The following is a 64,022-nucleotide window of genomic DNA, read 5'->3' on the forward strand; positions in this document are numbered from 1 at the left end:
GTATAGCAAGTAAATACAGTGTGGATCTATCAACAAGAGATTATGTGCTCTTTGGACTTGTGACATTACACACTGACAAACGGCAATTCATGGCATATATAATATGCCTCAACTTAGCTACCATCACATATGGTACATAAAAGCAAAGAGCAACCCATACCTTGGAAACGATATCACTATCATGATGATATATACATGTACATTCATATTCAGTTTTAACAATATCTTTAAAGAACTGTGTTATAGGACAATCAGCGTTTCTTTGACAAGAGATCAACTAACGTTTTGTAACTCTTAGTCTAGATAATATTTTACAATTGCTGAAAGAAAGGAAATTATGGGAAAATGGGAAAGATTTGTCATTGTTACTGAATGTGTTCATCAATAAATTAAAGGGAATATAAATTATTTGGTTTAAATTTGCTCCTGTGGAATAAAATGCTATTATGCATACATTCATGGTCATTAGCCCATCAATATAAATAGTGGCATCAACAGTCAAATAATAATCATCACACAAGAACACAACATTTTGATTTAAATTAAGCAGCATCAACAATCAATTATAAAAAAAATCAGTACAAACAAAATTAATGCTCTACATCCCGTTCACAACAAGTAGGATGATATTGCACCTATAAACTATTTCTTATATATATACATATATTCAAGATTGTCTACATATTCGCACATTGCTTACACGGATATCATACAGTGCGGCCTAGAAACAAAAAGACAGAGAATTACCAATGGTTTATAATAACTTGATCATAAATATAATAGACAAATGACCTATCATTGTAAATGTAGTCTCCTCTTTCATCTGATAACACATTTACGCACAAGTGAGTAAATTATATTGTGGTTAAATTATGATAAATCATCAATAATTATCGGTTTTTATTCTGGGACACACTGTAAAGTAGCTATGGAATGAAATTCACTGTGCAACGCAAAAAAAACCACCTTGCAACTTTAAGATATTTATATGCTACCATGAAAGAATATTGAGATAAGTTACGCATACATTTATTTCAAGGACAAAAATGGATAGGCCTACTAAATGAAGATTTAATGTAATTGTTAGTTAAAGCTTCTTGTACCAAAGAGAATGATACCAAGATCACATTATTTTGTGAAGTAATTCAAGTTAGATTCTACAGCTCTTTCTTAAAATCTATCTTTGAATTTTGCAATCTTGGCCGACACATGGGAAAAGAATTCTATTGAGACTCCACATGGATGTACAAGTACATATAAAAGAGGAAAGCTATTTTTATTGTCAAAATGAAGAAAAGTAAGAAAAGGCTTCCCGCAATCAGTATATACATGTAGGTCTTATGAAGGACACTTAACTATTGATTGCAAAAATATGCAAATTTTGAAAATGACTGGATTTCATTTCTTAATGCATCAAATTCAATCATTTTGGTGTCATTATTTTAAGTATGTGTAGACAATGATTTAACCAATGATGTAATAATATGGAATGACTGATTGAATCCAATGACTGGGGTAATAATAAATCTGTAAAGAGCTTAGACACGTCGTTCCGATGTATTAAGCGTTATATAAAATGCGGATTATTAATATTATTTAATAAAAAAATCACACCTTTTGAAGGCACAGTGTCTATCGCTCTGTTTTTTCCCCTTGACAACCCAACATTGACAGGTTTCCTTTAAGAGTGACTTTGGTCTAGACTAGTCTTTGGGCAGTGGCAAAAAAATATTACATTTTGAACTTTAATACACTGGTTTACTAATCTTCATAAGAAATTACAAATTTTTTTTCAAATTACACATTAACCAAGTTTCTCATCGCCTTGATATCAATAAATGAATGCCAAAGAACAGGGAACAGATATGACAACCCCACCCATACCATGATTTGGCAAGTGATGAAAAAAAAAAGAAAGGGGGGGGGGGAGGAGGAAGGAAAGATGGCTCGGATTTAAGAATAAGCTATACCCCAATTATTAAAAAGTATTAAAACTCATATTTGGGTCATCCCTCGCCTGTCAATCAAAATGCCATGGAAACGGCAATGCCCTTGACTGCACATTATGGAATCCATTTGCATACAATATTTATTGATATTGGTATGTCAGATATGCCTGCACAAAAATGTTGCATGCACTTTTCAGAACATTTGTTACAGAAGAACACCTGTGCATAAGCTTTTTATTGGGGGTAACACTGTTAATCAGTGTATTTTACAAATAATCAAATGAGTTCAAATAAGAAAATTAAGTATAAATGCAATCAGGAGAACCATGTGTCCCCAATTCTAAAAGGATAATTAAGCAAATAGTCACCGTTGGTGGAGGTGATGGGCAAATTATCGCTTTCGAGGCAAGCTGTATGTAGTTTGCATCGGCAAGATAGCGAGTACATACATGTACAGCAATCCACAGGAAAATACAATAAAGTACTATGCCTAAAAAAAAAAAAACACTGTACAGCTATTCACTGTATGAAAAATTGTTCTTGAAAGATTTATATTTCTAAAAAATGGATGGGGCAACAAGAGGAAATGCACTAACATACTTTTTTTGAAATATAAAAATTATAGTACTTTGTAATTAATACTGAAGACTTGACAAGAAACATTGCCTATTATCAGTTGAGCCAACATCATCAACTAACTTGAAATATAACATAAAATAACAATCTACTGCATGAAAACTTAAAATGAAGTAATATTCAGAATTGGTTGCGAGGGAATAAAATTTACATTCCTAATGTAAGAGAAAAAAAACCCAATAAAATGATGCATAGATGACGTCTCTTGATAGCTTGGAAACATGGATATCGCAATAATAGAATAAAAAGAACATGATTTCACAATTCTCATCTGCCAATTTCAACATACATAATAAACTTCATCTTGATCAAATTATGTTCTCCGTTCTATTCCTAGACTAGAAAGTATCAAACAGAAATACTAAAAACGTTTTTATTAAGCTTGTGCCTCACTTAAAAAAATTTGGTGGTGTTGAACTAAAATATTTAGAATGAAATAACAAATAATAAAGCATACCAGTATGCTATGGAGCATAATAAAAACAGCAAACAAAAACTATCACATACAACCAAATTAAAATCTACAATGCTGTGAATAAATATTACTCTATTTTGGTCAAGATAACAATATTAATGGCTGGAATATTTCTTCTCACAATTCACAAAAGCACCACGGCAAAGAGTATATCATAGATCTACAAAACATTAAGAATGGAAATACTGGTAGAATCAAGAATGTTGAATATGGGAACCAGGGATATGGTCAACGCCAGCCTCCAGGCCACATTTTGCTGGCCTCGACCAGAGTCAAGGTTTTCTCTAGTGGCCTCATGATGCAGAACTGCGGGCATCAACTACATCCTTGATGGGAACTATCAAGTGCTTTTCAAAGTGGAATGCAGTAAAACGTAAATCTTGAGTTTATACCCTACAAAACAAGAAGTAAATAACGTAAATATCTAGGTCCTCATTGTACCCTCTACAATTCATACGCTTTGGTATACATGTGCGCTCTTGTTGTGATGTCACTCTGTCATATTAATCTGGAATGCATACATGTAAATCATAAAATGTACATATGGACATGCTGTGGATCTGTGGTAGAGCACCCGCCTCATGGACAGGAGGGGGTGGGCTCAATCCCCGGCAGAGTTATACCATAGACCTAAAAAATGGGACCTTCTTGTCAGGCACTTGACTTTTAAGAAAGGAAACGGGTAATAACATTATGTTATACAGGGCCCACTTGAAAATAAGCAATAGCTGAAGTGGCTATCCCAGGCAAACAATTATTACCGTATTATTAATAACTCCCTTATTTTACTGCACAAAGAATTTAAGATGGGACTTAAAATCAGATATTGAATGTCACTTTCCTGGTTAAGTATGTCAATGACATCATACATTTACATTACATAAAGCTAGGAGATATAGAATAATACCATCTTCATCTTTAAGCACTAAATATTTGGCCTATAATTTTTAAGCAATGAGGTATTAGAGATTTCAGACATGGGATTGATTAAAGCTACTACACGGCATCATGAGCACAGAGCAATCGTTAACAGTAAACAAATATCTCTGGCGTTTTACAAAGAATTGCAAAGCTTTCACAAAGATTACTTTCAAAAGTACTTTTATAAACAAAAAATTTCAGTGATCACAATGCAGGATTTAGTCTAGACTACATGACCTCGCCCTCTTGGTTATAGTCCAGGTACTGTTGGTTCAGACATAGACTAGTTTTCCAAGTAGATTTAGCAGGACTAACTGCTTACTTATCCAGATTCTTGTACGAATTCATTGTTGGTCCAGTGATTATATTTTCAAATCACTTTTTAAGCCAAAGAAAATGGACAGCACATGCACACGATTTGAAACCAAAGCACAGACTCTCACAACTTGGGTGAAAACAACCATGGCAAATATTAGGGCCCAATGGCATAAAACTTTTGCTAGATTTTTTTTTTACAGCAAAAAAAATCACGAAACTGGCAAAAGAAAAATTGCCAGAGTTAATCATAGCATTAAATGCCAGAGTTCCTTATGGCAAATCTTAATATAAGACAAAAACTGTGGCGATTCTACTGGGGTTTTGCCATAGCTCCAGTACCAAGGTCATAGTTCTCAAAACTCTGGGTACGCTGTTTCAAAATGGCTGCCCTATTGCATGCTATTTACATGTAGCATACAACTGACAAGACGGGAGTCTTCAGAGATCGAACGAAAGAGAACCATTGCTCATGCAGCTCTCCTTCCATCAAACTGCCTCGTCACAGTAAAATATGACATCTGCTTGAAATTCAGGCCTTGATTTTCCACAACTACAAACAAAAGAAAAGAACATTATGATTGGATAAAATGACAAAACATCACAATTTACAGGTCAATACCTTTTAAAAGTTCAAATGACTATCAAATTGAGTAGAAGAAATAATCAGTTGTCTCACAACGGATCAAACGTTGTTGGAGAGTCCAATGGCAACGTTTGATTCATCGTGAGGCAACTCATTATTTCTTCTACTCAATCCATCACCACGATGAACCTTATCCACATCGACTATCCAATTGTTTGGAAGTTCTTAAATCTTACAATAATCACACAAATAATTGTCTCACAGTATCATCAGGATATAAGGTCAAGAGTGCCAATATCTTCTTAATATAAATTTGATTTGAATGAACAGAGTATTATAAAACGAGCATAACTATTGTAAAACAAAAATCATCAAAATAAGATAAAAATCATAGTAAGCCTTTCCTATTTAAAATTTGTTACATTAGTAAAAAAAAAAGAAGTGATTACATATAAACCTAAGTGTATGCAGATGAGTGAGCCGATGTCAGGCACTTCATGTTCCTTAAGTTTTAAATTATAAATAATAATATAGGATTTGTATAGCGCACGTATCCACCTTGCTAGGTGCTCAAGGCGCTCCTATATTACCCCGGCTAAGCTAGTCTACCAATTCTGGTGCGCACAGCTTTTTTGAGGAATTACTTCCTGCCGGTATCCATTTACCTCACCTGGGTAGAGTGCAGCACAGTGTGGATAAATTTCTTGCTGAAGGAAAACACACCATGGCTAGGATTCGAACCCACGACCCTCTGTTTGAAAGGCAAGAGTCAGAACCACTAGACCACGACAAAGTATAAAATATTTAAAGGATTACATGATAGTGACAGTCCCCTTGCCCATAAAGTCAAAACAATGATTTAATACCATGATATTCCACGCAAAAGCAGAAATAATGCAAGCAAAATCAAAATTGGAATTTCATGTAATAAAACCAGAGAAAAAATGATATCATTCAGATAAAAAACAAAATCAAACTCACCTTTAACTTGAATCCAAGAAGTTCAGTAAGAACCCCGGAGAAGGCAGATAAGACCAAAACCCGGGTGATATTGTAGAGGACTGGATTCATAGACAGACCAGACAGCTTGAACGGTGTCTCTACCTCCTGGTGGATGCAATGTCAGGCAATTTATACCATGTCAGGTGAGGCAAGGTAGTGGAATGGAATGAAAACAGAAAACAAACAAACAGGAAGTGAACAGGTGCTAGATGAACACACTACATCAATGCATTCATGAGGAATGTTTGAAGCGAAAGGTTTAGCTCATGTGCATGGTGGCTGTGCATTCTACTTGAACATTGCTAATTGTATTAGAAGTGAACATGATTAAGATGATAATATGACCTCAAAAGTATACCACACCATGTTTACTGAAAACTTTAACAATGTCATACAGCAAAATGACTTATATTGGAAAACTACTACAGTATAAAGAGGCTAAATGATTATATAATATTGACTAGCCTTGAGGGGAACATTAAATATATTGCCCGCAATAGAATCATATTGGTCTGAGTCATTGACGATGGCAATATATTTCCCGCAAGAAAAGCCAGTCAATATTTTTATTATTATCCAAATCAGACATCTAGAGCAAAAATTATGAAAATTTAGATATTCTACCCTTTAAGAATGGAAATCTATTTTGTCATGTTGAGCAGACATGGCTCTGAATTTAAACATTATGATGCAATTGAAATGTCACATCCTTGGCCTGGGGAAGCAGTATCCAGCATGGCTTCATCTTGATTAACATTATGACGTATTTGCTGTGCAGTTCACGATGACGCGGAGAAGGAAATACCCGGATGTTAACTCTGCCTCATTGCCCGCAACATTTCCATGCATTTTCTTATTGTCTTTTCTGAGCTAGCAATAATTTAAGTTCAAGGACAAACAATTGGAGACTTATTGACCCACCATTTGATCACAGTCATATGCAGGCAATTAAAGTTGCCCTGCTCAGATGTCTGATAGGTTAATAATAATGATCATCTACATAGAGTTGCGATACATTTAAAACGTGTATTTTGGTCTGCATATATTGCCCGTTCAATACCACAGCGAATCCCCCAAAGGACCAAAATCTGATGATTATCCATAGAACTCTGTACAAATCTTGCCATTGAATATGAGACCGTATTCAACAGTCTAGTGCACAAACGCGAATGCATGAAATATACAACGCATACATAGAGATATGAACGCGTACATCAATGAAAGCGATGCAATGCGCAGCATAGAGCACAATGACATCATAATGAACTACATGTCAGTCGAATGACCAAATTTGATCTAACAAAGTGTTGATGCCATTATGTGGCAAGTCATATGATTTAAATAAAATTTCTCCCTTTTTTTTTTGGGGGGGGGATGGGATTGATGATAATAATTATATCGGATGGCTTTATTTCATGTAATACCAGAAATATTCTTCTCGTTAGGGCCAATGTTCCACTCATCTGCGATTTGTCTAATATTTGCCCAAACTCTTGGAATATTTCTAGTATGCCATTCTGAGCCATCCAATATAATGTAAATGTTTTTTTTGTTGTTGATAAAAAAGACAAATTGAAGTGATCCACGTGAATGTAGTGAGCTAATCACAGAGATAAAGAGGATGTTCACCCTGGCAATTAAAGTTTGTTGTAATAAAAGCTGAAAATTTTGACAAAAATATCGGAGTTGCAAGTGATATACATCAAAAAAGTAGTTGCACATTTTTTATAGTTTTAAATTGGTGATGTCATATGTGAGCAGCTCCCCCATCATGCACAGAAATGTAAAATTAAATGAAATACAATAAAATCAATGTTTGAATGGAACACGATGAATAAGACTAATTTCTTATAGAACTGAGTATGAACCACTGTGTCTGATGATATATCCCAAGCACAAATAAAATGCTAAAACTTGTCAGCAAAAGCAAAATTGTCAATATGAAATGTCTTTTTAAGTTTAAAAAAAAATGTATGTAACATAACAAATGCAAATGAAACTAATGTTGCGGTGAAACATTCCATGTGCTTATGCTGCCCCAATTTGCAAAAAGGAAGCAAGAGCCAAGAATTACATTTCCAGCATAAAAGCAAAATTGAAATATCAATCAATGCAATGCTATGAAGTTTTGCTTCTCTCATTTTGAGGGTTTATCATCAAAAGGCCTCAACTAAAAAAAAAAAAACAGGTGTTTGAATGACAGCAGAAAAAATTATAGAAAAATATTGGTGAAAGTTTGATAAAAATCAATTTAAAAATAAGAGAGTTATGACTGTTTATAAAGATTAGAGTTGTCATATATGCAAGCAGCTACCCCATATGTCATGTAACATAAATTCCATAAATTTGCAACTTTTAATGGTTCATAATGACTGAAAATAATTGACTTTTTTATAGAGGCACATTTAAAATGAGGCGTCTGTTGATATAATAAATGTATAACTTGATTTGTTCTCTATTTTCTGAGAAAATCAAGGGATTTTATGGAATCTCAATCACATGATAAATGGGTGAGATGCTTGCACATTATGTCTCAAATCAAACTTATAAAAAAAAATCTTTCATGGATTTTTGCCAGTCTTCACCAATGTGTTTATCTTGTTTTTCTGCCTTTGTAAAAACCAACTTCACGCCAGAGTGAACTTCCCCCTTTAATAGCATGAGTGTGCATGCATAAAAAATTTACATGAGAGGACTATATACATGTATACGTATTGAAAATGTGTAACTATCAATAAATCAAAATTAGTTCCTATATATCCCTTTCTTCCATTTGTGAAAACAGGGCAGTGTAACTTTGGATTATGCAATGTGAGCACACCCATTGTAATGAGTGACTACAAATAAACATATTAACTATCGTGAAGTTGATAATTTTTACTTTAAATGTATACCTTTGACGAATCCAGATCCTGAAAATGTAATATTGAGATCAAATTTCTTGTATTGGCTGATGAAATTGTAACGCTGTAATATATAACTATTATGCATGGGATCACTGAACAACATTTATTATTTTCTTATTTATATAGCACTTTGTATTTATTTATGTATGTATGCATGTATGTGTACTGCAATGGAAGCTAAGAAAATGCATTTTCATACAATTTTAGCGATAAAAAAAATTTACTTTAAGATACACTATTGATGGAACGGAAAATTTACATACTTCAGGGAAAAATGACCCAAATCAATTTGGTCATTTAACTTGATAATACCTAGAGCTACGTTTTACAAATGTGTATTTTCTTTCAGTGAAACGACTGGGTAAATTACTTTACATGCCTTTAATATGTTCATACATTTTATTAAGCAGATATGCAGAACTGTCAACCTTGTGCACCCCCAAAATAAGGAATCATAATGGCAAAAATGAGGAATTTTCAAAGATAGAAAAGGAATTTTTCGATATCAGACCTGCCAACCTCTGGGGAGGAGAAACTGTATTCTGTGATATCCCAAACTGTATTATGAAATATTGACCCCAAAGTGACCTTTGGCCCTGGTCTAGTTACCTGAAATTACATTCATCCAATTGCTAATACCTGTGTTAGTTTATGAAACAGAGACATATTCAGAGACAATTTTTCTCAAAAATTTTCTCAAAAGAATTTAAAGAAAGGATACTAAAAATACTGGTGGACAGTATCTGAATTTCAAAGAGAAAATCACATGTCTAGAAAGTTCAATATCTCTTCCTTAGTTTTCTAAAAAAAAAATAGTTTTGTTTTTATTAATAGAAAATTGTACGTACTAAGGGAAAAACGCAATACTGTAACTTGGTATACCCCCCCTCTCCGATTAATTATGGAAAAAACGTAATGGTTGGCGGCTCTGGATATTGATAGAATTAGAACTCTATCAATATCTGCGTATCATATGAGCAGATAACAACATTTCTCTGGAGTTTTGCGGTCTGGCCTATCTCCCAAGAAATGGTTCTAGGATTATCATTGCTCACCTTTAACAGCTTTGAAGCAAGACTAAGTACATTGTTGGCAAGCATCAAGTTATCTTTCTTCTGAGGTTTCCTCTCCATATTTAAGTACAGGTTGATCTACATTTACAAACATAAAGAGATAACAATATAAGAAACAAACCAATAAATAAACAAACAAACAAACAACTTGAACAAAATTCAATAATTCACTATAACAAATTTCCTTTTATTTCTTCAGATCTAAAAATATACACAGAGTTCAAAGGAGAAAGCAAAATGCATTTTCAAAGCAAACTGCCAGTAAGAGAATTCACACTTTCTGTCGCCCTTCATGAATAGGTACATGTGTATTTGTGTAGATAACTCACCCTATTGGTGCAAGAAATACAACTTAATAGTGCAACATCAAAAATAAAGTTACGTCCTTTTCGTCTTTTGTGAAATTAATTGCAGGAAAGACAAGCATTAGCAAGATGAATCTCCAATTCAACACGCCCAATGCAGTTACAGCCAACAAATAGCAAAAGATGCTGCCAAGGTTTTCAAATTTAAAGTACCGGGTATTAAATTTGGCGATAATATCGCTAGTATGGACAAGTATTAATCAATTTTTGTGTAATGGTTCCCCCGAATTACACAATAATAAGTTGGTGCTTGGATAAATTTAAGGGAATGGAGAATGTCTTGACTATTGGTTCTCCAGAATAGAAGTAACTATCTCACCTGCTCTGTTAGTAAGACAGAAGTATTTCTGAATTTCTTGTTGATGTCTGAACCGAGTGTGATGAAACGCAGGAGGAATGGGCTGAGACAGAAGGTCCAAGCAACCACCTCCCAGTTGTACAGCTCGACCAAGAAGCTCATACTCCGCTGAAGGAGCTGTGAAAAAAGGGAATATCAAATTATCAATACAAATTATTGTATAAGGTATTTAACCCCAAAATGACTGGGCATAACTGACGATATATATCTCTGCTCCTGTGCAGGCATCACGCACAGCAAGCCGTAATCCCCCCCCCCCCCCCAAATAAGATCCTGACATGCACAACTGACCTAGCAGCATCTTCCTTATACGAATGGGCTTGGTTTTAACACTTCATAATCTGGTTATTTATAAGGGGCTTGAGACATAAAAGCGCATATCTCAGAGCCTGAAGATTTATTATCATTATTACCCCGATCATCGGATTCAATCAGTCATTGGCACACATACTTTATGCACATTCTCCACTCCCTGGAGAGATTTCCAAGTAGTTTCCATTGAGGCCCAGACAATACTGTCTGGACACACAATACTATTGAGCTTACTGACATATTGTTAATTGCATTCCTCCTTGTTTACAAATATGAGCCATTTTAAAAACTTAAATTTCTTAATTATAATACATGTTCACTTCACCCAGTTTGTGATGTCACACATATTTTGAGTGTGTATTTCACATTGATTGTATTTCCTGTGTAATGTGCAAGCAGCTGTAGAACATATGTCCCCCCTCTCTCTCTCTCTCTCTCTTTCTCAAAACCAGTTACAACCAGTTAAAGGCAATACCAAATTGTTAAGTCCTTAAGGCGACCGCACACCTTACGAATAGTCTGTGACCCGATTTCAGAATAAATTGTAGAAGAATTTGATGCTAGTATTGAGACTTGGAATATCTTACTGTGTAATGTTCAAAATCATCGTACGAATACCTATGTTCAAATCTGTGACTATGCTATCATCCTTCTTAGAATAAAAGCGAATTTAATATCTAGTAGTAATGACGTCATAGCAGTCGTACGATTGGCTACGATCTGAAACTAATTTGGCATTTACTCGAAAATAGAGGCTTGCAATCTTTCAATATGGTTATATTAGTATTCTTTCAATTAATTTTAACCTCAACTAAAATGATATGTTCCATTCACATTTTCAGAAAATGAGCAAAATGCGATTTGTTCCAAAATCAGATCGCGAACAGTCGTAAGGTGTGCGGTGGCCTTTAAAAATATCATGGCATGGAAGAGATAAAAAGAGTTGTAGTCTAGAAATCGACTGTACTTGCCTGAAACTTTTTAAAAATCTAAAAAATAAATGTACAATGTCCTGGTTGCACTAAGAAAAAATCCATCGCATTGCAACTACATCTGCAAGTAAGTGTATGGGTGGGTTGTATTAATAGAGGTCAGCGGTACTGTACGTGGATAGCGTAGGCAATGTGTCTGCACATTCAGATTCACTATTAAAAGGTAACATTTCATGTGAGGAAACTGGTCTGTTTAAACTTTGCTCTTGGGGTGATCATATTCCAAAACCTTTTTTTCAACTTATCTAAAGCAGTTCATGCTAACTTTGTGTTGGTTTCAATTGTTTTTTTTTTTTATTGATATGAAGCCATTAACCTACATTTCGCATCATAAATTAGATTTTTTTTTAAATGTATTTTTGTAAGGTTGATATGTCTTCAACTCATTCATTCCGTCTTTGTTTCCATTCCCCTTGGACCTTTTTTCTTCTACTTCCTTCAAAAAGTTTAAGCACTAAACATAGTTTATTTGAGGGGTAAATTGCCACTTGTGTTGTAGTAGCTGAAAATGTAAACTAACGAGCTTAAAACCTGGCCTTTCGCAGCATGGTGATACAGCTACAATTGAGTGCTTATTCACAATATTGGGTTAAAACTCTTGAGAGCATATGCTTACCTCCGTACACAATATAGACACCAACATGAGAGTCAGGAGACATGCAGACGATACTATGACATTCACTGATCGCTGAGGTCCTCGTTTCTATTAAAGACAGAGTGAGAGAAAATATAAATCTAATAATACAAAATGAAAGTGAGTCTCTTGTTCATTGTAACAAATGACTCTTCATTCCTCCCTTGATAGGGTACTTTATACAACATTGGAATATTTGGCATCATACTTTTTTTTACTGGTTTTGTCCAGGTTGATTAACTCACATTAACATTTATAATTGCATTTGCATTTATATTCATGTTACATATTATTGTTACCATGTAATTATACTGCTATTGTACTCCAAATAAAAAAATGTTAGCATAAAAAATAAACTTACCTTGAGAAAGGATCTAAGAGAGAGCCATGCCTTGATGTTACTAACCCTATCTAACCTGAAGTGAGGAAGGGATGATTTTCTTGATCTACGAGCAGATGTCAGGTGGGAGAAATACTTGGCAAAGAGACAGCGCTGAGAGGAAAAAACAGAAGGACAATCAGAAACTGAGTTACTGAGACCATAGGCACACATTGGAAGCGGTGCTCAGGATAGTGATTTTCTACTCAACTCCATGTCAAAGAACTATTACTACTACTAATAATAATAATAGGCATTTATATAGCGCCATCTATCTAGAAATATTCTATTCCGAGGGGCGTTGTTATTATTATTATTACCCCGGCTTTAGCTCAAGCTGCCTTTCAGCGCTCATGCATTCAAGGAATTAATCCTGCCGGGTACCCATTCACCTCACCTGGGTCGAGTGCAGCACAATGTGGATAAATTTCTTGCTGAAGGAAATTACGCCATGGCTGGGATTCAAACCCACGACCCTCCGTTTCAAAGTCAGAAGACTTATCCACTGGGCCACAACGCTCCACACAAGTAAAATTAAGTAAAATAACTATATCAAGATAGTGAGTGTTTCATAAAGCTGTTTATGGGTAATAATAATATACCAAGTATATTTCAGCGCCTTGAGCACATAATCAATGTGGATTTGGCGCTTTATAAATACTCTATATTAATTATTATTATTATTTATAAAGTCATGCGCGATTTTAAGCACGACTGGAACATGTTCTTAGAGACCCAAATCGGCTTCATACGGAAATATCATTTAGCACAAGAAAGGGTCACCAGTCATGTCCAGTAAAGTCATGCATAATTTACAAACAGTTTATGAAATACAGAATTGAATGATTTTGCCCCCCCCCCCCACCTCAAAACAACTCAATCAATAGGGTGGCTGTTCTCGGTCTATCAGAAATATGCAAAAAGTAGCAAAAGAGGTTAGGTCGTGAGTATACAGGGGGGGGGGGGGTGCATTGTGAGATAGGAACCTGGGGACTGTTTTATGAAAGTTGTCAGCACTAACAAGTTGTCTTTCTCTGACATTTACCATAGTAACAGTCAGAGGCCAGTGCTTCTCAGCCAATCAAAAGCGAGGATTTCACCAAAATAGTCAGCACTGACACCTTTCATGAAACACCCACCTGGCCAGGTTTGAGTAGTCGAGGACCTTGTGGTGGTGCCATACAAGGCTGGTCTGTATTTGCTTTAAAAGTCAATGATAATGACAACATCATTGTTACCTGCTTGTATGTTCTTTCTGCTACCGCTAGAAGGAAGAAGAAGAGTGAGCTCAGATAGAACCGTTCGAAGGATGTCAGCACCATGACCACGATACTAGCCCAGTGCATGTGGGTCAATGTATCTACTGCCATCATGGGAAGTTGAGGCGAGATCCATGCCAGCTGACTCTCATCTTGGTGGTGGGTTATGTGAATCCTAGGATGAAAGAAGCAAAGTCACAAATTAAGGCAAGAATTTATCAGCTATTTCCCTGCCCCCCTCATTACAAATAATAAAATCTTCATCTAATAACCCAATATCTAGGGGAAGCGTACTGTCTTGTGGATGAATGAGTAACTCTCTGTCTATGAACATGAGGTCTGTGGTTCGAATCCTACCGCAGCACTAGCGTCCTTTGGCAAGACATTTATCTACATTTGCCACTCTTCATCCAGGTTTAGTAAATGCATACACGGTGGGAAGAAATTCCTTGAATGCTCGAGTAACCGATCAAGGTAGCCATGCTAAAGCCAGGATAACAGTTTTCAGAATATAAGTGCTTACTCTGGGTAAATATGAGGTTAGCAATCCCTGTATCGACCCCAATGAAAGTAGGAGAATGCAGTGAGCAAACTTACCTGTATGTAAATGGTATAACGGCAAGAATAAATGAACACAGGAATCCAAGCTTGATATATTCAGTGCTGGCTTGTATGGAATGGACCTTGGTATTGATTGCACAGCTGATCTGAAGAACAGTCATGTCTGTCTTCTTACAGACATTATCTTCAAAGATACGCACACGAACTGCAGATAGTAAAAGTGCATGGGAGAGAAAAGAGAGAGTACAGTATCAAAATGCAATACCAATGAGAGTGAGGTCTCTTAATGAACTTTAAAAGGTCTCGTTTAATCTTTCCACAATCTTTCAGCAATCTCTCCGAAGTTTTTGCGGAGATCACTGAACTTTTCACAGAGAGATCCTTGAAAGAATAGTGACAGATTTGTGAAAGTCCCTGGAAAGAATACCAAAATTTGTTGCATAAATGATCTTTTTTAAAACCATTGAGTACTATTGAATGACCACTGAAAGATCAAAGTGGGACTAGTCTAAATTTAACAAGACAAGAGGTACCAATAAGTCTTCTATATTTCTTTCGGGGTGTTTTCAGAGCCATCCAACAGAGATCACAAATTTCGGTGATCTGGGCGACTGCTACAAGACCTTGCCAATTTTCTGTCTTTCAGTGATCTTCCAAGGGTCTCGAGAGAGAGTGAAATTTCTTCACATAACTGTAGACATATCAATCAACATAAAAATAAAAATACTGCATGGGAAATAAAGCTCTCCATTAACCAAACTGTTATAACGAAAGCTATACCATGAACATGGGCAGACATTGACCTCACAACCTAAATGTGAACTACACTTTGATATTGACTGTTATGAAAAGTAGTAGTACTGCATGGGAGATGATCAGGAAAAATTTATCATAAATATGGGGGAGGGATTAACCTTACAACCTAAATTTGATTTGATATTTACTGCCATAAAATAGTTGGAAGTACATCATCACTGAACTAAGTTGTGCTTGGGGTCAAGTTTGCCTGTAGTTAAGTAAATAAAGCTGTCAAAACGACAACACATGCAACATTTAAAAGGTGACAGTAGCTATCTATACAGGCACTAATCCATACCTTTATTGATTCCACTGCTTGAGATACTACTAGAACTGACTGCACTATGGATTAGCTTGAAGGGATCCTCAAAATGAAGTGATGATCCAGTCCCTTTTCCCCCTGACTCCTTCCCCTCCTCCTCTCCTTCGTCTGTGGTGGAGGAGCCAGTATCAGATGAGTTAGCAGAGTCGCTGCTGAAACTGGAGCCTTCAGCTCCAGTCTCCTCCCAACTACCCTCATCAAAGTCAGAATCCGTGGGACGGGATATCGGCTGAAAGTATTGCTGTTAAAGTACGAGATTTAAAATTAATTAAGAGAGGCTTGTCATCATCACCATAATCATCATCGTCATCATCACCATCCCCATCACCATCATCATCATCATCACAATCATCACCATCACCACCGCCACCATCATAAACATAACAATCACCACATTTTAAAGGAAAGGTCATCTTAATCAAATAGCTTCTTACCTCGTTTTCCATCCTCAGATCTGGCGACGTATCCCCTTCCGAATCCTGTGACCCATCAGGCTTTCTAACCCTTGACCTTCGACCCTTCCTAGCAGCAGCTCTCCCCCTGGCGTGGGGCAGGGTATCTTCCTCAACGGTCAGACTGATTGGGTTACTGTCTGAAGGTGTACCCTCACTGTCTGACATGTGCTGTAGGATCTCCTGAGGGCTCTCCTCTTCAACTGGTGAAAATTTTCTTGCATTTTCTAGAAACAAAACCAAACCAAAGAAATAAAGGCAAGATTATGTTTGAAGGTGTGCACGCTGGTACAGATAATTGTGTGTAATCAGGGCAGTGATTTAAATACAGGTCAATACCAGTAACTTTGACTTAAGTCTATTACTCTATTACACAATTGAGACCACATAAATCTGCTTGACTTCAGAGAAGTCATGCATCATATCATAGAAAGGTTGATTTATGCAAGTTTTTCATGAGCGATAGGATTTACTCTTTCCAGATTCTTCAAGTGATTATAGCCTTTGCATTCTGTACAATTATATTTTACTGCATTTTCTCCAAAATTTTACTTTCGTCATCAAGACTTATCGCGTTAAGTTGATATGAACGGCCACGCAGTGCAGAGGTATGAGATCATGAGCTTCCGATAACGCAATCGATATCATTCTTCTGAACCCAGCTCAGTTTCTGAGCTCGGTTCAGCGGCCTTTTACAAACTCTCAACACTAACACCAAGACAAGACTTGAAATCACCCAGAGACACTTCTGTCCAGAATCAGCCAAGACTGAGAATAGACATGAGACACATAATCAAGTGTCTCCAGACATCTCTCAATATACCCATCACTGACCAAAGGAAAGATCACCAAAGGGCAAATCTCCTCAGAGAACTTCTCACCAATTGAGAACTCCTTCAATTGACAACACTTGCAAAGGAATTAGTCCTAGAACCGTTAACAGCTTACCTAGTATTGAAACTCTTGTCAATCTATTCTTTCTAGATTCTCTCAGATCTCTAGAAGAGAGACATGACCTGGGAGCCATCCCTAACGGACTGGTGCTAGGCTTCTGCACCAGGCTCTTTGGAGAAGGAGATGTTGAGTCTTTCATATTCCTCCTGCTGTATGCTTCCGTCGTGTGAGTTTGTCTGAAATAAGAAAGTGGCATCGAAACACAGAGTTGAATATTTGGATATATTTTTTGATAAAGTGAGAACACAATTCCTATACATTATGCCTGGAGTTTTACAGCACTCATTTTATTCCAGTCAAGCCCCCCCCCCCCTCCCCATACGTCCCATTCAATATGATCATGCTTTCCAAAGCACAAGAGGCATGATAGTGCCCTAGAAAATTTGCCATCCCAAACCAAAAGGAATCCCGCTATAAGGGCGCTAAACATCTTTTCATTGCAGCTTTCCAACATTCCCTAATGCTTTGTCTACAATAAAATGTGAGGATTGATAATGAAAAGTTGATTGCTGGATGCATGCAGGAAAGACTTTGATAAGGTGCCAACTGTACACCTAATAAAGTCGGAAGAAAACTGAAGGGCGAACAAATGGGCATTAGAAGTCATTGGTAACAATAGTAGAATGGTTCAGCGAACAGACTTCTTAAGTAAAAGATAACACCATGTGCTGAATGATATCAATATCAGCAACTTACATTCAAATACTTTTCATTCACTACAGTCATCACGAAGTACTACATACCTATGAGATGCCTTGATGATACTCTCCAGTTCTCGATCCAACATGGACGTTGGGGATTCCCCCGATTCACTGGCCAGGCTTTCCACAGACAACAGATTCCCAGTCACCTCCATTTCATTCACGGGGGTGTTGAGTAGGGTGAAATCCTCATCAGCGCGCCCAGATATCTCCTCCCCGCCCTCCAACGGTACATACTTGGTATGACCATCCTTGTCCTCCTTCTCTGCATTTTCCTCATTCTGCAAAACTTCGCCACTCAATTTCTTCCCCTTCCCAACAACAACAGCCGTACCGTTTGCTAAGAGACTTTCTCCACTGTCTGAATTGGGTGAAGGGCTGTTGTCTGTGGACCCGTGCACAGTTTTTATTGTTGGTTTTCTTTTAGGTGAAGTTGGCTTTACTCTGTCACGGCTTTCCCTTGTCTTTTTGGGTGATGTTCGGCTGATTGCTGTTTTACTGCTGCTACCCTTGGCACTCTGTGAACGATGCAAGCTATAAGTTCAGGATAAGAAAATAAAGAGTATGTCATTACTTACAACAATAATAATCTCGACAGGAAGTATTTTGAATTGTGTACATATAGTAATAATCCATATTTTATTGTTTGAAATAGGAGTCAGAAATAGATATCTCCCAAAATTTCATTTTGCCCAACTGATCGTGAGCCCATCTTTTAAAATATTTTGGTCTGACGCAGTCGGGGCTTGACCTCCCGACCTCCCAATTGTGAGGCGGACGCTAACAACTAAGCTATTTAATGAAAGGCTACAATATACCACATGATTTTTTTATTTTGATTTTTTTCATCATCTGTATTTGTAAGTTTTCTTTTCATAAAATTTATGGAATGGATTTTCACATTTTCAGATAAAACAGAATTACTACTAACAAAAATAAGTTTGGACACTACACAGCAAGATAGGTAGATACTAGATGGTTGTTCATTGGTGTATTAACTTACTTTCTTCGAGATGATCTTCTCAACAATGACTTTGTTTTGGCATTTGTAGAGACAACCTGAGTATATGTTGTTCCCAGAACCAGCATCAGTAGAATGGGACCAATGACTTCAAACACATAGATGGCCTGATTAACAGTCGGAAAAAATAGAAATGCATGGATTACCAACAAAAGTCACGTAAACTTCCGAACATGCTTTAAACTAGGCTTGATGAGATTAGTAAGCATTGCTTATTAATCTCTCCAATATTTCTCAAGTTAATGTGTAGAAGCCAATTTCATTATTAATTGCAACTACTTTCCTTAAAGTTGAATTAAGAAGGGGGTGAGTTTCCATAAATATAGGTTCTACATACAATATATAGTATATATAAGTTGTTCAAACACATAGCATGTCACAATAATCCTCTGCCTTCTCGATATTTTGCTTTGAAAGTCTATGAAATTAGCCACCTGTCAGAGCCCGAGAGACGAGTGTACAGAAAAGTCACTCGGAGTGTGACGTCACCGGGGGGGAATTTAGTATAAGAGGTGCCTGAATGTCATACAGAAATGCTATGCAGAGAGAGAAAGATATTTTACAATTTTTTTTCAAAGCAACTCAAATCAAACAAATAGGACTGATATGTACAAATCTTTACTTTCCCTGTATAAAAAACAGTATGAATAACCACCATGAACTCTTCAATCATGATGTAAGATAGCAAACAGTGAGTTATTGAATGATATTTTCACTATTTCTCATTTATTTTATCACGATGTTCAATCAAGTGAGTAGCTGGAAAGTAATTCCGGCGGCTAGCTCAGCGCGCGCTGAACGCATAATACTAGTACACACAACACCCAGGCATTGAGTGTACTGACTACTACTGTTATGGTCTGGTATGTCGACTTAGTTCATGGCCGTGCAGCGATCCCCTGGCGTTTTTTTCTTCTTTTCTTTTGTCTTTGACTCCACTTTTATATCCTCTGGATCATTTCCACTCATAGCTCATTCCACAGAACAATCTTGAACCAAACGTATAGTATTCTTTCTCGGCCTTCTGAGTTGTTTTCTATATTTAATTACGCTAGGGGTCACCGTCACACATACAAACGCAATTCGGAAGTGAGTTGAAGACAGAAAGATATATAGTAATTAGTATACATCTCTATGGTTGAAGACAACAAGAACGGTACGGTAGCTCGACAGCTAGCTGCGCCGGAGCGGGCGGCCGGTCGGCACAAAGCAATTCCGCAACCAACTGTGTTTTTTTGCAAGAGCCGAGTCACACGCGGATAAATATGTCATAATAACACGTCTGCTACGTTATCGACTGGTGAGAAGATCTCGATCAAATTTCATATTATTCACCTTGAAATTATTCCTTTAGGGTCTATGGTATCATTCTGAGGGAATTCACATATTTGGAATAATAGTACGGCCACAAATATTTTAATCATTTCCTCTTTGCAAGTTCTATGGCTCGCAGATACAACTTCAACTGCAGTTATTCCATAGTAGTACACAAAACGGCACTGCCTTGTTTACTAAACCGGGACCGAATACCCCCCGGTGACGTCACACTCAAAGAACACCCGTCTCGGTAGGCATTGCAGGAGCGAACTCAGGGAAAATGGGTAGGGATAAATCGTTTAAATTCACTATTTTGAAAAAAGAAAATGGGGGGTCGAATCACCTATTAGTGTTTGGGGGGTTGTAAGGTTGCTATTAATGTAAATATCTCAATATTTGGAATCGTCTTCTTAATTCAACTTTAAGCGTTGAATAAACATCATGCACTATACCTGCTGCTCTGTGCTTGGTTGAAAAACATAGAAGATTGTGACACACACAAGTTGTAGAAAGTATAGGACTAGCGTTGAATAGAATGTGCTTGCTGATAGCTGCTGCCTCCACCTATTTGATATAAAAGACCAATGTAAATGTACCTCATTAGTAATCTATCAAGGGATTCCTGTAGAATTTTGGGTGAAAATAGTAGTCTGGCTTTAAGACAATTCACTGCAAACAGGAGTGTCATTAAGAATGTATGAAAAAGGGAACAAAACCAAATCTAGAATGCTAATTTAATCCATAAAAATGTGTTGACTAATACTGACACTATTCCTAAATTCTTAAATTACATATTTACATCTTTCCTTAATTACATATTTACATTCTTAGATGACCCAGAGTCTCAGGCTAGTACAATATTCAAATACTGAGTAAAGGCTACTTTGGTACACAAACACTATCACACTTTGCTATTTACATTGTGTACAAGAAACCCATTTCATGTGAATACTTGAAAAATTCAAAAGGCTCCATTAACAAAAAAAAATAATAAATAACTAATACGAATTAAATAAATGATGTGAAAAACAATGAAGATAAAAAGAAGAGGATGAAGGAAGAAAACTGAAAAATGAAGATAAAAGAGACTGTTTCTGATTTCTATTTTATGTATGCAACATTGCAAAAAAAAAATTTGGTGGCTTTGGGCTAATTTGCACACCAAAATGCCCCTAGGAGCCCTATTAAATATTTTGAAACTTTTTTGGCCTGTTATGCATGGATCCCAAGAAAATGTCATACCAATCTTACCATGTGAAGTAAAAGGGAAAGAAGAACACTCGAAGAAGGCCCTTCCACGTTGTGGCAAGCCAGGCATGTTCCGGTTTGGCTTTGGTAAAGGTTGAACCTATTGAGAAAAATATTACAAATTGTTCACAACACTGTACTCAATCATACCCACCAACATTGAAGTGGATAAAGCAACATATTGGTGAGGACTTTGTGAAAATCTATCAATGATTATGGAATATCAGAATTTAGAATTGTGACATCACAGGTGGGTAGCACATTCACAAATTCAAATCTTTAAACTTTAATAGTTCTTTTGTTCTATGATGGATTTTCGTGAAAACAATTCTCTATCTTTTCTGCTTTTATTAAGAAACCTTTATTTTCAGTGTCAGCTTTCCCATTAAGCATTGACTTTGTGAATGACTGGAATACCAGTATGGAGTGCCAAAAATAAGAGCCCCAAACCATTTTCCTGACATACTAACTATGACTGTATTCCAAATCTTTCATCTCAATTCCTATCTAGGCAAAATAAATTTTATCATGATATAAGTTTGAACATTAAAAATGCAAATTGACATTGTCATTTTTCAATCGAAGTTGGACAGGTATCTGGATTAGTAACTTCCAGTGGTTCATAAAATTGTGTGTGACAGTTTTTTTCATTCATATTCCAATAAAAGCTGCACAGAAATCAGTCAAATATGGTGGTTTCTTCTTCTTCTTCTTTTTTATTTTTAATTTTTATTTTATTATAACAGATTTAAATCCATAGTAGCTACAGTGTACATGTAAGTAAGATATCTGAAACAGTTTATTAAGATTATTAAGCATTTTAGGCTCAGTTCATGCATAGGCTAAGCATCCTGAAAATCTGTAAGGTTTCATTCTACTGCCCTACAACAATGCGTGCATCCTATCCCAAAATTACAGAATTGTGCTTAAAATCAAATTTCAATTCATAATTTCTTCAGCTGTTTTATCTTAAACTTGACACATTGCGCCATCTTGCAGGGCTTTAAATTAATCAAGGCCATTGGAGGTCACGACTGTGGATGCCTTCTTTATTGACCTTGATGCCCCTCTCATTGGCCTTCGAGATCTATGTGCCCTTTTTATCTTTCCCCATTTGTGCTGTAATATAGAAATGTGTCCTTGCACTCAAAATTATCAAAAGTTAATGCCTGATCTTGACAAGAAAAATTGACAATTAGCATGTACATATTTGATGAAACTAATATTTGAAATTATAATTACTGTACCTCTCACTAAATCAACATCAATCAGTTCTGTTTTGACTCTTCCGGTCTTTAGTTGGGCACTACTCGTATGCACTCCAAGACCCTGCAAAGAAAAATTGTCATGTGATGATTATAAAATTGTACTGTCTCACCCCTGAATAACAAGCGATGTGCTCAATAACAATCAACCAAGCTTCAGAGATGCATGAGTGATCTCTAAGTTTTTGAATGTGTGATGAACTATTCAAATACAAGAAAAGGAAATCAATGAAGTACGGTATCCAATGTACAGACTACTGTTTCATTTTCAATTCTTAATTGACATACAATGTTGGTTTACATTTCACAATATTGTAAACAAAAAAGTGGTTTCAGTTTCAACATGGCAAAATACAAGTTATGCTATTTCATATGCGTCACAAATAGCTACTTTGATATGGGCACTATATGCATCAAAATTGCTCACAATCAATCTTTCAAATGCATAATTATAGTTATATACTGTCAGTTAGAAAGAAAGCTTATTAAAGTTCATTTCATGACAACAGTAATTTCAGGGGCTAAAAATTTACTCTTTTCTAAATAATTTCATTGATTTTTCATTCAGGGAACAGAGTAGCCAGTAAATCTTTTGACCTACATGTACTAGTATTCTTTGAATGAACTAAAATGTTTTAAATCTAGTTTGCATACAGAACCTTGTTGCTCTGTCTGGCAAGCCTCTCACAAGCTCTCAGACTGCTAAGAGCACATTACTTATTGAAAATTTACATGAATTTTCAAAAATATTTGAAAATATATATACATTCACCAAATATTCACTATGAACAAGGCAGGCAAAGAAGAGAACAATGAATATGTAGCTCCTCTTTGTAGTAACTTCCAGAAATGGATGGATCCTTTCAATGGCCTTAGAACAGGCACTACATCCAGAAGCACTTATAATATACTACATTACAATGTTTCTCAGCACTGCATACTATTACCCCTACTTTCATTTCATTTCATTTCATTTCATTTATTTTCCACAAATCAATCAAAATACAAAAACATATAACTCATTCCGAAATAGTATGCATAATTACAATATAAATGCAGATTCAAAGTGGATGGACCTAAAGTAAAGCAACCCTGATCGGGTACTCGATCATTCAAGGAGTTACTTCTAACTGGGTTCCATTTACTACACCAGGGTTGAGAGTATTAGAACGCCTTGTCAAGAGTTGTGGTACATTTAGGATTCAAACCCTAGACTTTGTGGGTTCAATGTCTGGAGACTTATCCACTGAGCCACAACACCTCTCCATGTAATAGGATAAGATTGAAAGGTCCGGAAGGAAATGTTTTGTACCATTAAAGCTCTTAATAAGAACAAAGAGCTTTAATAATATTTTGTCCGTAACTCTTTGGCCCGTATTCTGAGGTCTGGTTTAGCTTAGACCATGGTCTACTCTGTGCTACAATTTAAAATTATGGGAAGCCAAAAGTGTCAAAATTTGTATTAAGTTGTATGTTTCTTATATTTACTGTGCTTTTTCCTGATTCATCGATGGTGAAGACAATCATCTATTCATACTTCCTACACAATTATGAATGATTAGATAGCCAAATGAGGTGAAATATTATATTGTTAGTGATTTATGTAACAGTTGGCTATCCATACTTAAACCACAACTTTAAACCTGAGTTTAAGTTAAACCCGACTTCAGAATACGGGCCATAGCGATTTGATGGATCCAATACTGTTCTCACTTGAAGTGCACACATCTTACCTGCGATTCTTTTTGTTCAACGTGTTCCTCCCACAATTCCTTGTCATAAGCACCAATCTGTAACAAATAATTTCTTATAGTATGAACAAGTACATACAATAATAATGAAATACACTGCCTATACTGTACATCATATTTCAGAATACAACTTTTAGAAGTTTGATGTATAAATATACACTAAGATCATCCTCATTGATATCATTGTCAGATGTCCTGATAGCCTTATTTTTAAAAATCAGTCTACATGTAGTAAGCATATTCTCAAAGGTTTGATTCACATTTGCCCTTATATGTACTCATATTTAACACATCTTAAGCATTAGGCCTATCATTCAAAAGCAAACTGAAAGAAAATCATCTTTGATCATTATCAGTTGTCTTGCTTATTAATATCTTATGTTTCACAACAGTCTATATATAGTGGTTCAATTCACTTTGCATTATACATTTATAAATTACAAAGAGCTAATTACAGGCTTTGTGTTGAATGTGTTGTGCATCTAGAGTTAGCAAGTATAATGGTACAATATTACTTTGAGTATGGAAATTCTTATTTGATATCATGGTCATTTTCAGGTTTTAAAATTTACTGAAAAAGTCCCCCCCCCCCCACTTTATCTGGCAACTCATGAACACAAGTTCTATTTATTGATAAATATCGTAATCATATTAATCCAAAAGAAGTACATCCACTTTGCTTACCTGTTGTTGAAAATGAGAGATGGCATCATTGAGGTTATCATGAATGGGTGTTTTCTGGTTGCCACTGGTTGCCATAGTAACCAGTACACCCTAAAAATATTCTGCTCCTCTCTTTTCAAAATTCAGTCAGACGAACATAATCCGCAAAGTCTGAAGATTGCATTTTGCATTAATGTACAGTATATAGCCAATAATGTTTGGCCTCATCAAATGACTTGTTCAGCTGTAGTCTTCATGTACAATGTATGCTTGCTTCATGAGGATATCTCAATGTATCCAAGTAAAATCAGACGTCATAGTGATGATATGCATCTGAAGATCGACAAGTTGCTTTCATATTCAATATAAGATGTGCATATAAATACACAAATACAGCACAAATGGTTGACTGCTCCCTCATTTTCTCATTTCATGAATTATGTATCTTCTATACAACAAATGTCCTTGGAAACATTAAATTATTCCTGGTAGCTCTATCTGGATGTACCGCAGATCACATGATATGAATTGCTTTTTATCTTGGTCAAAAATGACCTCCAAGCTCTCATCCCTCTTGACAGTCGATGGTGTGGTGTTTATGACGTGATGCGACTTCTAACTTGAAGCACTTACACCCTGTTAAACTGCTAACAGCAAGTGTAGTAAGACTGGATCTACAGATGCTGGTAGCCAGCAGCAAAACATTTCATTTCCTGGATTGGAGAGAACAAAAGAGAGATCACAAAACCCTTGCAATTTAAAGTAAACAAAGGAAACTAGTTTCAAAACAGAGCTGAGCTACATGTACACTGTATATGTTATTACCATGTCATTTCCTGTTTAATCCTCTTTATTGTGAGTACTGTTTACAAGAGACTGGCCTTGTACATATGCAATTCCTCTCAAAACTCACGTTTTACCAATATTTGTTTGATGTCTATTTCCATATAGTTTTGTTTTGGTTTCATTTCATGACTTCCTATTTTGACAGCAGGCTGGTTGGTTGATATTTTAGTAATTTTTTTTTCTGTTTTGCATCCCAAATTCCAATTGTTAGTGTGCCTCATTATTTTTTTACAGAGAAGCTGGCAATTGGAGTTATGGGTTTTGAGCCGAGATACAATGTATAACAAGGGCCAAAGGCATGTGTTCTACACAACTTCACAGGCTGCACTATATGTATGTCAAGAATACAATGATGATACAGTAGCCTATACAATCAAGGTCAATTTACAAAAATAAAGGGATCAGATATGATTCCTCATTTTAGTGCTTGTTCAAATTCTAAAACAAAATGCTGTTTATTAAAGAGGAATTTACTGAATGGGTAATACTTCATTTATTACTGCGATATGAATTGAATTGATATAAATTCCAGATCTGGTACTCTGAATAGCTCTACTGGAGCATCACTCTGCAGAATGTAACAAATTAATTTGTAGCTCTTCTTATTTTAACAGGATGCCTACTGACCTGGTAAAAGTAGTTATGCTACATATAAGCATCAATTGATTAGAGCATGGAGGTAGAGGTACTTCAGTGTACAGATGATAGAAAACTCATTACAAAAAATATGTAGTTCATCTCACTCAATCATTCACTTGTATGGTTTTCTTTCTTTTGAAAAAACAAAAACAAAAATACAAACACAACTACATCATTTACATGCTTATAAATGCTTAGTAGTGAACTTTGAAATTAATAATGGTACAGTATGTGAATTGTATATTCAAAGACAGTGAACAGAATAATACATATTGTTAGCAAACTTCATAGCTGTACTCACTCACCATTCAGTCACACAACAAGAATGCACAAAGTGATCACTTATTAAAAGGTGCACATCTTCACCATACACAGTTCTAGGTTCTTTGTATTGATTCACTAAAACCTTCACAACAATGCTTTATCTTTTACAGGCTTGTACTGTGTGTGAATTGAGAATAAGGAACAAAAGATGTAACCTTTCAATGCACAGGATTACTGGTAAACAGTGTCTACAGACCTATACAAGGGGAGTTTAATACAAAACTGGAGTAAGCTGACCTATTTGCATATAACATTTTCAAGTAAACAAAGAGGCAGCTGCACACGCATGCAGTGATTGCAGACACTGTATCACTCTTGTAAAAATTGATCAGTCATATTCATTCTGTGCATATGTTTGATAAATGTAGCAGTGGTCCAATATAGTACATGTATAACATGTTGCCAGGGCAATGAGCTTAGAAACAATGTAATTGTACTGGACATGTAGCACCAAAATAAAACACAAAAATAAACAGAAAAAAAGCAGGCCGATGCATTCATTCAAGTCCACACAAGCAGCAAGTGGATTCAAATAAACATAAAAGCAATAAAACAATCAGAACAATGAAAACTTCATCCAAAAAATGCACAAGTATGTTCAAATGTTTAAAAAGTGATGACATGTTTTTCTGTGCATCAATCTCTTAATAAGGCTTGAAGGATTCTGAAGGGGTCCTAAAATTCCCCATGCAAAGAAATTGCATTTCACGTGCCCGCATTCAGTCTTTAAGAAATTTAAGAGAATACATCTAAAAAACTACAAACAGTTACAAGCTTTCTCTGCATTTTTTTTTTTGCAGCCTCGATATAAAATCTGAATTCATCTGTTTTCATTCTTTGTCAGTCACACAGCAGGGCAGTCCCATCACCTAGGCTATAGATATTGTTGTCTGCAACCACCTCATCTGTGTTGAGTTTTTACGCATTGCGCACCAAACAATAAAAAAAGTGTAAAAGAGTCTGTTTATTTTCACTCTTACCTATGTATTGATTCACTAAACCTTCACAACAATGCTTTATCTTTTACAGGCTTGTACTGTGTAATGTTAATTTTGAGCATATTTTTGTGGGGCCCTCTATGGGTGGAAACTGGAAAATGACAATTGGCAACCAACAATTTTTTTTAATCACATAAATTCAGCCTTAGGCAAAGGTACTCTGTGATGAATAAAAATATGAAATGTACATGAACTGACTGTGCTAAGAAGTACCGGTGAAGTATTTTATTCTTATCTCATCTCACAGAGGTAACTGAGGACAAAGAACATACGGTAATCATAACTCATATACTGTGCAAATAAAGCATTTTATCATTGAAATTGATATATTTGCATTTGTTGTGTCACTTGTGTGTAGCTTTTGCCCCTGCATAGCTCTTAGACACCTTACCATATAATATGTAAGTAAAACAAGACATATAGACTGGTCAACAACCAATGTAATTAATGAGACTGAAGCTTTCACGGTCCTGAATGTGCGTGGATTCTAGCTTTTGTTTTGCCCCCCCCCCCCTCCAGTGCTAAATTGAGAGGTGTGAGACAATACAGGTTTTCGTTCCACAGACCCTATTTCTTAAGTTGTAAAATAATGATTTGGGGTAGAAGATATTATAATAAAGTTTTCTGCAGCAGCTGAGGCTGCAGCTCGAACCCTAAATCCCCAAGTTCCCCAACCAAAACAAGAAATAAAATTGATACTGTCAATAGGATACATAATAAATACAAGTGGAATGCCTCTGGCCGTCTCACCTGCATCACGCGATTCAATATAGCAGCAGTGCTGATTTTGAAAACTACTATAACTCGCACAAGATGTTCAGTGATACTTGGTTACTCGTATTTCCACGTTTTATGAATTAGACCAATACACTTATAGAGATATGATGGCAATTCAACAAATACCCCCAACGTGGCCAAAGTTCTTTGACCTTACATGACCTTTGACCTTGATCATGTGACCTGAAACTCGCACAGGATGTTCAGTGATACTTGATTACTCTTATGTCCAAGTTTTATGAACTAGACCAACACACTTTCAAATTTATGGCTGTAATTCAACAAATACCCCAATTTGGCCAAAGTTCATTGACCCTAAATGACCTTTGACCTTGATCATGTGACCTGAAACTTGCACAGGATGTTCAGTAATACTTGATTACTATTATGTCCAAGTTTCATGAATCAGATCCATAAACTTTCAAAGTTATGATGGTAATTCAACAGATACCCCCAATTCGGCCAAAGTTCATTGACCCTAAATGACCTTTGACCTTGGTCATGTGACGTGAAACTCATGCAGGATGTTCAGTGATACTTGATTAACCTTATGTATAAGTTTCATGAACTAGGTCCATATACTTTCTAAGTTATGCTGTCATTTCAAAAACTTAACCTCAGGTTAAGATTTGGTGTTGACGCCGCCGCCGCCGTCGCCGCCGCCGCCGCCGCCGCCGTCGCCGTCGGAAAAGCGGCGCCTATAGTCTCACTCTGCTATGCAGGTGAGACAAAAAACTGAATTTGAAGGTCTCGTAGTGACCGATTTTAAATAAACATTCTCAGCTCAACTCAACTCTATTTCTTATGTATCTCCAGTCAGTTGCCAACTTTAATAGGCCTACTGAGCTACATGTACTAATAGCAGGAATTGCCAACAGCCATGGGTTTCACATTCACAACAATATCACAAGTAATAGTCTAGTCTCCAAGACTACAAGTATAGATAAATCAATAATAAAAAGTACAATAAATCAATGCCCTTGGAAATTGCACACACTCAATAATTAAAGGACAAGTCCATCCCAACAAAGAGTTGATTTGAATAAAAAGAGAAAAATCCAATGAGCATAACACTGAAAATTTCATCAAAATCGGATCTAAAATAAGAAAGTTATGGCATTTTTAAGTTCACATAATAACTTTATATCATGGACCTATTACGAATGGACATTCAACGAGAGCATTTTATGACCACCACCCGTTTCCAGCTGTCAAAATTGCTGTCTAACCCTTAACTTTCTCTTTACGCAGTTTTTACGACGACCACCCGGGGCGATTGTTTACACAAGCTCCTTTCGGCCGATGATCGTCACCGATTGATCACTGGCCCTCTTTCGACCAAAGACGGTCATGTTGTAGCCCCGATTGCCAATAGGGAAAGTCCCTTCATTACCTAGAATGCAATGCGCAATTCATATCCGTTTTTTCAGTACATTATTTTAGGCTGTCTATAATGTGCGATTGTCGTCTGTCCATAAAAAAAAATCCCGTTAAATTTCATCAATCCTGTGGAATTTTATGCCCAAATGAAAATCAACTTCTGACCGAAGGTAAGCGCTACTATCGACATCAATACTGTCCGAAAAAGATGAAATTTTAACGTTTTTCCGCAGATTTTTTCGTCGAATTTCAACTGCTTTTTTGCCGTAGATATACGGATCTGCAAGGCGATGTCAATGCATTTCATTTCCGGTTGTTAGCGATGTACGTAAAAAATACGTTTATGCACGCCTGTTTTCTTGTTTCTGCTATCATTTTCATAGCGCTAACGTTCGCTGCTGTGCGTTGCTTTTGATAAAGTGAACGAACAACATCGCAATGGGTAGGAGCAGCGTACAATTGATTTCCGCTGTCCATCAGTGAGAGCGAGTTTTACGACCGGCTTGATGGGTGTCAGCTGCCAGCGCTCTGTTTATAAAAGGATTAGCGGCGACGGTCTTTGGGTCAAAGGAGGGGATTCGTTGAATGTCCATTCGTAATAGGTCCATGGTTATATGCACATCCCGGTCAGTATGCAAATGAGGGAACTGATGACATCACTCACTCACTTTTTCTTTTGTATTTTATTAAATGAAATATTCTAATTATCTCCTCATTGTCCTGTGAAACAAAGTTTTATTTCTCCCTGAACATGTGGAATTACCATTGTTTAACATTATATGGTTTAGTCAAGTTGGTCTTTGTTGTCAAATCTGTAAAAATTGTATAATTCAAACAATAAAAAACAAAAGAAATAGTAAGGGACTTCATTGATTCTTGATTTCCATGTGACTAAATTGTGCATATAACTATTTTGTGAAAAATAGCGAAACTTTAAAATGTCATAACTTTCTTATTTTACATCCGATTTCGATGAAATTTTCAGCATTATGCCTGTCTGGTTTTTCTCTGTTGATTCAAATCAACACTTTTCATAGGTGGACTTGACCTTTAATAAAGCCATATTTCATTGTCTCCAATATTTTCTTCCTAAATCTCTTAGACATTTGTCAGATTTGACTTTATCCCGGGGGGGGGGGGGGGGGGCAGTCAAATGTATTGCTGTACACATGCGTGACCAAACTATTTCCAAACACCCCCTAAACGAGTTTTTTTCTGTGCGCAAACAAATTTTTTGCGGGCTTCATTTACACATTTTGGCCCCTAAACAAGTTGTCGCCAGAATATGACCCCTAGACAAGTTTTGTCTACTTGCTAACAATAAGCTTAAATAGACAAAACTATATTCATGCTGGGTATGCCCCCCCCCCCCCCCCCCATCGGGTAGAACCTGAACACTTTTCAGAAAGGAGGAAAAAGCCCCAGGGAAAAAGCTTGGAAAAAAAACATACCCTAAATATGTTTGACCCCGCGATTGACCATTGACCAGTCTTTCAAAACCACCCTTTTTTTCGAAAATCGGTATTTTTGATACCCTTGACGCGTGCAAGCGCGGCCCGCGTCCAAAACTGAAAAAAGATCCCTTTAAACGCGTTTTTTTTGGGTCACGCATGTGTACATCAATATATTTGACTGGCCCCCCCCCCCCCGGACTTTATTAAACCTTTTCCATAATTTTTTTTTTTTAATTCTATTGGAAGGAAATATATGGAAACTTTGCCAAGGAATGAAGATGACAAGAGAACCAGAGGAAAGGTGGAGAAAAATGAATGGTAATGGAGTGATTTAACTCAGTAGACTCTACTCAGAATCTTAATTCTAACCAATCAGAAATTTGTAAGGTACATGTAGATATGCCCAGTTTTATATCTTAGCCAAAGACTTATGTACTTGTAGGTGTGAAACTCTCACTTTTTTGCCAAACTCTCGCTTTTTCATCAAACTCTCGCTCTTCCCCCAAATCTCTTTTTCACACCTGTATTACAGCCTTTCCTAATTTATTTATAAATGTAGGAGCCCGGCCCGGGTTCATTCTCACACCAACTCACAGACACTGCTGTCAGTTCCTGGCCCTGCCAGCTGCCCTAACTTTAATAATAGGCCTAACTCACTCAACTCAAGGGTTCATTACATGCTGCCGCGCACAACAAATCAAGCCATAGAAGTCGTGTGTTGTGGATGCCAGAAGTGGCGTCGCACTCGCAGCACGCCCGACCCACTGGCACTAGTACTAGAAATCCACTGCCAAACGTTTAAACGCGGTTCATTGTGCGAGGTTAGTATAGATCTATTACTAACCTCGCACTAGTGTGAGTGGGCCTAACTTATTGATAATCTGTCTTTCTTGATCATGACATGATGTACACTAACCCAGGGAGCTCCGGCCGCGCAGCGGGCCGGAGCCCAGGAGCTTACCGTGTATTTTACCATACTCACGGGACTAGGGTGATTTATGGTCTAAATATTTCTCCAAATGAATTGTGAAAACAGAAATTATGCACTTACCACGATTATATGGATGAAGGTCTAACGAGTGGCAGTTTCCTGACATCTGGGCACAAACTGGAACCTCAAAAAACGAAAAGTTCTCTCCTTCTACCCCCGTCTCGATCGGCCATTTTTGTGATGAATTGTAACAAAATGGCCGATCGAGACTGGGGTAGAAGGAGAGAACTTTTCGTTTTTTTTAGGTTCCAGTTTGTGCCCAGATGTCAGGAAACTGCCACTCGTTAGACCTTCATCCATATAATCGTGGTAAGTGCATAATTTCTGTTTTCACAATTCATTTGGAGAAATATTTAGACCATAAATCACCCTAGTCCCGTGAGTATGGTAAAATACACGGTAAGCCCCTGGGCTCCCGCCCGCTATGCGGGCGGGAGCTCCCTGGGTTAGAATAGATGTATGGTAGGGGGTCCTAAAGCTACGCACCACTCCAATGCGCATGCAATTTCAATTTCAAAATGCGCACTCTGTGTGTGGAGCTAGTGACTGCAGTGTGACGAACGATTCCTATTCAGTTTTTGTACAGAGGCTGCAATAAATCGCTAAATACAGAGAAAACCAGCAACTGTTTGGAATTTTGGAGTTATATTCACTTTGATTTCATATTTTCCTATAAGAATATGAACATTATTTAGAAGTTTAGGGACAGGAAATACTTTTTCTTTGCATGATAAATTGAGTGCGTAGCTTTAGGACCCCTCTATATCGGGCGGCGAAATCAAGAGGTGTTCGGAAAACACGGCAGGATTTTCGTATTAGTGAGTTTTGTGATATTTTCTTTATGGTTATGAATCTTTACAATATTTACACAAATTTGTGAAAGATGATTTGTTAGAATATTAAAACTGGCATAGTTTTTATCGTTTGTAAACAAAATGCGTAGCTTTAGGTCCCCCCATCATACACCTGCACGTTGGCCGTTGCACTCGCTGTTCTTTTCATCTTTGAAATTGGAAATGGCATCTGACTTGCATTGCCATTATTAGTCATGAAACACACAATTACTGAGAAGAAATATTACAAATATGAAAATGGCTGAACGTCCTTCACAGGCAGTAGACCTAACTTTAGATCTAGATCTACATCAACACGATATCACGGTCTAGGCCTAATAATATTTCACACAGGCTAACCTCATTACCAGCGCAAGCAATTGTTATTCACGCATATCAAATGGGCTCATCACAATCCTGTGAGAAATACTATCCAATTGCACAAGAGCTACATCCCCGAAGACCACATTCGGCCTGTTCAAACTTCAAACTCAGTTCAATGCAAACTTATTTGTATTTTTCTTTCTATCTCTCGAGACTCAGCCGACAGAAAAACCGAAATATCCGAATTCCAACTACCACATTCAACACAAAAGTTCAGATATATGCAATAAAAAAAGGGACTTACCACTAAAATATGCAGAACGGTGAAAGATTTCGGACAGCTAAAAGGTCTCCGGTAAAGTCAGCTGTTTACTTTTCGAAATATAAATCTGACGATGTAAAACACGCATGCGCCATCCAATTATTAGAAAAGAAGGGGGGGGGGGGGGGGGCGGTAACTTTTCCATTCTAAGAAATTATGAACAAAATGTTTTTTCCCAACTTTATATGTTGATATTTTTCTTTCAAGAAAGAATTACTTGCCCAAAAGTAGACTTTCCCTAGCTCCAGAGCAAATTTTCCTATATAGGCATATTTCAATTGTTTTTCTCTGTAAGCTGGCCCCGATTCTGTTGCTATTCAACAATCAATGATGCATTTTGAAATGTGTAAATAATTAAAATAAAATGTCTTTATATTACATTTTTTGTTGTTGCAATATTGCTTGCCCGCCTTTCCCCATGCATATCTGTTTCATAAAATAAATCGTTTGGGGATCGATTTATTGTGAAAAAGATATGCATATTATTAGGGCTATTAATGAATTACAATATCTTGAACCTGAAAGTGTGCCATTGTCATGTATATGAGTGTTTGATTTTTTGCTAAGAGTTATTTTCCTGGGGATTTATTGTGAAAAAGATATGCATAGTATTAGGGCTTTAAATGAATTACAATATCTTGATCCTATATATAAAGTGTGCCATTGTCATGTACCGACGGCATAAGCCCTACCATGCACTTAATTATCAAGTGTACCGGCATATGAGTGTTTGATTATAATCCACACAGGACCCCCCCCAAAAAAACCCCAAACCAAGTATAACTCTTGGAAGAAATATCATTTTGACCATCTTATCCAATCCCCCCCTCAGACACAAACATATAGAGGAAACAGAGAGAGACGGGGGGGGGGGGGGAGATAGGGTGGGCCGTGGGGATGGTAGTAAATCTGCAGGTATAGTCTGATCCTTGACAGGTACAAGTATGATATCAAATTCCAACTTTATAGTCTAGTTCTAGACCATTTTTAAATTGAATTCTTTATTCACCCAGCGTACGCAAAGCCGACTGAAGCAACCCCAAAAACCTGCACTTCGCATTCACAGTCTGTGAATAAAGAATTCAATAAAGAGTCAACAATATCTGGAACTCCTAGTCTCGAAACCAAAATTTTTTAACAATCCAGGACTTTGCACATGCTATTTATAATGTATCGTACTGCAAGATCTAGTATAAATAAACAATTTTTTTCAAACCAATTATGTAAGAGTCATATAAACATGAACAAATATATAAAAAGGAAAGGAGAGTTGTTTCAAATTTATTAGAAATCAATAAACATTCTAAAACTATAATTCATAATAGAAAATTGGTACAAAACTATACACATTTGCATTCACTTTCATTCTTTAATGAGGTATATCTATTTTCATTTCACATATGCAGTGGGGAATTTTTAAAACCTGTTTAAACTGCCAACCCCCCCCCCCCCATATCTATTAGCTGAACACTGTACTTTCAATTTCAAAATAAAACAAAAAACGTGTCCTTGTGATCAGGTCATAAAAATCACCCCCTTGCTTGCAGACATCGATGGACATTTGATAGATTATTGACCCCTAGAAAACAATTCCTGCAAACAGCCTTGACTGGAAATATAATGTAAATGTACATGTATTTGCATTTATTCTTCTTTAACAGACATTCATGATATATTACTGGTATTGCAGAAGCTATGAATTGGAACAAAAATGTCACTCTGGAATACCGTAACTATTGAAAATTGGTCATTAAATTGTAAATGCAAAGTACTGAAATATAATGAATTTGGTTTATTAACATCTATCTTAGTTATAAAGTCTGATGATTTGCTTTTTAAGCAAGAATTATCCAGATATATATTTATGACACCAATGCAGATCATACGTTGTATACCATTACAACACAAGGATTCCAACAATCTATAAAATAAGACACCAACAATTTTTACTTGAATAGGCATAAGACATTTAATCTAAAAATTTTCCTTCAAAATAAAGAGGTCGATAATCAGAGATATCAACCTTTTTTGTACTGTGCCCTGTACATGACAATTAATATATTGCTATTAGCGCCCCCATGAGGACTTTCTAGGCTATGTTTATCATTTGTTTACAGGAGTGTATATAAACTCCTCAACCTACTTGAAAGACTGCTACATACCTGTATTACACAAATATAAAGCTTACTTAATCCAAAATTACCACTATAAAGTACTGTAGCTGAAAGCATGATATAAGTATCTAAGCTAATTGTGCTTGGTTTTCTAAATTACCACTTATCAAGTGATATTCAACATCTCACCCTCCAAATACTTGCATCATACAATCTGAATGTAATCAAATTTGGGTAAATCTGAATACGGGGAAGTGGTAATATTTTGCCAACATTCCATTTGCTCTCATCCCACATGGTCTGATCCTAGTTCGTCTACAAACGTTTGTCTATTAAGTATTTGGTCTGACTGCCACTAAGCCATTTCTCATTTTGTCTCATTTCCAATTAGGCTATTACAATTTTGTCAAAAACACTTGGTCTAACAATTTTGTCAAAATACACTTAGTCTAACAATTTTGTCAAAATACACATGGTCTAACACCACTTAATAATCTACATGATAAGATGATTTTTTTAATGAAGTTTTTAACAACTTTCTACTTGACACCAAGTATGAAAAAGTAGGCAGACAAAGTGGAAATTAAGGTCATCCAGCCATTAAACCAATTGACATGTGACCAAAGTGAGTAATGACAAAATGATGGTTGGACAAAGTGGCGAATGGACCAAATTTACAGTAGACCAACTGGGTTTAGCCACGATGGTGTAACTTGTAACACAAATTTTCTCCCAAGTCAAATAGGTTTCTGGGGTCCCAAGAGATTCAACTTTAGGTAATTAACTTTACCCACTTGTCCAGTTCACTTGTAACAAGCTCAATAAGAAAACCTACACTATCAAGGTGAAAATTAATTGATTTTATCATGTAACTTAACTCACAACTAGTGGAATATATTACACAATAATCAATGCTTATAATGGGTTCAATGGAAAGAATATTTCACGAGGTGAAAGATGAAGATCCATTCAACGAGGTGTAGCCAAATGAAGTATTCTGTCCATTGCACGATTGAAAACAAACTTATTTGACTATGCATGATTGCCTGATAAAATATATTCGATCATATTGCAAAACTTGGATGGGTAAATTGTCAACTGGAAGTGCCGACAGGAAATCTTGTCTGCATTCCTGAAGTTGCGCAAATTTCAAATAGAATGATTGTTTCATCCTCATCCTCCGAACTTAAAAAGTTCATTAAGTTATATAATCAGGAAATGAAACAGTTGAAATAACCCTCTACGATACTAGAATTCAAAATTACTCTTTTTTTGACGAGGTAAAATATTACAATTCAAGCTTGATCACCTAATAGCACCTATTAGGGCATTGTTTCATCAAGAGTTTACAACTAATGTTACTTTGCCATTACCATGGTAACTCGGTAAAGCAGCCAATCAAAATAAAGTTTTCCATGGTAGTTACAATACAGTAATAGCAAAAGGTTGCAGTAGTTTTTATGAAATGGGCCCTAGACTCAATAATCAAACTACACTGAACTTTAATGAAGTTAATTAAGATGGGCAGTGAAGTACTAGATGGCACATCCATATTAATTTCCCACTCTTTCCTTGCTCATAATAACATCATCGCCAACCATTTGCAGATCATATTCATATTCAAACAAATCCCTTGTCACAAAAGACTACTCTATACATGAATATAGTGTATGCCATCTATCTATATGAAAGACACAGCTTATATATCATATAGGCAAAGCACGAACCAAGTTTAAACCCTGCTAAAACACCCAAAACTCAATGCCACATTTGCCCTGGTGACAACTGCATCGCTTCCTCTCAGCTCAAAAGATGATTTATTCCATTACGATAAACAAATAGACATAAGTATTAAACTGGGTTTGATTAAGACAATTTGGTCCAGAACAGGGTCTGAAAGTAAAGACTTCAATAGTCTTGGAGAAGGAATAGGGAACTTAACAGAGCAAATGCTGTATCCACACAATTTTTCTTATCTAGAGCCCAAAACCAGCCTCCTCTAGGTTTTAAATCCACATTGGATGAGGATAGACCTCATGAAGTAAACTCTTTCTCACGCTTAGCCTTCATAGCTTCGGCCATCCAGTCCAGCTGAGCCAGGAGCTTCTCGGCCCCTTTCTCCATGTACTCGTTGAGGGGTTTCCCCTCTTTGCTGATAGCGTTACCGACGTTGGGGATGCCAAAGATATTGGACACGCTGATGCAGCCCATTTCGCCCAGGAATGCCCTCAGCTGAATGGCGGCCCTCATCCCACCATAAGGACCTACGGGAATGAGAGAAAAAAAATCAGGTGATGACTTGCTTTGTCATGTGATCATATATCAGACACATGTCAGGTACAGCATGGACCTACTACAGTACTCTGTAGGTCCATGGGTAGATCTACAGAGATGCCAACGTTCTTCAACCACAACAACAAAAGTAGAAGGAACAAAAAGGGATGGATGAGAGCAAAGATAACCAATTTAATAAATGAAACTTAATACAAATGGTTTATGACACATTTTAATCTTTTTTTATTTATTCTTAGAGAAAATTTCAATTTCACATTTGAGTAAGATTTAACACACACTCTGTAATGCTTTATTAATATTTACTCTAATACAGACCCTTTGAACAAATAATTGTTTTAGATTTAGTTCACTAATTAATGTCTGAAAGTTATATAAGGCTGTATCCTCAAATTTCCTACCTATTAGATGCAAGCGGGTGAAGTTGTGTATCATTTATCGAAAAAGAAAAAATAGTCAAATTATCGAACACTCCCTTTCTCTTATCATTGTATTTTTGGCATGATCAAATTAACATTTTCTCTTACGTACCACTTGTTAAGAAACCATTTTTCACACAAATTTATGACAAATAATGTTCCTTAGATTCACAACAACTAGACAAGACTTTGAATATTGCATAGATCTGGGGCTGTAACAAAGAGAAATAGCCATGCATAATATTTAAAACGATAGTATCTTTTATTTGCACATGGTTGCCAGACTTACAGTTACACACGTTGTACAATTTACTGATTGTATCTTTTCTAAAACAGGCCCCTGGTAAAATGAAAAATTACTAATTTGGAAGAATACAGGGAACACCAGTTTACCTGGGGAGTAACATACGATCCCCGAAGGCTTGTAGCTGAAGATAGACGCAGGGAAGTAATCAAATAGATTGCTAAGACCTGGTGGGATGGAGTGATTGTACTCTCCAGAGACCACAACATAACAATCGGCAGCAACGATCTTTGTCTTTGCTTCCTGAAGGATAGCAGGGGCTTGCGTCTGGTCCGTGTAGAAGTGCAACGGTTTGGTCAGGATTGGAAGATTCAGTTCCTGTGCATCTGTGGAATTTGAAAGATTACAGAAATTGGTTGGAAAGGAGAAAAACAAGCGAGGTTTCAATTCCAGAATATTGTAAAGACACCCCTGTGCAGGTGGGAGATTACTCACAATTTTCACTTTATGCAAACAAACCAGCTTCTGTGATTGGATTGCTCTCTTTTTTTAAATCAAACAATTACAACACAATGTTATACAATTTGAGCAGATTTTTGTGTTTTGTACCAAGCCCCTGAAAATTTCTTGAAATCTAACTAAGACAGGAATCTACTGTCAACTCTCATTGTAATCTCATTCAGCTCTGCAGGCCCGGGGGGGGGGGGGGGGGGCAGTTCCATTGATGAGTGGATACCATGCGTGACCAAAAACATGTAAAAAGGATCTCTCTTCCAATATAGGGCATGTTACATAAGTAACGTAATAAGGGTGTCAAAAACTCTCAAATAATGAAAAAAAAGATATTTCGCTAGGAAAACTATATGTGCTTGCGAGGGTATAAAAAGACTAAAATACTCTATAAAGGATGTACTTTTTGCCCCAACACTACGTGTTTAGGGTCCAAGTTGAGCGAGGTGTGGGGAGGTACTAAACCCAATGAAAGTAAAGGTAAAGCCGACGTCCATGATCATGCCCGTGACATAACAATTAGATCTAAGATATCGTTGTACTTGTTTAGGGGGTCGATTCAGGGAATACTTGTCAAGGGTACATTTTTTGTTTCAAATACACGATAGGGTTTGACATGCCAATACTTTTAAGAGGTGCATTTTTTCAGAACATGGAAAATAATTGTTTAGGATGCTTTTCGAAACCCCATGGTTACACATGGTATCTACTCGTCGATGGAAGTGCCCACCCCCACCCCCCCCCCCAGGTCTGCAGGTGTTTGCAAGAAAATATTTGCAATCAATTGCAAATTTCAGATGCAAATTTACAATACAGATTAATTTTAAATAGTAAAAGTAAAAACAAATAAATTTATTATTGTTGATGCAAGTAGCAGACCATCATAGATCTACCTACTACTACTACTACTACCGGTAGTAACTTTAGAAATTATTGATTTGGGGCTAAATTTGACTTACATTGCAACTTTGTAAGTAAAATTTATGCAATGGCATTGAGACTAAGAGCAACAACTTAATTGTTCACAAAATGGGCTAAACATATCACTAAGCTATAACTTGAGCTAAGATAGGGCATGAGTATTAGGAATTAGGCCTCGACTATATTTGTTATACCCATAAAATGCACGTCATGTCCTCTTGCTTTCAGTTGGTTGATCATGAAGTTTGCCACTCGAATCCCGACTCGTCCTTCTCTGCATGTTCCCAGGAACAGAACTACTTTCAATCCGCTTTGTGTTGCCATGACCTGATCTGATGTGTCTTTTTTCTAAGCAATTAAGCCAGTGCCAAGTAAATATATGCTACTAAAGTGAAGTAAAAGTTTTGTCCTCCAACTTAACCATCGAGCGAACGCTGTCAACACGTCGGGCCAGGTCGGGCTTCTTTTGCGATAGACCAAAAGCTTCAGTCTCTGTATTTTGGTTGTTCCGCTGAACTGCGTTGGCTCCACTCACCTAATGGGGATTAAAGTAAAATGTCAGAAATTGTTGAATAAATCCCCAGAAACGACGGTTATTCCTGTCTACTTTTGCGATTGCAAAGGGATACCGTATCATGCATGCGCAGGCCAGGCGATGTTTCTTCGGTCGTCTTCTCCAAGCTAGCTTTGCAGCAAATGAGAGTGGCATATATGCTTACCAATGAGTGTGGCATATGCCTACCATGACTAAGCAATTTTCCCCTGATGTTGTGTGGTCTCCCGCAGCAAGTCAACTGACCTGAAAAGAGCATAGAAATGGCCGGCCATGGAGCGGGGATCGGAAGTAATGCACGTGCACAGCTCACTAAAGTAAATAATCAAAGTGGGCGTGGTCGTGGCCGATCCGACACATCTCTTCAATTTTACTTTGACTGTCCCCAACTGTCAGTCTACGCAGTTTTGTCTTTCCATCTCATAATTTCTCCAAACCAAAAACCTCATGTTCGTCGACTTTTCTCTATCCCTTTACCCGATCATTCTCCAGAAACAAAAATATACAGACAAAACATAGCGCCGGCAGGCCATTATCTTTAACCGATTTATGATCCATGTAGATTCCTCCCCCGGGGGGGGGGGGGGGGCAGTCAAATGTATTGCTGTACACATGCGTGACCAAATTACACCCCCTAAACGAGTTTTTCCCTGTGTGGAAAATAACCCCCTATACATTTTTTTTCGCGGGCTGATCATTTACACATTTTGGCCCCGAAACAAGTTGTCTCCAGAATATGACCCCTAAAAAAGTTTTGTACAATCGGGAACTGCAACCCGAACACTTTAAAAACAAGGAGGAAAAAGCCCTGGGGGAAAAATCTTAGGGAAAAAAGCATACCCTAAACACTTTTTTGGCTAGTCTTCAAAAAAAGAAAAAAGCTTTGGGAAAAAAAACCATACCTAATAAACACGTTTGGCTAGACTTAAAAAAATAAGCTTTAGAAAAAGTAAAGCATATACCCTAAATATATAAGTATAGGGGAGGGCGGGGTAAGTTGCGCATAGGGGCAAGTTGAGCCACCACCCCCAGGCTAAGAATGAATGAGTCAGAAATTGTGGTGGTGTCATGCATTGATGATCCATTACATAACCCTTGACCCCACCACATTGTTTTCAACTTTGAAACAAAAAGTACCTTTTTAGAGGAAAAATTTCAGCCAAAAAAGTAAAAAAGGGTGTGAAATAGATATGTGCTTTTTACCCACACACGTTTTAAAATATAATAAAGAAATAAGAACAATAGGGGAAGGCGGGGTAAGTTGAGCATAGGGGCAAGTTGGGCCACCACCCCCAGGCCAATAATGATTGAGTCAGACATTATGGCGGTGTCATGTATTGATGACCCATTACATAACCCTTAACCCCACCACATTTTTTTCAACTTTGAAACAAAAAGTACTTTTTTAGAGGGAAAATACAAATTTCAGCCAAAAAAGTATAAAAAAAAGGGTGTGAAATAGATAAGTGTTTTTTACAAACACACGTCTTTACATATAAAAAGACATAAGAACAACATTGTCAGTCCAGGTATGGATCTTAATTCTTGTCACAGTCTTTTACATGATGGATGCATAAGAAATGTGTTGATGCGAAATTATCGCATTAATTTCGGACTGGGGTAAGTTGAGCCAGCCAACATGGGGCAAGTTGAGCCATGGTAATTCTTATGGTAATGTAAATAAAAAAAACAATCAAACCTTAAAAAGCCATCGATATGCAGGCAGAAAAGAGCAAATTCACATGACAGTTCTTTTACTTTTAGAGAATGTTAGTATTTATAGAGAATTAGCAAGTGAAAAGACTTTAAATTGGCTGGCATGCTGGTTCTTCCCGCATACATTTTGTACATAGTTTTTGTGGCTCAACTTACCCTAGAACAGTAGCGTACCGTGAACCGCAGGAGACAAAGCATTGGGGGGGCAGTGCATTGTCTGTGAACAATGCTTTGCCCCCCCCCCCCAATGCTTTGTCTCCTCTGAGTCACGGTACGCTACTGCCCTAGAAGGTGGCACAACTTACCCCACAGATGGGGCAAGTTGTGCCACTTGACATCGTTTTTTTTTCAAAGGTCACAACGACTTTCAGTGTGGGGGTAGAACGTTATAGGTGAAAAAGATTTCCCAAGAATCATATTCAAAGGCAAAGTACTTATTTCTACAATATTATTAGTCATATCAATTCTATCATGCAAAATGCAAAAAGTGTCACAACTTACCCCGTCTTCCCCTATTGTTAGTCCAGGTATGGATTCTCATTCTTGTCATAGTCTTTTACATGATGGATGCATAAAAAATGTGTGGATGTGAAAATATCGCATTAAGTTTGGACTGGGGTAATTTGTGCCAGCCAACATGGGGCAAGTTGAGCCATGGTAATTCTTATGGTAATGTACATGTATAATGAAAAATAAAAAAAAACCTTAAAAAAGCCATTGATATGCAGGCAGAACGGAGCAAATTCACATGACAGTTCTATTACTTTTAGAGGATGTAATATTTATAGAGAATTAGCAAGTGAAAAGACTTTAAATAAAAAATTGACATGCCGGTTCTTCCCGCATACATTTTGTACATAGTTTTTGTGGCTCAACTTACCCCAGAAGGTGGCACAACTTACCCCACAAATGGGGTAAGTTGAGCCATTTGACACCGTTTTTTCAAAGGTAACAAAGACTTTCAGTGTGGGGGTAGAAAATTATATATAGGTGAAAAATATTTCTGAAGAAATTCTTCAATATTATTAGTCATATCAATTCTAACATGCAAAATGCAAAAAGTGTCACAACTTACCCCGCCTTCCCCTACACTTAAAATATCTTGTATTTTTTATGGTCGAAAAGTGTGAAATAAAGATTTAACCAGTTTTCTCAGACATCTTTGGAAAATCCGGCAGCAGAGTCCGTGTCAACATTTATAGACGTTAAAGAAAGTGAGAGGGATGGTGTGCGTCAGAGACGTTCAGAGAAAACGGAAAAGAGGAATCGAAAGGAAGGAATTAACTTATCCTTTAATTTCTTCTCATCATGAATAAGCCCTCAACTAGATTCTTGATTAGTCCCCGGTGGGCCACTTACATTGACGAGTGGATACCATGCGCGACAAAAAAAAAAACACGTAATTGATGTCTTTTTCAAGATAGGGCACGTTACGTACGTAACGTGATAAGGGTGTCAAAAATAATGAAAAAAGGGTATCTATTTCGCTAATAAAGCTACGTGTTTAGGGTCATATTTGCAGGGATGATAAAACAAAAACAAAAAAAGGATTTAGAGTCCCGATTTGCGCGAGGTGAGGAAGGTGGGGCCGTACTAAACCAAATGGTGTGTAAATTAGGTAAAACCGACGGACCCGTGACACAACAATAAACATGATAAAATATCGCTGCTTGTTTAGGGGTTCATTTCAGGGAATACTTGCCAAGAGTATATAGTTTTGTTTCAAATACTTGTTAAGGGTATGGTTAGACTCCAATACTTGTTAAGGGGTGCATTTTCAGAACATGGAAAATACGTGTTTAGAGTGCTTTTCGAGACCCCGTGGTCGCGCATGGTATCCACTCGTCAATGGAAGTGGCCCCCGGGGATTAGTCTAGCTGCCAATCATGGAGCTGGCATAAGCAAGTTAATTAAACTATATATCCCATGGAGATTTTTCCACTTTCATATACAAGTTTTTAAGGGAGTGATAATCGCGGCAAAATGAGCCAAACATTTTGTGGGGGCTAGATATTGCGTATCACGTTACATTTATAAAAAGTTGCATGCGAGCGAGAATCAAAAGTGTGCAAGCAAATGTACGACACATGGCGGGCCCTTGAAGAATTTTCAGATAAATGGCATGATCACCATCATTATCATCATGACCATCATCATCGCCACAACCTCATCATTATCCTCACCACCACCAAAATCATTATCATCATCATCATCACCATCACCACCTCATCTTTATCATACTCATCTTTATCAGCATCAGCATCATCATCACCAACTCATCCTAATCAACATCACCACCACCTCATCACCACCATTCATTAACTATATTACTGAAGGCCTTCAGTATGATTGGAGTCAAAAGGGCTTACTATAAAAACATTACATTAATTATTAGTTAATTACTAACTAAGAATATCATTCAAAGTATCTTCTTTAGGGGCTTGAATAACTGATTGTGCAACTCGTCACAACCACTGCAAATCGTGTGAACAATGTATGGTTACTGAATGGAACATAACCAGTTGTGAAAGTCCCTCACTACCTGACTGGGCTTGGGACAGGCCCATTTTGTAGCAAAAAAGCACACAGAAATAGGGTACTAGTAACATCAGAGCTGCCAATCTGAATAATCCAGTATTTTCAAAGCTGAAAATCAGTATTTTGGTGAGGAAATCAATATTTTCAAAGTAACATAAGACAACACATAAAACTGAAACTTTAGAAATCAGTATTTTGCATGAAACCATCAGTATTCTCATTGATCAGTACTAAATACACAAAATCTGTACTACTTGGCAGCTCTGTGATAGCAAATATATTGGAACAAAAAAAGTAAAATACAACAAATCATACTTCCATCTTTTAAAACCACAGTTGGTATTTTGTATAGGCATTTACATCTCCACCCAAACACCATCCCTGAGAATAATAGTTATAAAAGTATATTCTTTACAAACAAACAGCTGAAACCCATATTTTTTTCAGTTTTGACTTTTTATTAATATCACATCTGAATAATTACCACAGATAAATGCATCACACCTTAAATCCTGGTATTCATGGCACATGGTAAGCATATATATATAATGCCAAATGAGAGCAAACTTTCAATAACAGAAAATTCAGTAGTTTCTTCAGAGGGGAAACACAAGATGTTGATGTGTACATTGGGATTCCAAGTGTAGTTGCAATGTTATACATTTCTACTTTTAAGTACTCCTACACATATGGACTAATAAAAGTAAAGTGGATTGTGCTTTGAGCATACAACGTAATTTAAGGCAATCAAGATCATTATACACAAAAATAATAAGAGTATCTAATACTATAACTAATTTCAGATCAATTTGTGACAGAATCGATAAAATAAAATCTTCACTTTAAAATTTGAATGGGCTGGCATGAAACGAACCCTTTACAAAGTTCAAAAATCTCTTTACGATCAGTGTACCTCACCATTGGTTTCTGAATGAAATACTGATCATAGGATTTATTCTGAAGCAAAATGCACCAAATATCTGAGAAAATATCATCTTGCAATACATTATGCTTCACACATCTTGTCATATACAACTGGATAACAACAATTTCAATTAATCACTATCGCTGCTATGGTCAATTTCTCCCTTTCGCTTCTTTAGCCTATGAATTGCTTCTTCGTGTCTGTTGATCTCTCTCTCGTGTGCCTCAATTTCCTCGTCATGATGTTTCTTTAGTGCTTTGAGCTGTTCTGCTTGCTGCATAGAAAGAAAAACAAAAACAAACAAATAATGAAGGAATTGCATTAAACTTGTAGGCTGTATTTTTTTGTCTTATTGTAACTACAGCTTTGCAAGTGAAACTTATTACAAGGCGGTATGAATCCTAAGAATAAAGTGACTGGCTGAAATTTATTACTCATTGCATGTCCAGACACTTGTTTCAGCTAACAGGAATAAGTGCTGCTGACTGGTACTATTGACTTGTTCTATTGACTGGTCTTTGTTTTGAGACAAGGATGGCTTATCAAATAACAGGGATCGACATGAACATTTCATGAAATATATAATACACATCATTCTGCTCAGGTATTAGAGTGATTACCCACACTTGCTCCCTTTGAAAAAGCGCAAAAAACCTTAGCTATATACATTTTGTATGTTAGAACTGTTCTTAAAGTACCTTGTGTCTGTAAGTCTTACTAATGCTCTCGATACCGTGTATCATTTGTAAATTATTTACTCAATCTACATTCTTTGGAGGCGCTTTGAAGCATATATGTATACATTGCAGGCCAAAAATTCCTTTTCTTTTTTTTCGGGGCTACTTTTCACAACTTTCTGCCTAAATCTGCAACACTGGATACGCTTTCACATTGCAAGGAATGGGGATTTCCATGGCTCCTTTTGAGCAGGGGGGGGGGGGTAAATTGCCCCCAGCCCGTGTTATTTTTTCCCCTGATACATTGTATATTAATCATTCCATTAATTAAACAGTCACTTTTCTATTACCCTCTTTCAAACTACAAAAAGTATCTACTTCCTTCCATAAATATCTCATAAACTTCTTTTTCTATAAAATGGTTGCACTGTCATGTTACACCAACGTAAATGTTATTTAAAAAGAAAGATATGACATGGAGGGGGTATTGAATATGATATGACTTTAATTTTTTATCTAGATTTGATATATGCAGAGTATACTGTTATTTCTATGGTTCAATCAGATGGTGGAGATTTTCCACCCGATTGCTAAGAAAGCATAAATGCTTGTAAGCATGTAACCAGAGGAGCAAAGGCCTAAGGTCCTCTCTAACGGACCTGGTAAATTGAGGATGCTTTACCAAAGGGCACTAACGTATCGAGTGGGAATCAGACCCAGCCCTACCTGGGTCACTGGAATAAAAAAACGCCTCCTTTTACTCACCAATTGCCTGAAATACTGTTCCTCATGTGCAGCTTCCATTTTACCAAAGGCACCTCCAGCATCACGGATAGATCCTCCAGTTCCACCACCCTAGCAACCAAAAGAAACAATGATAGTAAATACAACATCAATATATTGATATGAAAGTCGGAATCGATACAATTAGATATGCCAACCCCTTAAAAAGAATCAGTATTTTAATAGATTTTTAGAGGATTTAGGGAATTAGGTGCAAAGAGTATTTTCATCTTTTTACATAAAGCAAATTGTGTACTATGATTTTTAGAATTTTTTTTTCATACAAAAAATAAAAATGAATATAAATTGGAGACCGGTGGCCTATCAAATGTCATGACTAAAATAAAACTACGTAACAAGCATCCCGTATTATTGACTTAGAAACCAAGAAAATTGAAACAGACAAATCCTACTTTGAAGGCTAAATAGCAACATAATAATAGGCATTTATATAGTGCCATCTATCTAGAAATATTCTATTCCGATGCGCACAAGAAAAGAAAGAATGAGAAAGTTTGGATGAGTGTCAACGTGCCAATAACTAATACTGTTAGAAAAGATAAGACTTCAGTTTAGATTTGAAGGTCTCCAGTGATGGTATAATTCTTAAATTCAATGGCAAATTATACCAGAGAGAAGGTGCTGAGGTAGAGAAAGCTCGCGCACCATATGCTACACGTGTCTTGGGAGTCTTAAGAAGTTACTGGTGTGATGATCTTAGGCTACGAGCTGGTGTATAAGGCATGACAAGGTCTTGTAGATATTTTGGTGCCATACCATTTAACACTTTCCAAGTGAGAAGAAGTACTTTAAATTCTATATGCTTCCGGATTGGCAACCAATGTAACTTTTGGAGAATTGGTGAAATGTGTTGATATTTGACGTACCAGTTAAAACCCTGGCAGCTATATTCTGAGCATACTAAAGTTTTTTGACATTGCATGAGGTTACATTGAAAAGAAGAGCATTTCCAACATCTAATCGAGATAGTACAAATGAGTGTATAACCATAGCAGCAGACTTATGGTCAAGGACTTTCCTAATCTTATATTAATGAGACTTGAAAATATTTGATAGTGTTACTTACACTTCCAGATCCAGATCCGTATTCACCTGACATTCTGACTTGACTGAAATAGAAAAGAAAATAGAAAGCTTATTTGGCATCTATTTTTAAATAATATATCAACCCATTTCTTCATTCTCAAATTCACCAGATAACGATGCACACTGATATCTTCCGGGCTGATATTACATCATAAGTAGCTTGTATTGTTGGAAGAGACTTTGAAAATACAGCTGAAATTCTAGAAAACAATAAACTGGTACATTTTCTTAAATCATACAGCATTAAAGTGTGTTCACATCAACTTTTTTCAATTATTTGTCATTTCAATTCTAAAACATGTGACTTTAAGCTAATGATTAAAAGTTATATTTGTGATCTGCTTTCAGCTAAATTTGATTGAAGTCATAACCATATATTATTTGACTTTAAAATTATTCAAAAATAGGTATAATGCCCCAAAGAAGCATATTCAACAGACAAGAGCTTTGCAGCAAATTGATTTCCTGAGAGAGAATGCCTGATCATGTGTTGCAGTATTAGTCGTCAGTAAATTTGAAGGATTGCTGATTTTTAAATAACTTGTCAGTCAGGTCATTCATGACAATCTGAAGTTCATAAAAATGATAAATATAGTAGAGGTGCTGGTCAGAAATAAGGATCACTCCAGTATTCAAGGATTTCTCCACACAAGAAATCTTTCAAATAGTTCATTCACCTGTCAAGTGCCGACATCACTTGAGTGTGCTAGTCAGATAAACACATGAGGTTTCCTATCAAGATTATTGGAAGATGTCCAAGTCATAAAAAATAGACGGTGATCTGGGGGGACCTGATTTGTTGGTGAATGGATCTATTTTTAGCACTCTCAATCCCTGCAATTGCCGTCTATGTCCCGCAGGGGAAGTGAAAAAAAAATGTCCTCATAAACAAGGCCAATCTCAGTTTCTGGACTAGCACCTCAACTGAAAGTGTTCAATATTCCTTAATAATAGAGAGTTTACATCCACATTTAATTGTGGGTAATTTCAACATAGATCGTGACTTCAAGCTGATTATTGCAAATCCTATTTTGTTCTACATTAAGCTGCAATTAGTTTTCAAATTAAATCCGATCTTGAGGCTTGCATTTAATCTTTAAGTGGAATTGTGCCAAATAAGAAATACATAAATATCCTCAATACATGTGAGCTTCACAGCCTACTTCAAAAGTGGTTTTCTCACAGAATGCCTGATCATGTTAATATTTGCAGAACTGGTAGTCTGTAATAAGTCCCCCAACATACTTGAAAGTTAGAGGGTCTTTGATTAATTAAATCACCTTATTTGATCACGAACTTGAAAACAGAACTAGGGTCTAGATCTAGAGTAACCTGCCTACAATTCAACATGTTAAGCTTTTCTGCAATATTTTTTGTTCTAAAGCATCTTTTCATAAATGAAATTTGCAACAATATTTGTTGAATATAATTTGTCAAATTTTAATTGCAATGTTTATTTTCACCTTACACCTTAATATTTAATGAGATCTGGATATGTATTGTCATGTTTTGTGGCCACAATTTGACAGCTCCTGCCCTTCGTTCAGCATAGCACATTGCGGGTTCAAAAGTCAATGTGTGAGAGCGTCCGTGCAATGCGCCTCACCACATACAGTATGCAACATGAAGTTGCAGCGGCCATTTGCTCCCAAATCAGGCTCAGACCCCATGTTGAAAGACGGCCTTGTTGGAAGATACGATCTTAAATTTGCGAGAATATTCACAAACTCGGAATGACACAACAGATTTCTTCAATCTTAGTGCGGTTTTCTGTGACCCTGACTAAGCTGCCGCATGCTCTGGAAATATGGCTAAGATTCCACATTTTTAATGATGAATTTTGACTTGTCAGAGGGGATTTTAGAGTTGAAAGCAGAACTTTCAAGTGGTGAGTGATAGTGTCGTGTATATACATAACTTGTGAAATAACTTTGCCATGTTGATTGGAGGCACATGTCGAAATTCCAGGTGCAGACGTCCCTACTGTAGCCTAACGATACAGGCTACGATCTGATTTTGAATTCTGGTTTAAAAATAAAAAAAATTATTTTCAAGGGTCATTGCATTGTCATCCTTATACCAAAATCTTCGGCCTTCTGTTATATTGGTTGTTCCGCTGAACTCTGTTGGCTCCACTCACCAATTACATAGACCGAAGTTCTACTCGAACTGTAGTGGGACTCAATGGCCATATGTTTATGTATTAAGTTCAGATAAACCAAGGAAGTGGGAGTTGCGCGACAGCCAGACGTCCCTTATTTCCCGGGATCGTCCCGTATTTTGCTTTGTCCTGGCGTCCCAATAAACCCTTCCCGGGACGCCTATTTGTCCCGTATTTCTGAATATTGAACGAAACATAATTAATACATAGAAAGTGACAAAATTTTCATAAAATAACTGGCAAATAACCAACAGATGACTAAGCAGAGACAACAAAATTGATTACTGTAAACTTTCGCATGTTCTGCGGTGATTTTCTTGCTACACAAGTCTGCATGTAGCCTCCTGCCTTTGTGTGGCAGGCTACTAGCTAGGCGTACGATCAATGGAGCAGATTCTCAATGGTGCAAACAATCTCACATGATAAACAGTTTTTCCACCAAAATAATCACAAATCAGCAGGAAATCTTTATAATTATATTATGGATTCTCAGATTACTTTAATATTTAGTGATGTAATCGGAGGAGCAAGTTGAGTTTTCATAACTAGATCTAGTTGTTTCAGCTTTCGTTTGAGTATTGTTGTGATCTTGTAATTGAATGAGAGATGCCTGTGTGTGATGCCGCGATGTTTCATCTAATTTTTTAAGTTTGACAATGTTTAATTTGAAATTTTATTCATTTCTAAAACATTTTAGCTTTCTAACAATGTTTGAAATATACATGTATTTAAAAAACCCAATATAATTAAGATTTTTGTTAGATGATTAGATCTTTTGATTGCTTGAAGTTTGAAGGTTTTTCCTTCCTTCCTTCCTTTCTTTTTTTCTTTCTTTTCTATCCTTCTTTCTTCATCCTTCTATCCTTCCTGCTTGCCTTTTTTGTTCCATCTATCTTTATTTTCAATCTTTCTTTCCTGATCCTTTCTATCCCTCTGTTCATTTATCTTTCTTTCCTTCTTTCTCTTACTTTCCTTTTTTCTAATTTCCTTTTTTATTTCTTTCATTCTTTCTTTCCTTACATTTGTTTTTCCTTCCTTCTCCCTTCCTCTTCTTTTCATTCTTTTTCTGCTTCCATTATTTTCTGTCTTTTTTCATTCTCTCCTCCCTTCATTCTTTCTTCCCTCTTTTTAATCCTTTAAATTAATTCTTTATTTTATTTTTTCCTTCTAATTCTTTTCCCTATTCTTTCTTTCTTTTCCTTCCTTCCTGTTTTTCTTTCTTTCTTTCAAAGAATGAAGGAAACATTTTTTCTTTCCTTCATTCCTTTTTCTTACTTACTTTTTCCTTTTCTCTCCTTTATTTTTTCTTTCACTCATCTTCCCTTCCTTTCTTTTTCTTTCTTTCTTTGTTCATTTCGAAGAATGACAGAAACCTTTTTTCTCTCATTTTTATTCTTTCTTTCATCCTTCTTTCAGTCTAACTTTCTTCCTTTTATTTTTTTTCCCTCTCAATTCATCTCTTTTCTTTCTCTCCTTCATTCTTTCTTTCAATATCCCTACCTTTTCTTTTAAATTTTCTAACATTGTGTAGCCTTCTTTTCGATCCGCTCATGCATCGTGCTTTGTTGATCATCCCGTATTTCATTTAGGGGACAGCAAAAGTAAGTCACTGTTTTTTCTTTTAGTAAGTCACTGTTTTTTCTTTTATTAAGTTTATTTTTTCCCGTTTCGGTGCAATTCACTTTCAAGGCCAAAACGGAATAGGCCAAATACTAATCTTTATTTAGGTCCAGTTCTTTATATATATTTTTATGAAATAAAGACAAAAATCGATAAGCCCGGTCTGTAGGATTTTGCATTGTTAACCCCCTCATGGCGGATGACGGTTGCACGATTGCAAGCTGTCAGAGTCTGTGACTGTACACGTACGACTACATGTACGTCTACGACTACGAGAATTAAAAAAATAAAAATGTTAAAAACTCCTTGAAACAGACAGCTGCGGAGCTGCCAGCTGTCTATCATATGCCATCCTTGATGCTCTAGCTACTCATTATTATTTATAGACTTCCAAATCACCAAGTTTGAAAAAATCAAATACATGCAACATGCTGGCATTCTGTTCGAGAAATGTTAAACTTTTTTCGGAAAATAAGTAGAACCAAACATTACTCAGATATCTGCACATGGGACTAGATTTAGCAATTAACATGACGACATCATGATCATCCAGGACACACGCACGAAAACATAGCCAGAGAGGTTAATTCTTGGTTAAAATTGCAAATACCGTTACATGTTAACTACAATAGATACAAACCTGACTGCTATTACTGGTCGCCAAGCTTTTAGGAAAGATGTACGAGCTAAAGCCATTGCAGTTTACAAGATAGTCCCAACAAAAAATGGTCGAATAATTTTTCTTTCTCAATTCGGACTTTTCCGATTCAAGCTGAAGATGGCGCTATACCAGATATGATACAGGGGGGTGAAACTCCGCTTCTGCATCCGGTCAGAATTGAAGAAAATTTTGGAGGGTCAAAAGTGCACACTGCTCCCATTTTTCGTATACAAGCCTATGGACACCGCCACTGTTTTGGTACACCAGCGAAATGAAGGCGTGGTCACGGAACGTCCTTCGCGCATAGCGTAAAAATATGTAAATTAGTATTTTGTCACTAATTAGCATAATGCGCGACCTGATTAATATCGTTTATGGTGTCTGTCAGTGATTACATCATGTCAGATCATTCGTTTTTTTCCTCCTCAGAGTTTTATTATTCATCTATTTTAATGATCTATTTGTTATTGCTTGTTACGATTATTACTGCATCTTTGCTTTGTTTTAGCTGCAAATGGCCAGGATCTTTGCTAAAAAATATTACAGAGGAGGTTCCCAAAGAAAATGTTGCCATATACGATGAAATCTCTTTAAGTTTCTGGAGCCCTTTTTTCTTTTTATTGCAGAAAACGAAATGAACCTCTTTTCATAATATAAACAAAGATAATAACAAATCAAATTCTTTTCCATAATTGTAGTCTCCAATATAAGTCCTATTATGAATAGCAGTCCTCGGAGCACTTAATTTTAAATGGCGACTTCTATGTCAAACATCAATAATCATGACCTAGGTATATACTATATTTTAGGGGGGAGGGGGTTCTCAAAATTAAATAGGCAAGAGAGCAAACCGATCGTAGGCTATTTCTTTTTTATTTTCAACTGAAAATGAATCTGGTGTAATTTTCATTTGGAAAGAAAAAATACATTTTATATGCAGGTTTCAAAAATTTGGAGAAATAATTAGCCCCCCCCCCCCCCCGTTACGAACAGTAAGGTCTTATAATTGCTTCTTTCAAAACAAACTGAACTTTCACCCCCCCCCCATCTCTCTCTCTTTCTGTATGTCTCTCTCTCAGAAACTGACATAGCTATATGCATACAAGCAAATAATTATCCTGTCATTTTACTTTCTTTCCCACTCTTATCCTTATTTTTCTTAAATAATATTTTAATTGACTGCTGTTTGATCTCATGTAACAGTGGCATCATCACATTCCAGTACAGTGCAACATCTTGTGCCATTTGTGCATAACAGCTCAGAAGCAATACATCATCACAATTAATTGATAAATGAAAATTACCAAGATCAAAAAATTCAATTCAAAATTAACATGTTTATTAAGGGATCCATTTTCTAAAACATTGACATTAACATAAAAATAATAATTAGCATCTACCAAGCATTAAATTGTATTTTAAAAAATGAAGGCAATGCATAGCTAAAAAGGGCTGTTACTGGGTAAGGGTAGTATGGGGTGGGTATATAAATGTACAAAAATAGGATTAAGTACATTTTTCTACATTGTACAATGTTTGTTAAAATTTCATTCAAAGGATCTCGATGAGCCTATAGTTAATATTCCATAAAAGAGCATAAAAACCTTTGATATTCGTTTATTTTCTTCCACAAAAGTTTATCACTCAAAAAAATTGGTAAATTCCTTTCAAATTTGCTGACAAGAAATAGTCTTCTGATGTGAGAGCACTCCTCATAAGGGGGGGGGGGGGTGGGACACAATGCCAGAATCCTAAAGAGTGCCTTCCCCAATCAATACATTAGTGAATCATTAACAAAATTTGATTTGTCTACTGTCACTGTGCTTAGAATTCAATCTATTTTTAAAATATAGTCTATTTATATATTATTGCAGTGGTAGCCCATTTCACATTTTTTTAAAATGAAGATAACAATAAATGCAACTAAATAATTTATGAAGACTTGCAGTGGCGTACCGTAGGTCACGGCATCGGGGGGGCACCAGCAAAAATTTTGAGACCGTTTCATATCTCTTCTTGGCACTTATGTTGTGATACCAGTACTTAAACAGCTTAGGAAGTGGGAAACCTGCATGGTAAAAAAGAGAAAAGAACATAATAAGCTGTAAATTATTTTTACTCATCTAGTCCAGTTTAGTAAAAAAAAGATGTAAACTCTATTTTATATCTTCAGTGATAAAACAAGTTTAGCACATGCAGTCACTTTCGTCCCACATCCAGATAAATTCATATATCAATATAACTATCTACAGTATGTTTTGAAAATAAAGAGTGAAAATTAATTCAAATATTTATCAGAATTTTGTGATAACTGTTAATATCTTGGGTTTTTTATGCAAATGCATGTATAGACAGGAGATATGGATAATTAGTATGCAGTGTTAGAAATGGAAATACTGGTGAATCTGAATTCAAACAAATATTAACTCACAATGGAACTTTAACATTACATGATATCGCATCATGTTTCAGCACAATTGGCCATAGCCCACCCCCTCCCAAAAAAGGGGAAATATTCATTTATTTATTTATTTATTTATTTATTTTTTTTTGGGGGGGGGGGGGGTGATGAGCTTAGATACAGCCTGTATATTATCAAAACAGTAAGCATACCTTGCAATTTTTCCATTCAGATATCCTGTTCCTCATTAGATTGTAACTAACACTTGCTAATCGGCATGGTTCTCAATTTTGTACTTCTGACTAGGTGTGAACTGCTAAGAACTTGGTCCCACTGGATCTGCAATTGACAATTTAAATTTGAGAGTTTTAGAGATAATAAAATTACCCTTCTTAAACAATATTTTTGAAATTTCCAGCTGCCCATATCCCAGGTCTATGAATGAATATTCCAAACTAGAACAAAAAAGTTATCTGGACCCGAAACTTCATTCTCTATCACATAGAGGCATAGGCCTACCTCACTCTGTTTATAAAAGTAAAATGATTCCAACCACATATTTCTACAGCTGTATATAGCTGAATCTGGTCTATGCTGGGCCTGTATAACTTAAGAATAACATCACATTTGAATGAAGTAAACACTAAGAACGTTTTCAAATTACCACCCCAGGCCGGACCCAGGGTATCCTGTTCAAATAGACTTGATTTAGGTCTAGGGTAGGCTACGCCATTTCATTCAAATCTAAGACTAAGACAAGTAACACTTAACATAACAGACATTAATGCTAAGTCAATCGTATTTCAACACTGATTATTCTGAAGTAAAGCGTTCCTGAATAAAAGAAACTGCTGAGAATTATACTTATTCATATGAAGATGAAATAGAGGGGACGGACTAGGCCTAAACTTCAACTTTCAAGCTTGAAGTTTGGGCCTAGTCCGTCCCCGCTATTTTCATACCCCATGACTACATCGACAATCTCGCTCGGCTAGCACCGGCGATATCAAAGGCCGGATCCCGCTCTGACCATATCCCTACATTGACCTAAATTTGAATAGGCCTAAAATCGACAGTTTGTCGTTACTAAAAAACAGGAGGTCGGAAACAAGTCCACATCTACCCCTGATAATTGTCTAATCACAATAAAACTAAAATAAATGTTTACTTTGGACCTACATGAAGCATTCCGATGAATGTCTAGATCTACGACAAACTATAGACCCCTAGTCCTAGATATAGTATTTTTGAGAAACTCAATGATCACACTTATTTGGAAGTCAGGCAAAAGAAATATATTGAAATTGAGGTTTACATACCGTAGTGCGTAATACAGGATGAGCCCCGAACCCCGGCAAACACATTACAATTTGCAAGTGAGATCAAAACATGAAAATGAGCGTAACTTACTTTTATTCCTATGGAATGTCATTAGAATAGTATTGATGTTCCCTCCAAGATTTTCCGCTCCAATGAAGTTCACTCAGAAACCATGATTTCGAACATCAATTATATAAACAGATAATTAGTCTAGCTATTTCGTTTCAGAAACTTCAAATTCGCAGAGTCCAAAAGAACGACACTTCGCACAGATATCGTAGGGAATTGTGGGACGGAAAAAAATGTTTAATGCATGAGTACATGAATAAAACATTAGCGTTTAATCCAATCATACAAGTGCATTATGCGTATTTTGACGTCATTCTCATGAATAAAACATTGACCCTCCAAAATCATCCTTCAAATTGTCCGCCGGCAGCCATGTTGGCTATGTACAAAACCTATGGGAAATAAAAACGCGCGGAAAGAGTTCCCTCTCTAGCTCCCTTCGGGAGCTTACGTATACGTAAGATCGTATCTCTGTGATATGATATCGTATCTATGTGATAAAAGCGTTGAATGAAGATGCCAAGTATATTATGGCTCACATGTTGTTCCGAATTACAGAATTTGCTTTTCCCCGGCAAATATTTTGAAGAGCATTATAATTCATGATTTTTTTAATATATTCCATACAGTCACTGATTCGCTGAAAGCGTAATTTCTAAGTCCAGTTAAATCTAGTGTAAACTTGAAAAAGCCGTGAGTGACTTGGAGGGCCGGAGGGAGTTAAAAAAAAAAAAAAAACAATGTCACAAATGAGATCATCAGAATAAGTTAAGAAACTACCCAGGACCAAAATCCAATTGAAACCAGTTGGATTTCCAACTGGTTTCAATTGGTTTCAATTGGTTTCAACTGGTTTCAATTGGTTTTAACTGGAATATAACAATTTCCAGTTGAAACCAATTGAAACCAGTTGGGCAACTGGAAATCCTAACTGGAACCCGTTGGGCAACTGGAAATCCTAACTGGAACCAGTTGGGTAACTGGAAATGACTTCCAACTGGAAATGATTTCTAACTGGAACCAGTTGGGTAACTGGAAATCCTAACTGGAACCAGTTGGGTAACTGGAAATGACTTCCAACTGGAAATGATGTCTAACTGGAACCAGTTGGGTAACTGGAAATCCTAACTGGAACCAGTTGGGTAACTGGAAATTACTTCCAACTGGAAATGATTTCTAAAGTCTGGAACCAGTTGGGTAACTGGAAATCCTAACTGGAACCAGTTGGGTAACTGGAAATCCTAACTGGAACCAGTTGGTAACTGGAAATCCTAACTGGATCCAGTTGGGTAACTGGAAATGACTTCCAATTGGTTTCCAATTGGAAATTTTCCAGTTACCCAACTGGTTCCAATTGAAACCAGTTAATTTGCATATTATCTGCCAGTGTGCACAGATTAATGTTTTATGTGATTCATCATCATTTAAAATGTATCTATTTAATTCTTTTCTATTTCAAGTACCATACTTGTTTCAGATAAGTGTTTAGAATGCTTAGCAGTGAAAACCATGTTCATAAATGGTATAGATTATAATTAAAACAGATTTTAAGATAATTAGTACACCACTAACTGTTACCAAATTACATCAAATACAAATACATATATTTGAAGATCTTTCATGTAAAAATATATACATTATGAGAGTTTATTTATCAATGCCCTTTACATTGGTATTATAGACATCTAGCACTGCTTCTTTGTTGGCATGAGCAATAGGTTTTGCAAAATCTAATTAATTTGTAACTAATTAAGTCATTCCAACTGGAAGTTCCAATTGGATCCAGTAGGAAACCAATTAGTTTCAATTGGTTCCAGTTGAAACCAGTTGCCTCCAATTGGTTTCAACTGGTTTTAATAGGGAAATTGGAACAACTGGAACCAATTGAAACCAGTTGCCAACTGGTTGCTTAATTGTTTTCAACTGGAACCAATTGAAACCAATTGCCAACTGGTTCCAGTTGCCCAATTGGTTTTAACTGGAACCAGTTGGCAACTGGTTTCAATTGGTTCCAGTTGTTCCAATTTCCCTATTGAAACCAGTTGGCCAACTGGTTTCAATTGGTTTTGCTCTAATTGGTTTCAACTGGATTTTGGTCCTGGGTATTAATAATATCGTTGATAATGTAAAATGTTTTACTAAATATGGGGTCTGGTAATGTTAGTTTGCATCCAAGCGCAATAACCGCCTCCTTACATATGAAGTAACCTGTTCAAAAATCGATAACGAAAACGATTAATATTTGTTGGTGCAGTATGTAAATCCAAAATCGGTGATTGGGAAGAGATCTAGGTTTTTATGGGTTCTTATTTTGCTTAACTAATCACATTTAACCTATAGAAAACTTAAAAGAAAAGAAATAAATTAAGAGTCATCGGCAGGAGTCCCAGTCGCGCGACAAGGCCCTCAGGCTGGGAAAAAGGGGGTGCTGCTGAAGCACTCCCCCAAGATTTTCCTAGGGGGTGCTGCATGTATTATTTATTTTCCATAGGCAGCACCCCTGGAATTTCTGAAATAGGAGGAATGTATGGAAAACGACCAAACATTTTTGCTGACACAAAGACCGAGTAAGAACAAGGTACATGGAACACTTCGAATAGCACCCTGCGTACGTGACCCAAAAATTTGTCATTTCCCCGACAAGCGTCAGTCCAACAGTCCCCTGCGCTTGTAGCGCATTAACTTTGTCGAGTATTTAAATTATGAACTTTAGACAAGTACATTTTTTAAACAATCTGCTGATAAGTCATTAAGACATTTATAAATAAATATTCACCTACTATTCTTTTCTTAAAAGGCATTAATCTTATATGAGCAAATATTCATTAGAGGGGTATATATTTTAGTTTAAAACGAGTCTCGCCGCTGCTCTCTTTTGCAACTTATATTAGTCAACTTATCAATTTGACCTAAATATCTATTCCCCCAAATTTCACAACAGTTATCCAATTTGTGTTTGAATGCAAGAGACATAAATATAATAATTTCATAGATGCTTCATCAACATATGGTTTGACTCTTCTGAGCATGGCATGTCCTGCAAATATCTTTCTACATAATGTATGTAGTCTACATGATTGCACCATAACAAATTACACCAATACATTTAGAACTATTACACTTTTCAATCAATCAATCAATCAATCAACCAATCAATCTATCTATCTTTCATCCTTCCTTTCTTCCTTCCTTTCTTTTTTTAAATTTCTTTCTTTCTCTCCCTCTCTCTTTCTTTCTCTCTCCCTCCCTCTCCCTCTCTTTCTGAATTCATAAAAAAACTTCACAAACATTGCATTGACCCCTGCACACTTTCCTTCAAAATACATGTAATAATAGACAACAAGAAGGATATAGATATACATTATTATAATATCCACAATTTATTACATATATCCTACATATCTGATATAAATACTACATTTTGTACACAATTTTTCCTGGATTTCTTGGCAATGCTGGTCTTTGTTTTTACAATCAATAACACACAAAATATCCTATCATTATCTGCCTTATAACAAATTTAATCGCCTGGCTTAATTGAGAGGCACTATTGCCATTTGCAAGTCAGTTTTAGCCTAATTTCATTTATCAGGAGTATCAGTCCTTGTGTAAAGCCTGCACACACTATTATATGACTCCGATACAATGCAATTTTTGCATTACATGTGAACTTTCCAAATATATTGTTTTATTTGAAGTTCGGTATAATGCTGGGTGGCTGAAATTGCTTTGCTGCAAGCCTTGTGGTAAAACCCATACTGGCTTCAACTCTCAGTTGATGTCGTCATTAGGATATATATATGAAATTAAAGTGAATTTGATTTTATTCCTACGGGGAGGTTCGAAATATAGACTGGAATGTTCATTGCAGTATTTAAACCACTATTCGTAACATTGATCGTTAAGAATTATAGGCTGGATTGTTAATGTCAAATTACAATTTATTTGAAAATCGTATGGCAATAATAGATCATGTCGTGTGTGCCAGGCTTAAGTACAGTGCATGGATATACTTCTAACTCTCAAAAGCATGCATGCTAGTAAAAATACATACCTTGATTTAACAATATTCACATATAACAGTTAGAAGGCTTTCGGGCAAGCTATGTACGGTATAAATGCAAATATACATAACAGGGCAATATAAAAATCGAATTAGTACAAAAAATGCGAGCACAAATGACAGTTTAGTCACTTATTTTAATGTTATTCATCTCTCTTACTTATATTTTTCAGCATCCCTGTTCTCTCACTCAATATCAATTTTTAAGCGACACCTTTTTTAAGCAACAATGCAATTTGTATAAAGCACATTCAATGTTCATATATCAAAATATAAAAATAAGATATTTATATTTCAAGTATGTCTACACTCAGAATATTTTTATAAAATCTTTATTTAACATATAAAAATGTAGAAGATATATATATATATTTTTAATTTTGTATTTGTTACCCATTTCTTTAAACTCATCTGACTTGTCATGAGAGGGGGGGGGGAGGCAATATCTAAACAGAAATGCAATCTTTGTATTCTATTTCACACATATTTCAATTTCTTATCTTGAAAAATATTTGTGAATTATACAACAGCATCTTACCAAAAAGCCAAAAATCCCTTAGAAATTCTGCCTACATTGGCAATATGAGATACAAGGATGAAACTTATTTTTGTTCAAATCGATAAGTCATATTAAAGAAAAGAAAGAAATGTGACACCTCTTGTTCTCCACAGCAAAAGTTGACTATAAAAGAGTGACATGAATCTATTCACTTTGATCCCAGGGAAATAAAAAAAAAAGTAGATATGTTTGATCAAGACTCATTATAATTTTGTGTGTGTTTGTCAATAATGCGCAAAATGTTTGTTACAAATATAACTGCACTGCATCAGTATAATAGCTATAAGATGCATATTATAATTGTTTTGTCTGTTTTGTTTGCCTTTATAACACCAAAAAGTAATATAAAGAACCCATTTTCAATGCAAGCAGGAAAAACCAAATTGAATAACAAGCATATGACATAGGAGTAAGTATGTACAGAGTTAGCTCATCGCCATAATTCTTTCAAGATTTTCATTAATTTCTCAGGGTTGTCTTACAGATGATGTACAAAAAAGCTAAAATCAGCTTAAGAGCTGAACTCTGACACCCATACTAAAGCATTCTGACATTATAAAATGAAAGTATATATATATATATATATATATATATATATATATATACTTTCATCTATATATATATATTTATATTTATCACCAGCCCAGCTCAACTTAGACAAATTCTGGCCCTATTTTCTCTGTTTTCATTCTGACAAGTACTTCACTGCTTATACGAAACTTTCATGTAATATTTTCACTTTTTTTTACATATTCTACAGAAATGATCAGGGAAAGTTTCATGAAGATCATTGTCAGTGATTTTCATTGACAGATTTGCTTTCAACCAATCAGGAACACAGATTTCAATAGCTTATAAAATTTGTTGGTTAAAATCACTTGAACATTGCTTCATGAAATTTTCCTCTGATTTTTTCAATTTGATCTTTCTTCTCGCTACATGATTCATTTTATCCCTGTCATTGTGCACTTGTTCCGATTTCCTATATATGGGTGCCTGTTTAAACACAGTAAATAATAAAAATAACTTGTATCAAACTTTTGTTACCATTCTGATTTGTTCTTTCGAAACCCTCATGCGTCATGAACGTTATATTCAGTTTCTCCCTGAATGAAGATACAAGAGAATGTTCTTTGAAAGACCCCAAACATACTATGTGCATGTGAGACAATAAAAAGTAATTTACCTCAGTATTAAGTCCAATTAATCAAAAACAAAATGATATGCTGTGAAATTTATCATCTAACAGTATAATTAATGATCATTTGATATTGACTAGTATGATACAAAATACCCACCTATATTACCCGAGCTGACACCAATATTGCTCAAGCTGTAGGCAAGGGCAATATTGGATTTCAGAGCGGAACAGTCTGAGTTGATCAAATATTAGAGGAATGGGCCATTGTGCATTACAAACATGTCCCTCAAAATCCCATGTCTAATCGGGGCCTTGTGATATAAAGCTTTGTGACTGATCATGGGGGCTGATTGTTATGAATAATCACACAATGCAATCAATCATAGAAATCAGCCTCATTATTAATCACCAAGGTTTAAGTTGACGAAGCCCAGATCATTCTCGTGTCATTGACCAAAAGATGACAAAATCCCAGTACTGCATTATCAAAGGACAAGCCCACCCCAACAAAAAGTTGATTTGAATAAAAAGAGAAAAATCCAACACAGCACTGAAAACTTTATCAAAATCGGTTGGAAAATAAAGTTTCACTTAATTTCAAAGAACAGGTATATGCACATCCTGGTCGGTATGCAAATGAGGAAACTGATGACATCACTCACTCACTATCTCCTTTGTATTTTATAATATGAAATATTCTTATTATCTCCTCATTGTCCTGTGAAACAAAGTTTTATTTTTCCCTGAACATGTGGAATTAGCTGATTGTTTACCATGTAATGGTTAAGTCAAGTTGGTCTTTATTTTCATAAATGTAAAAATTGAAATATTGTGTAATTCAAACAATAAAAACAAAAGAAATAGTGAATGAGGGACATCATCAATTCGCTCATTTACATGTGATTAAATTGTGCATATAACTATTTTGCGAAAAACAAGCGAAACTTCAATATATCATAACTTTCTTTTTTTACATCGGATTTTGATGACATTTTTAGCATTATGCTTAAATGACCTTTAATATGTCCATTCACATAGCTCTATGCAGACTCTATTGCCCTCAACACATGGTATTATATTATTACTCTGGTTGTAGCTGAGCAGTCTAAAACAGGTGCTACAGCT

The 64,022-nt window shown here is 36.2% G+C and overlaps 3 protein-coding genes and 1 long non-coding RNA gene across 6 annotated transcripts; all 4 read right to left on the reverse strand.

Moving 5' to 3' along the window:
* Window positions 1–1,449: 1,449 nt before the first annotated feature.
* LOC129260547 (protein PHTF1-like) lies at window positions 1,450–34,195 on the reverse strand. 2 transcript variants are annotated; one of them, XM_064099719.1, is made up of 20 exons: window positions 34,086–34,195; window positions 25,237–25,928; window positions 24,535–24,591; window positions 22,784–22,865; window positions 21,540–21,636; window positions 20,741–20,852; window positions 18,954–19,078; window positions 17,993–18,484; window positions 17,244–17,425; window positions 16,278–16,522; window positions 15,820–16,084; window positions 14,760–14,928; window positions 14,142–14,337; window positions 12,886–13,017; window positions 12,507–12,593; window positions 10,548–10,703; window positions 9,846–9,941; window positions 8,779–8,796; window positions 5,864–5,989; window positions 4,728–4,849 (listed from the first exon to the last, which is right to left on the reverse strand). In XM_064099719.1, exons 2-20 carry the CDS (start codon window positions 25,309–25,311, stop codon window positions 4,829–4,831), a joined length of 2,733 nt encoding a protein of 910 aa, XP_063955789.1. In that variant the 5' UTR covers window positions 25,312–25,928; window positions 34,086–34,195; the 3' UTR covers window positions 4,728–4,828. The 2 variants fall into 2 exon arrangements, with proteins under 2 accessions (XP_063955795.1, XP_063955789.1); XM_064099725.1 differs by lacking the exon at window positions 8,779–8,796 and having other exon boundaries at window positions 1,450–4,849.
* Window positions 34,196–35,356: 1,161 nt separating this feature from the next.
* On the reverse strand, window positions 35,357–41,720 carry LOC129260565 (uncharacterized). 2 transcript variants are annotated; one of them, XM_064099755.1, is made up of 4 exons: window positions 41,323–41,413; window positions 40,798–41,138; window positions 39,322–39,558; window positions 35,357–38,481 (listed from the first exon to the last, which is right to left on the reverse strand). In XM_064099755.1, the coding sequence occupies exons 2-4, from the start codon at window positions 40,925–40,927 to the stop codon at window positions 38,252–38,254; spliced, it is 597 nt and encodes a 198-aa protein (XP_063955825.1). In that variant the 5' UTR covers window positions 40,928–41,138; window positions 41,323–41,413; the 3' UTR covers window positions 35,357–38,251. The 2 variants fall into 2 exon arrangements, with proteins under 2 accessions (XP_063955825.1, XP_054754509.2); XM_054898534.2 differs by having other exon boundaries at window positions 40,798–41,720.
* Window positions 41,721–45,847: 4,127 nt separating this feature from the next.
* On the reverse strand, window positions 45,848–53,458 carry LOC129260580 (ATPase inhibitor A, mitochondrial-like). Its single transcript, XM_054898548.2, has 4 exons — window positions 53,324–53,458; window positions 48,883–48,925; window positions 47,778–47,867; window positions 45,848–46,609 (listed from the first exon to the last, which is right to left on the reverse strand). Exons 1-4 carry the CDS (start codon window positions 53,377–53,379, stop codon window positions 46,466–46,468), a joined length of 333 nt encoding a protein of 110 aa, XP_054754523.1. The 5' UTR covers window positions 53,380–53,458; the 3' UTR covers window positions 45,848–46,465.
* A 1,862-nt stretch (window positions 53,459–55,320) lies between these two features.
* Window positions 55,321–57,606, reverse strand: LOC135155656 (uncharacterized). The gene is made up of 3 exons (XR_010294822.1): window positions 57,156–57,606; window positions 55,958–56,084; window positions 55,321–55,412 (listed from the first exon to the last, which is right to left on the reverse strand). It is a non-coding gene; the product is annotated as an uncharacterized LOC135155656 (long non-coding RNA).
* Window positions 57,607–64,022: the final 6,416 nt, after the last annotated feature.

This window comes from Lytechinus pictus, chromosome 1 (genome assembly GCF_037042905.1).
Source record: "Lytechinus pictus isolate F3 Inbred chromosome 1, Lp3.0, whole genome shotgun sequence".
Taxonomy (NCBI): domain Eukaryota; kingdom Metazoa; phylum Echinodermata; class Echinoidea; order Temnopleuroida; family Toxopneustidae; genus Lytechinus; species Lytechinus pictus.

Coding starts and splice junctions, on each gene's coding strand:
- LOC129260580 (XM_054898548.2), bottom strand. CDS start 53,379: ATGGCTTTAGCTCGTACATCTTTCCTAAAAGCTTGGCGACCAGTAATA. Junction 48,926..53,323: donor CGACCAGTAATAGCAGTCAG/GTTTGTATCTAT, acceptor TTTCTATTTCAG/TCAAGTCAGAATGTCAGGTG. Junction 46,610..47,777: donor AACAGTATTTCAGGCAATTG/GTGAGTAAAAGG, acceptor CTTTCTATGCAG/CAAGCAGAACAGCTCAAAGC.
- LOC129260565 (XM_054898534.2), bottom strand. CDS start 40,927: ATGGCAACACAAAGCGGATTGAAAGTAGTTCTGTTCCTGGGAACATGC. Junction 39,559..40,797: donor ACATGACGTGCATTTTATGG/GTATAACAAATA, acceptor CAAATTCCACAG/ATGCACAGGAACTGAATCTT. Junction 38,482..39,321: donor GATCGTATGTTACTCCCCAG/GTAAACTGGTGT, acceptor TCATTCCCGTAG/GTCCTTATGGTGGGATGAGG.
- LOC129260547 (XM_064099719.1), bottom strand. CDS start 25,311: ATGGCAACCAGTGGCAACCAGAAAACACCCATTCATGATAACCTCAAT. Junction 21,637..22,783: donor TGATGTTGATTTAGTGAGAG/GTACAGTAATTA, acceptor TTTTCTCAATAG/GTTCAACCTTTACCAAAGCC. Junction 12,594..12,885: donor CTCTTAGATCCTTTCTCAAG/GTAAGTTTATTT, acceptor TGTCTTTAATAG/AAACGAGGACCTCAGCGATC.